At 37.4% G+C, this 72089-nt stretch overlaps 2 protein-coding genes across 5 annotated transcripts; one reads left to right on the forward strand and one right to left on the reverse strand.

Moving 5' to 3' along the window:
• Window positions 1–7874: 7874 nt before the first annotated feature.
• On the forward strand, window positions 7875–23563 carry AGA (aspartylglucosaminidase). Its single transcript, XM_051790454.1, has 9 exons — window positions 7875–8053; window positions 9896–10049; window positions 10672–10784; window positions 13991–14103; window positions 15085–15199; window positions 17115–17190; window positions 17924–18031; window positions 20110–20243; window positions 21024–23563. The coding sequence occupies exons 1-9, from the start codon at window positions 7900–7902 to the stop codon at window positions 21122–21124; spliced, it is 1068 nt and encodes a 355-aa protein (XP_051646414.1). The 5' UTR covers window positions 7875–7899; the 3' UTR covers window positions 21125–23563.
• Window positions 23564–32530: 8967 nt separating this feature from the next.
• On the reverse strand, window positions 32531–52881 carry NEIL3 (nei like DNA glycosylase 3). 4 transcript variants are annotated; one of them, XM_051790444.1, is made up of 11 exons: window positions 52789–52881; window positions 50759–50874; window positions 47868–48002; window positions 46608–46821; window positions 46106–46180; window positions 43434–43600; window positions 40291–40460; window positions 37748–38150; window positions 35745–35919; window positions 34761–34917; window positions 32531–32669 (listed from the first exon to the last, which is right to left on the reverse strand). In XM_051790444.1, exons 1-11 carry the CDS (start codon window positions 52879–52881, stop codon window positions 32653–32655), a joined length of 1722 nt encoding a protein of 573 aa, XP_051646404.1. In that variant the 3' UTR covers window positions 32531–32652. The 4 variants fall into 4 exon arrangements, 3 of the variants coding, with proteins under 3 accessions (XP_051646404.1, XP_051646403.1, XP_051646405.1); XR_007904963.1 differs by lacking the exon at window positions 32531–32669 and adding an exon at window positions 35230–35383 and having other exon boundaries at window positions 34839–34917; XM_051790443.1 differs by lacking the exon at window positions 32531–32669 and having other exon boundaries at window positions 33411–34917.
• Window positions 52882–72089: the final 19208 nt, after the last annotated feature.

Consider the following 72089-nt stretch of genomic DNA (forward strand, 5'->3'; position numbering starts at 1 on the left):
AACATTTTTTACAATAGACATAGAAAAAAATATATGTCCAATAAAAAAGAAAAATATTTCAAAGAACTTCATTTAAGGTGACTTCGGCATGTAGAAATGAAGAATACTAGGCTCTTAAGAAGCAGGCTGGAGATACTTCTGTCTTCCACACCTCAATCTGTATAGAATCTTTCACCATCTCTTTCACACTCTGTCTTCTCTAAGGTGTACTGCTCCTCCTTAGTGATTCTTACAGCCACACTAAATCTCAAGTGTTCATTTGTCTTCCCTAGAAATGCTCTGTAGCTGGGCAAGCACTGGTGGATGCCTGGAGACAGAGTTCTTTAAATGTACTTATCTGTTGATCTTACTGATGTGAAAGAGAAGTGGGCTCAGGTTGTTCTACATATCTCCCAAATGTAGAAGATACAGATCTACAGCCAGTGTGTTGAGATAACTTTCTATTTAAGTTCAGGTTGTTCAGTTTAGACTAACACATTCACAGAATTCTTTAGGTTGGAAAAGACCCTTGAGATCATCAAGTTCAGATGTTAACCCAGCATGGCCAAGTCCACAACTAAACCATATCCCTAAGGGCCACATCAATTAGTTCACTGCTGTCTGTTCAGGGGATAATATTTCAGAGAAGCTTCTTTGATTTAAGTCACTTGCTCAGAAACTAGCCATAGGCCAGGCCACACTTGCAAAGGGATTTGGATTCTTACTTCCTATTGTGTCTATAGTTTGCACATAGTTGGTAGTTTGGGAACTGAAGCGTGAGTCAGGAGCTTAAAATCATTTTGTGGGTCTAGGCTAGGTCCATGACTGTACTGCAAATTGTCATATATTTGAAATGTCATATGGTACAAATATATATTTGTAAGTACTACATCTCTGGTAATTCTGCTTACAGGAGAGTCAGACATGATAAATTAGTCCTATTATGTGAAGCACCATAAGCATGAAAATCCTGCATATTTTCTGGAGAATTAATTGTCAGTACAAGAGTTAACCCAAGTAAAAATACATCTATTAGTCTTAACAGAGATTTCAAGGAAACAAGCTCATGAAGTAATTCCAATGGAATATGAGACACCCCCATATTTATATGACTTGTGATTATGAATTTGAATTTGTAGATGAAATATAGTCAACTAGAGCCAGGTACCAAGTGGTAATGTATCTATAGCTCAACAGATATTCTATAGCTCAACAGATATTCCCCCAAGCTACACAGTTGTCCTTCATATACATGAAGAAAAGAGCACATAAGAGAACATGTAATACAACAAATAGGCAAAGATATATAAAGGGAAAGCTGGTAACATCATTCCTCTCAATAAAAAATGTGTAGAGTTTATGCACATCTTTACATCCAAATCCAAGCATCATTATTTCTATTTAGAAGTGTCATGGTTTGAGATAGCCCCAAAATCCAATTCCCTAGCTCCATGCCCCCTCCTTGATCATTTTTATCAAGTCACAGAAAAAAAGGTGCCTGGTACCAGAGTAGCTCAAAATTAAGTCCTGTTTGGATGGAAGTCTGTACAGTAACACTGTAGTTTCAATATGACATATCCAACTTTTAATCAAGTCTTAGTGCTCCTTTAAGAAAAGTCTGAGTATTGTTATCACTATAGTGATTAACTAGGTTGTTAAATTTCAAATTTTGGAGCAAAATTAGATTTTCTTCTGAATAAGAAGTAGCTAGAGAATACTGGGAAAATGATCTGAAAATAAAGACTGGACTTGACCAATTTTAGCTTAGTGATGTTTTTGTTTAATATTTTAGAAAATGTTTTTTCTGAAAAGGTGTATACTAATGCTTTAATGAAAGTCAAGACAATGTAAAGATGACCACAGACTATCACAAATTAATTCAGTAATTCATGAATTCAGAAATGGTGTCTTGCACACCGTTACACATGTTATTGAGACCAAGGGAGTTGCAAGTCAGGTTAGATATGTGTTCCCTTTTTCTTAAATGTCTACCTAAGTTAGCCAGCCATGTCCCTGCACAGTACAGTGTCCAGGCAATTGCCCTATGTGCCTTGCAGCTGAACAAGTGCTGCTTATGAGGGAGTAGTCATTTACCAGACCCTTCTCCAATGAAGCCAGTGAGGCCCTCCACAGCAGTAAGGGTCTAAAAGGTCACCATCTGAATTCATATTTATGTTACAAAAGCAATATAGGCTCTCCTCCTAAGTAATCATAAAATCAGAAACCTGCAGAGAAGAAAACACAGGAAGAAATGTTTTATTGACATTTATCTAGGGTATGTTATGAGTCTAACTCATAACATTATTTGAAAAGTCAATACCAAAGATGACAGCAAATGCATGAAACAACTCCTTTCCCTCAAGAAAAAGCTTCTATAATTTGAGAAACATTTATATAGAATGAAAACACAAAATCTGAAGCAAAATTCTGCTGTTGTTTCAACCTACAGAGTCTTCTTTACATTCTGTGTTGTTGCACTTGTGTGACCAGGAAAGGTTGAGATTATTATACTCAAATAGCCAGGCTGAATCCTCACAAAGTAAGTAAATTCAGACTCAAACCTACTGCTTAACTGTTGGCTTGTTCCCTTGTCTCTAGACATTATATCCTATGATTTAATCAGTACAGAAAGTCAATTTCTGGCACAAAAATGAACTTAAAAATGTAGTCATAACTCATCCCATCTTTCTGTACTTTGTATCTCATCTTAAAATATAGTTGGTAAAATGTTATCAAGAGGATTTTTGTTCAAGATACTAATTTGTCAGTCTGAAGCCAAAAAATAAATAAAATAAAACTTATAACCCCCATGGTTAGTATCAGAGTCCAATGGAACTTGCAAAGGACAGTAACTGAATGGCTAGTACATTGCTGAAACAGATTCTCAAAATGACTTTGACCCGATTTGTACACTTCTTTAGTGTTTTAGAAACACTGCAGCGCTGTATATATCCAGTTCGAGCATCATGGAGTAGAGACTAGTTCTTTACCACTTCGCAGCACCATTCTTAAAATCTACCTTCAAAGTTTTTCAACCACAGTTGAACTGAAATTTCAGTTTACACTGAACATTATGGGGCTGTAATACCTTAGTTTTATGTGGGTGAACTTAAGTAAGAGGCACAGAAACCAATACGAAACAAAGGGGTTGATTTGTACAATGGAATACATTGAAAAAAACACATAAAATGGCATTAGTGTGTCCTAACAAAGACTACAGATGAAAAACTCGGGAAAAGCACTGTGCACAGACATCACACAGTTTTCTATTCAAAGCTGGGGTTTATATGCTATAAATTATCTCCTAAAGCAATTATTTATTGTTTTTCCATATTCTAACCACGAAAATATCAGTGTTGCATGTACTGATACACCCTCTATGCTAAGATAATCCTAACTAAATGAGAATCCTGTTAAAAAATTTTTGTAGGCATACTCAAATCAAATGAAATGGATATAGACATTGCAAGTTGTCATATTTCTAAATTAATATTTGCATAATATAAGTTTGTGGTTAATTTCCTTCCAATATTGAAAGCTTTAAGTCTGCTCATTTAACAATGTCAAGATACCTTTCAGACATGGTGGAAACAAACAGCAACTTGCTGTATTTGTCCAACAAGTTTATTATTGCTGTGGATCACATTTATGAAGATATCAAAAAGTTACAAGGAGTTGTAATAAAAAAAACAGTTCCAACAATGTAATGTGGTCCATTACGTGTTCCATATGACAACTTTATTACTGCAGTGGACCAGTACAGCAATTACTAAAAGGAAATATATTATCCATAACTTGTTTTCAGACAGAATGCAACAACAGACCAAAAGAATAATGTAAGAACAAATTATTCTGTGACATATAATAGTTATTTTGAGGTTATACAGTAGGAAAGGAAGCTACTGTAATTTATAATCTGAATTTTTAAAAAAAGTAGTAGCAAAAGGAAATTTAGCAATGGAAGCTTGACTAATATTGTTATTATTGATGACTGTTTGGGTTTTACAATTAGCATCTGTATTTTTTCTCATTATAGATATTAATGCTCATTAACATACTGTCAAAGATCAGAGAGTGTTAAGGTAGGACACACTTATGCTATACACTGTACAAACTTGAAATGAAATGACAACCCATACCCAAAAGACCTTACAGTTGAAGTGGAAGAGAACACATAACACATGGAAAAGGATTGTCAGGGAAGGGATGAAAACAGTATGGGAAGCAGAGGTCTGGATAATTGTGTGATTCAAATTGTATACATTGTATGCAGGATTCAGGTGAGGATAAACAGGTAGCTTTGAAAATGTTTACACATAGCTCTTCTCAAGCATGAGAGAAGGCATAAGGGTCCTTCCTACTAGACTTGAAAGATAGATGATGGTCACTATGAATGGGGTTCACTATGAATAAATATTTTCATCCTTTCCAGTGTCATTCAGTGAATGAAAGAACACGTGTATTCTAAGAAGCCAAAAAAAAGGAATTGAAACAGAAAAAAAAAGAATTTTAAAAACTGAGAGAACAGTGCTTCTACAAATCTACTTAAAATAGAAAACCACAACACACATTATTTAAAAATATATTTTAATTAGCAAGTGGTAATCACACAGTTGATTACTTTTATTAAGAAAATCATTCTCATATTTGCTTTTCATGTATTTGTGTTAATATTAGATAGTGTAAGTAAAATCAAGATAAAAATGTAAACAAATTACAGATATAACTACGATACTTAATTAGATTTCAAAGCACACTTACAGAAAATTTGAGACAGCAAAAAGGAGCTGGGCATGCATTTTTAAACAGATGGTGCTAGATAAGGTCACACAGATATAATTGAGGTCAGAATTTGGCCACTGTAGGAACAGACCCTCTCAGTAGAAGAGGTGAATTTCCTCCTGTGCTTTTCATTAATTACTCAGTGCCATTCAGTCAGTGTTGTCTGTTGTAGATCCTCTCAGTAATCCCTTGTCCATACAAGTTTTTCTCTAGAATATTCCTCCAATGCATATGCATTTGAACAAAAGTTCTCTTTGTGGAAACACTGATTTGCTTTTTAGCAGCAGAGACAAAAGTCTACTGGTATCATCATTTATCTTAGCCACGGTCTCTAAGATAACATTAAGTATTGGGGGATAAACAGATGAAGGTGTATTTCCATTGCTGATGAAGGAAGGACTTGTATAAAACAACAGGTAATCTTTATGAAAATACAAAGAATTTTTAAACCCAATGGTCAATTTTAAAATATGTTATGTCAGAGACAGAAGGTAAATCAAGAGCCCAGATGGATGTAGCAGAACTGACTTGCAGAGTTGTCTTGGACAGCTTTTGCTCAAATTCTCCTTAGCTTCCAGCATGTAAAACAAGGGTTTTATTGACCTTGCTGTTGATTTTATACACTGTATCTGAGAGTAGTGTTTGCTTAGTGAGTGTTTTCATATACAGCATAAAAAAATATTATATTAAATAACTGTATACAGTAAAGTATAGACTCAAGATTGCATTTATTTCTAGCAGGAAGTCGTTCACATTTGAAAGCCAGTTAGAAAGCATGCCACAGAAATCAAACCAACTGACTTTCTACATGAGCCTCAAAGCATAATGTTATGCTGTTTCAGCTCATACAAAACATTCTCTCCACAGCTGTGCAGGCTCAGCCTGCAGATGCAACCATCACAATCAATACTTGTATTTGAATGACATCCACATTAAAGTGGTTTTCTTTCACAACACTCCATTTTATCTTGCCAAAAGAAAACCGTATTTGAAAAATATTATTCATGTATCCATTTTATGAATGTATTTGATTATATTTTTCTTTTTACTTATTATTAGATTAATTTCCTGAAAATATTTTCCTCTATTTACCTTCAGCTAACATTAATTCGTATCCGTATTTTGACCCTTTTCCCTTGCCTAACAGCTTTACAGAAAACTACATGACAGAAATGCGAGCTGTAATATCAGAAATAAATCAGCTAACAGTATTTACCTGACTAAAGGTTTCTCTAGACTACTTGTAGTTTTGCTTTTGGGAACTAGCTGAAACCAAGGCCATCGTATTAGTAAAGTCCAACCTAATACTGTATTTTAATTATTTTGTGACTTCTGCAATAAAAGAATTTCCTTTGTGGCCACCATTTAATTCCAAAGTATTTGGAATGTTTTGTTATAATAAAAATAATATTACTTCAGGCTTTTTAAACCAGCTTGGGTGCATTCAAAATTTAGGCATGCTTACAAGCCTGAGCTTGTCACACATTGGATCCACGTATCCCCTCTTAGTACAAATACACCACCAGCGACATTGCTGTTAAACTGCAATTGAGTTTGGGCCATCATATGTTGAAAAGGAGTAATGAGGATGAGCCAAAAGAGTATTTGAAAGAAAAAGTGTAGTTTATATCTATGTCTTCTGGTAGAAGTAAAAGTCACCTTTTTTCATGTTGCCCAGAAGTAATATCTGGTTCATGATCAGCAACTCCTTGAACATAACCAGCCCTGAACACAAAACGGTGAATTACGCTTACAGCAGGCAAGCCTATAGACCTGGAAACTGTCAGAGTGCTATGGTAACGGGTCAAATGGCTTTAAACTATTGCTAAAGGTTTATAACGAAAAGCTGGAACGGCAGGGGCAGAATTAAGAAATTACCTGGTATACATTTTATGATTTCTATAAAGTAAGGCTTTTCACAAGTTTTTCCCTAAAATATTTCGCTGTAGTAGGTTCCAAAACATGCCCTTTGCAGAAACATCTCTGTACCATAGGGCACTTTTGACAAAAACATCCATGTTAACAAGGTGTCAGGTGATGTTGCAAGTGAATCTCATGAGCATAGGTGACAGCCCTTACCCCACAGCCCTGCGAACACACAGCCCCCAACACCACCACAGCTCAGCACCCACACTCCAGCACTGCCAGCAATCTCATCAGTGGGCTGGGGCCCCCCACAAGCAGGCTGGCTGTAACGCGCATCCAGACACACAATAAAAAAGCTGCATCAAAAGAAGTGTGGCCAGCAGGTCAAGGGAGGTAACTCTGCCCCTCTGTTCTGCTCTGGTGAGACCCCACATCAAGTATTGCATCCAGCTCTGGGGTTCCAAACACAGGAAGGACATGGAGCTGTTGGAGCTCGTTCAGAGGAGGGTCACCGAGTTGCTAAGAGGGATGGAGCACCTGTCCTACAAGGCAGGGCTGAGAGAACTGGGATTCTTTAGCCTGGAAAAAGAGGCTTCAGGGTGACCTAACTGCAGCCTTCCAGTACCTTAAGTGAACTTACAGGAATGATGGGGCAAGACTACTTACAAGAGCATGTAGTTACAGGGGGAATGGGCTCAAATTGACATAGAGTAGGTTAAACTTGATGTTAGGAAAAAAGTCATTAGAGGGTGGTAAGGCACTGGAACAGGCTGCCCAGTGAAGGTGCAGATGCCACATCCCTGAAAATACCCAAGGATGGGTCTCTAAGCAACCTGGTCTAGTTAAAGATATCCCTGCTCATGGCAAGGATGTTGGAACTAGATGATCTTCAACGTCCCTTCCAACCCAAACCATTCTATGGTTCTATGAAATACAAAATGTATTTTAATCTGCCCTGGACTTCGGTCTTTGCTGGGGCCTTTAAGCCTTCCCTCGCCATGACAGCGCTGCTCAGGGCCGGTCTCGCCGCTCCCCCGAGCTCCGGAACCACACCCGCCTGCGGCCGCAGCGCTCCCCGCGGCCGCAGCGCTCCCCGCGGCCGCAGCGCTCCCCGCGGCCGCAGCGCTCCCCGCGGCCGCAGCGCTCCCCGCGGCCGCAGCGCTCCCCGCGGCCGCAGCGCTCCCCGCGGCCGGGCCCTGCGCGCCTGCGCCGCCGCCGCCGCCTGGTTGGTGCCGGCCCAGCGGGGGCCGGGCCGGGCCGGGCCGGGCGGTGATGGCGGCGGGGCGCGGCGGGGGTTGGGCGGCCGTCGTGGTCCTGGTCGTCCTGCTCCTCTTGCTCGTCGTGTTGCCGCCACCGGGCGCAGCCTCAGCCGCCGCCCTGCCTGTAGTCATCAACACCTGGGCGTTTAGGACGGCCGCGGAGACAGGTGTCCCGGAGGGGGACTGGGGCGGGTGGGGCGGTGCTGTGCCGCGCCGCTCGCTGCCCTCCTGGTGCGTTCTCTCGCTGTGAGGGACCGCCAGGCGGATTTGGGAGTAGGTGGTGGCAAGAAGGAGCGAGCTGTGACCCTGCTGCTGTCAAGCGGCGCTGGGTGCAGCGGGCCCGGGCTCTGCTCCCCGCCTGCCCTGTCCCGGGTCAGAGAAGCCCCGCTGCCGCAGGGACGGGCAGGCTCTTGGAAAGGGGCTCGGGCGCCGAGGCGCCAAGTTACCCCTCGTATGGGAAGGAGCTTGCCTTTACACTGGTGGTTCCCTGACGCCGAGTCCTGGTGTGGCCTGAGAGCCTGCAAGCAAATGGTTTAACTTTCCGCGCTGGGAAAAAAGGCGTTTAAAAAAAACAAACCAAACAAATCAGTAGAGAGGGGGGTTATGAACTAGAGATACGCTAGATTAAGGCATACTTTTGCTAATGTGGTTTGCACTCTTGTGCCTCTTTGCAGTGGTTTTTAAAGGTGCCCTTTTGAGATTCGTTCTTGCTCCCCAAGGATTTAGGTAGTTATGAATATTTTTTTTTTTTTGAGCTCGGTGTTTTGTGATGTGTTATTGACAGGCAAAGCACATTTTCTTATGGCAATGTAAATTAGTTGTGAGTACTGATTTTAAAAGACTTGCGGGTTATTTTATCGTAGTCAAGTTGTAAATAATGCCTTACTATGGAATTCTTACTTGTGAAATGGGTTACCTATAAAGCCTTGTATAGGTCAGAAATAAAATATACTCGTGAAAACTGCAAGGCCTTTTGCAGCTTCTGAAAGTTTGTGTTAAGGCTACTGACAGCAATAACGGTAATAGGAACTGGAGCAATACTCCTCACACTGAAGTTTGTAATAAAAGACAATCATATGTGGAGTTGGATGCATGGCATTAAGTCTTACTTTTTCCTTGGTGCAGGAAGCTTTATGCAGTTGCATGTGGCATTTGTGATGGTAGGGCTTCTTGGGATGGTTTATTGCTGCAAAAAAGATCTGTGTGCATTTGCTGCCTCCCCTATGCTGGGTCTGTCAGATGATGTAGCACCAGAGCGAGCACAAGGAGGAAGTAGGACAGCAACTATCAGTGCCAGCAAGCTTTTCTGCCTTGGGAAGTTTTGCCTGGGTCCAACCTTGTGAAATCTCATATGTGCAATGCCTTCAGGCTCAGCATATTCAAACCATGTTGTTTGGCATGTCTGTAATGTCTTACAAAACTGCACCGTGATCTAGATTCTAAAGAAGACTAAGGTTTGGACAGGAGAATGGAGACTAATTTTTTATATACCATTTCCACTTTAGTTTTATGGTTACGTAGTTACTGATATAGATTTAGATCTTTTTATTCTGCAGCTGGACACTTACTATTCTCATATGAAGCTTTTGAGGGCTGCTTTTTTTTTTGGCCTTTTTTTTTTTTCTAAGATGAAAGTTTTATTTCCCCTTCTCTCTCCTCCCAGAAGGCTTTAAACAAGCAGTGATAAAGTAATGATTGGTTCTGGGCACAGAAGGTTGTTTGATGTATAGAAGTTGTGATGGTTGTTAGTAAAAAACAGAAGAAAAGCTTTGTTTCTCAGTCAGAAACACTAAACAAATATGAAAGAAAAACAATATTTAAAAAAGTGACGCTTTACATTCTTTCAGTTATATTTATATTTTGACTTTATTTCATCTGTAAGTTACGGTTTACTTTTATTTATCCACTTATGTAGTGCATCTGCATTGTGTCCGTCTTTAAAACATTCTTTAAAGTAGTAGTGGAGACTGTTTTCCCTGGTGACATTTAATGATTTGTGTTGATTATAGCTTGGAGAGTACTGGAGTCAGGAGGTTCTGAGCTGGATGCTGTTGAGAGAGGCTGTGGGCAGTGTGAGATTGATCAGTGCGATGGGAGCGTGGGATACGGAGGAAGCCCAGATGAAAGTGGAGAAACAACTCTGGACGCAATGATTATGGATGGGTAAGGAAACTACATGGAGGAGAGAATGATCCCTATATTAGCACATTTAAGAGTTGTTACAGGATCTTGTTGCTTTGGGGCTCACTGTGCGACAAGTTATATGTTAACTTGTGGAACTAGGAAAAATACTGACTGGTGGAAGAGTAGGTTATGAATCTTCATATGTAGTGTGGTAATTCAGTTCTAGGTATAGAAGTTGCACAGCAGATGGTTTGTAGCATTGTTAGCTTTCCCTTTATATTCAATCCATAAATATTTCCCTTCTGGAGGAGTTGTCTTCTGTAATTTATTTGCTATTTAAAGCTGTCCTGGTTAAAGAGTAATTGCAAGTGTGTTGTTCATGTTATGAGTTTATGTTACAAAATAGTTATTTTACTGAAAATATTACTGTAGATGGAGTTATTGTTACTTGAGCAACATCTCCATGCCTGTGAAAGGAAACAATATACACAGGAATTTTTTCCCTACTAGTGTGATGCCATCAGTCCATGGCATAGAACAATTAAAGCGTTATGTTAAAGGAGCAAGCTTTTTGATTTAGATGAGAACAGATCTTGTCTAATAAAAAGGTGTGCAATTATTCATGTATTTTTAATAAGTTTTAAATATTTTCTGTTTCCAGCAACACTATGGAAGTTGGGGCTGTTGCGGATCTCAGACGTGTAAAAAATGCAATTGGTGTAGCACGAAAGGTCATTGAATACACTAAACATACATTATTAGTGGGAGAGTCAGGTAATTATTCCTATAACTGTTTCCAAGCCATACCCTTGTCTAAAACACTTCCTGCTAAAATTGCCATGTTTTAATCTTGGTTATATAGGTGGAAGAATTACTTGACAATAAAATCAATTTAGTCAAATAATTCAGAAGTTTTTATTTGCTCATTCTGTGTGTATGAAATAGGTTTATTTTTAGAAGAAAAAAGCATAGTTTTATGGTTTTCCCACTAGCCTAACTGCAAATATTAACTTGTAATCCCAAGGCTTTGCTAATATCACTGATATCTGAGTTTTCAAAGATGATTTATTAAAAGACAGTATGGAAACTGTTAGATGTAAATGTTGCATTTAAAACCATGGAGTAACTTTTTCTAAGGAATGGCAGAATTAATAGACACAGCAGTTACATTTTACTACTTTGGTATATTTTGAGCATGATTATTGCATTTCATAGTTTAAAAATATTAGTGAGAACTTGAATGAAAAAAGTTACATTAGAGGCTCTACTCTTAGGCACAGCAAAAGAGCAGTAGCAAACTGGAGGTTGAGCTTTTTAAATACAGGCTGCTGTTGGTAGAGTAATACCAGTTTCAAAAAGAGATGTAACTTCCAGGGAGGTGTGTGAGTAGTGAGCAGGTTTCTTGGCTCACAGTTAAGGACTTTGAAAATGTACATACCTACTCAGAAGGAAATTTGGAGATAAGTGTGGAAGTTGACATCTGAGCATTAATGGTGATTCAAGTGCTTTGAAATTGATAAGAAAAGATAAAAGGTTCTTGAAGAAATTAGTGTGTACAGAAATAAGTGCAACAGCAGTTTTTTGATGCGATCTTGGGAGGACGCTGTTTGACGTGTTTGAAAAGGGAGACATGCAGATTCTGTTTAATTTGAGAAGAGGACTAAGAGAAATTTCACAGGTGATGCAGAAAAAGAAATTGGCCAGGTGTTAAAAACAGAGGAAGAAATACTCATAATACTCATTTCCCCATCGTTGTTAGTTACCAAAATATTCTTAAACTTTGATCGGTAGAATTAGCAGAAAAGATAATGAAAGTGAAGAAGCAGAAGAATTAAAGTGCTGATCTAAAATATGTTTTCCAACCTAAGAAATAGCTCTTTGCATAATGGAGGCATGTGGACAAGGTTGTTATGCTGAGTCCCTGCTGCCAGTGAAAACTTCCTCAGAAGAAACTGTCTATCAGTAGTGGCTAAAGAAAGACAGAAAAGCCAAAGATTTATCTGAGTAAAAATTGGAGATGATGTTTAACGTTAGTGAATTAATCAAAGCAGTGGAGAAATTGAGGAAGAATATTTCTTGTGAAGAAATGTATTTTCTGTGGAAATTGGAGCTTGGATAAAAGAAACTGTAGTTGTCGTCATCAGGTGAAGATTGATACATTTGAATCTTAAAAAATGCATGTGAGATAAAGAACAGTTTATTTTCTAAATAAAAATATTTACATTTTTACCAGAAGAGCTAGCTAGAATAGTAAACTCTTTTCATATAAATGCATATAGTCTCTGCAGGCATTTTTTTATTCAAGATACAAAATTGCTGAGATTATTCCTTATTTTTCTCCCAGTAACTAAATGGCACTTTTATTTGAATATACTTAACGATATAATCCAGAGAAGTCTTTGTGCCTCCTAAAATTGCATTTTTATGAGTGGTTGACACTGAAGAGGAGGAGGAAGCAAACTGTGGCATGCATTAATTTTCTAGTCATCTGTTTGTCCTTGATGTGCTCAGATATTATTTCCAGACTTAGTTTTTCCATTTTCTTCTCAGTGATCATGGAGAAGCTAACCACCCTGTAGATCCTTAGGTTCTGCTTCATGGCAGTGGTGTAGCTTTCATTGAACAGATACAGATAACTACACTCACCAATTCTTGCATTGTTAAAAGAGCTGTTTTTTGTCTTAATTCTTTAGGGGTGAGTCTTAGCAAACAATCAATAAAGCACATGTATATCAATGTAGACTGAATGTGGTGAGGGATATTACAAGTGAGGGAAAAAAACCTCTATTTTGGTTATTGTCTGCCAAGAAATTTTCTTGTTTGTCTCTAATAGATAGGGAAGTTTCAGTGTCAGTGTGCCTGACCTTTTTCTCTTTTTTTCCTATCAATATTTAAACCATAATCCAAGTAAAAAGTTCAGAAAGTAAAAAGACCAACTCCGCTTTCTGGAGTAGAAACAATGCTTCAAAAGTTATGAAAGAATTCCTGACAAACATGCACAAGCACAATTTTATCCTAAAAAGAAAAACCAAAAAAACCCTAAACCCTGCCTATTTGTTCTAGAAATGGGAAAATGAATATCTATTTAATTGAAGTTGTCAGTTTTCCTCTGAGTGCTAAGGAACTTTAATTGTGTCAGTTGTTAAGAAAAACTTAGAAAAGCTGTCCAGAAATAATTCAAGGCTTCTCTTAATTCTTGGAGTAGATAAGCTTGTTCAGCTGTATGTTATAGTGACGTTATTATCAAGGATTGATAATATAAATTCAGGCATCAGAACCTAGCAACAGTATCTGTTACTGGTTAGTATCAAAGGTATTTTCAACTAAAAGATGAAAGAACAGTTGATCTTTTTTCTTTTCCCTTTGCCTAACGATAAAAGCTACTCTTAGAAGTGTAGCATTCTTTCATTGCTTGTGTTGGTATTTCTTTTGCTCCCTTGGCTCATACTATATTAATTTTCAAAACAAGCTGTCACTTTTCAAGCTGCAAGGAAGAAGTGTAATATGATGTAAGCTGGTGGATTGCTTTCTTCAAGTATCAGTGTTTTAATGGCAAATGTTGTGCTACTGGGTTACTTACATTTTATAAAAGACTAGCTTTTTAAGGCAAATATATTTGTATCATTTACTTAAATATTTCTGTGACCCATACAGCCCAGACCACTCTTCCTACAGTTTATTTGTGTCCAGTTGATTAACAGAATTGAATTTGTTTCTCTTTCAATGGTAAAACTTATATGTATTAACATAGTTATAGTGAATTGAAGAAATTTGATATTGCCAATGAAGGGAGAGTTTGCTACTGCAGTTGTACATCACTCTAATGGCTGATACTGCTCCCTGAAGGCATATTTCTCGTCTCCATAAAGGATGTAGAATTTCTTGATTTCTAAAAAGCATAACATGAATGCATTATCATAAAATGTATAAATCTGTGAATAAATCAATGTGGTTTTTTTGTTTTGTTCTTGCTTTTCAAGCCTCCCTGTTTGCTGTAAGAATGGGGTTTCCATACGAAGATTTAACAACCCAGAAATCACTTTCGCTGTATTCAGAGTGGCTTAATCAAAGCTGTCAGCCAAACTACTGGAAGGTACAGTGCAGTGGTGGCAGTGAAGAGGGGGTTTAGAAAGTCAGTAATGCAGCAATTGCCTCTTCCTTTTAGCTTATATTGAAGTTACACTTGACATGTGAAGAAAAAGAAGTTTTGCATATTAAACAGAAAAGGCTTGGAATTACCAAGCATTTGGTAGACTTGGGAATTGTATGTGTCTAGTTCTTATTTCTTAGATCTTGCTGGTTTTGACCTTGCTGCAGTAGTGTTTTGGTGTAGCAATTATTTTTTTTTTCCAGTTCTTAATTGGGACAGGACTTCTCAAGCTAAACACAGCAGTGTGTATTTTTTGATGCATGTATAAATTTCTGAAAGAGAATTTTACAGGAGTAATTAAGGTCTCTAAATACTTAGTTGTGAGGCTTCATGCAGACCTGTGAATACATCAGATTAGTGCAGCTGTCCATTAAATTTGCCTGCTGTGGCGAGGTTGGCTTGGTTGGAGGGGTTTTTTTTGCTTTGGATGTTACAGATTTCTACATGTTTGTACACCGTATTCATTGTTTCTTGAGTATGGAATGCTGCATTGCTGAACCAGTTTAATTCAGTTTTGATTTTTTTTAATTTTCAAGATATTTTCAGTTGGGAAAATATCTTGAGTATGATGCTGACTTGACAATAATATCTTGACATTAGTACAACAAACTCATTTTGTCTGGTTGTTTCTTTGACTTGAAAATTTTCTTCATGTCATTGAAGAATGAGCTGACTTTTTTTTTTCTTTGACCACGGGAAAATCTTTAATTTCAACAACATAACTTTCTAGTAGGAAAACCTTTTTACTATATTATACCAGAAATCAGTCTTTAAGCAAAACAATTTGTGGTATTTCAGTACAACTGTATGTTTTAAGTATTGGGCATCCTGTATGGCAGATTATAGGTATTGATTGTAGTATTTTTAAATTTATTGGTATTGAAGTATAATGTATTATTTATGCAAATCAAAAAATATTTACAGAATGTGGTACCAGACTCTTCAAAATCCTGTGGACCATATAAACGGCCTGGAAAAGCAACTTATAAAGAAGAACAGACTGTCTCACAAAGAAGCGTTCAAAACCATGATACTATTGGTAACAACTTTTGGTAACCCTGATGCTGATTTTTTTCTCATTCCTCTACAGATTAAATCATAGTAATTTTAAAGAAAAGTATTTCATATAGTAATTATTTCCTGTTTATAGTGGTTTCAAGATTCTTTTACTTCTGTGTTAGGATGGAGTGCCTAAAAGTAAGATTTGTTTCTCTTTTTTTTCCAGCACTGGCTGCACAGCCACTTGCTTCATATTTGCCCTTAGCTGTTGTTCATCACCCTACTGCTTTTCTCGCAGATACCTTGGCATAATTGCTTGGGCAGCTATGGATGCTTAGAAAACTGATTAAGATTAAAAATAATTATTTTTATCTTGATTATGGTGTTGCTTTCAGAGCAACTTAAAAGGCATTACAGTGGTGGAAGAAATGAGTAAACAGGTAGTCCTGTTGCCAACTAAAAGCAGTGTTTGTCTAACACTCCTGAAATTTTTAGAACAAAGTTTGCTTTCATTTGTCTTCTGTTCTGGCTTTAGACTAAATCAATAAACTTCTCCAGAAATTACTATGCTTAAAACAGGCTAGCAGTAGTAGTCCCAAAAACTTCTAAGAGTTTACTGATTGAGGACTGTTAATTGCTAAGCCTATAAGCTGGTTAAGGAGCAGATCAGACAAAGGAGTAGAGCAGTTACAGATTCATGTCTTTTAAAGCTTTTTACTGTGTAGTCTTGAAACTAGCACTTTTTGGTTTAGTTTGGATTTTCCTCAGTAATGCAGAACTTTTCGCCTGATGGTATTTGCAATACCAAGAATTAAAAAGTTATTTCAAGTGTGAATCTTTTTTCTTTGCTTCTAGTTCACGCTGCTAATAACCAATTAATATTCTCCAGAAGTTGGACAACCCCCCAGATTCTTAAATTGATAGCTGGTTTACTTTACTGGGGTAAACAGTCTTTAGTTAGTGCTGGAAAACTCAGAAATTGTGGCGTGTCAGGAGAGGGGAATATGGTAAATACAACTCAAGAACTGATGTATCATTAAGTAGTTGTAAGCTGTTTTGTAGTAAATGACAGTGTTTTGTATTAGCATTTCAAGTTCTCCTACCCCATTGTTTTATATATGAAATGTCTCTGTGACTAGCACATTTTGAGAAGAGTCTTCATTCATAATGCATTTAAGACATTGGAAGGATCTAATGTCCTTCCAGTCTTTTTACATAGGACAGAGAGTCAGTGTCTCTATGCTTTTAGCTTCTACTGGTCAGGAAACTTTTGTGTAAGAAGTAGGTACTGCCTGTTGAGGTCAGAGAACCGGAATTCAGCTCATCACATTCTGCTCCTTGGCTCTCACTTTGTATTGCAGTTTTATGCTAGCAGCAATTTATGCCCTCTCTTGCTCTGTGGAGGTGAATTCTGGCTATATGGAGAAGCAGCTGATCCCAAATCCTCTTCCAAGTGACAGTCTAAACTTCTCTTGTATGAGGCAGTGGCTTTCTTATCAGCACAAAATTAGCAAGGGGTAGGCTTATCCATCTAGTCAGTATGTCACCATCTGCCAAATTTAAGCTCATCCTTCTGATTTTTTTTTTTTTTAATTTCCTTCAAACACTATTTATAATTTCCTTGGTGGTTGATGTAGTGACACCAGGTAATTTTTCTCTACTGCTTAACATAGATGTATATCAGGAGGCAGTGCTTGGGCAGAAGTAACATACAGCTCTGAACAGTGTGGCACTCACTATTTTACATTCTTTTTTGAGCTCTTGTAATACATCCTAAAAGTTTCCAAATGTCTTTTAAAAAGAACATGTTTTCCTTAAGAGTACAACTCTTGTATTTCAGTATATCAGTAATTTGAATAGTCTGTGCATTGTGGTTCTTTTTATAAGCATAGTACTAATTAAATAAATTTTTTAGGAATGTTTCTGAATATGTTTCATCCTGTTGAAAATCTTAGGTATGGTTATAATTGGTGTGAGTGGAACCGTTGTTTCTGGGACATCTACTAATGGTGCAGTCCACAAAATTCCAGGGTTAGTATCTCGGGTTTTACAAAAAGTTTTTTCTCCACCTTGTTCCTATGTTAAGCTTGCCATGGTGTTGTAAAACATTAACGTTAAGATCACAAAATGGCCTTACTTATTTCTGTGCACTGCCATAAATCCTAATGCTGATTGAGTTGCAAGATGATTTGTGTGTGTTTGAGGGAATACTTGTTTTTCAACTGGCTTAATTCACCATACTGGTGAATTAATTAATTAATTAATTAATACACAAACAACTGGCACAGTTTTGAGACAACTTATAAGGCAAGGCACCAGAGACAAATAAGCATTTTGGAGAGGTGCACAGTCTCCAAAGAAATGTACATAAAATCAGAGCCCCAGGCTTGTATTTTATCCTTGAGATACTTTTTTTACCCAGTTAGAATTCTTTTCTGTTAACCAAGTCAGACAACTTCGGGATTTAGCAACAAGTTATTGAACATATTAATGTCCCCAGCTGCTTACTGTTGCCCACAGGCTAAACCTCACTGGCCTAGTTATAGTCAGTATAATAACAAACAGTTGTGCATAGGAGGTGGATTAAGCCTCAGGTCAGTCAGGTTATCACAGATCACTCATATTGGTAGTTTTAAGATAAGACTTCTGACTGCTGTAGAGTGACCTTTTTACCTGTTCTGTTCTCCTGTGGGTTTGACACTAAGTCAGCTGGAGGCAGTAAGGCTGACAAAGTTGGGGTTTTATTTTCCATTGTTCACTACAGCCGTGTTGGAGATTCTCCGATAGCTGGAGCAGGATCTTATGCGGACAGTACAGCTGGAGGAGCTGCAGCCACTGGGGATGGTGACATTATGATGCGCTTCTTACCCAGGTTTGTCCTTAGGGCAGACTTTGCCAGCTTTTCGCAGCAGAATGTAGACTCAGCAAATGAAGTAACTGATTAAAAAGACACTATAACTTGCTGCTGAAGTGGGAGTAGAGGAAGGAGTGGAAGAGGAAAGAACAGCAGCAGTATTAAGTTATTGTTATAATGTGTCTTAAAAGAAGAGACAAATATCTTGATGACAGATCCCTTAATGCTGCCAAGCTGTGAGCAAACAGGCAGAAGGTAATGAGTATATTTCCAACCTGTATGCTTTTTAACAGAACTGATTAGCTTTCTCCTCCAGAGTGTTTTATTATGTGGGAAATAAGTATCATAAATTGTAGAGAGGAGGAGACATGGGTCTCAGATTATTCAGGTGGGGAGGTGTCACCGCAACAATCCTATGTAATTGCATCTAATTTGAAACTGAAAGAGGTGTTTTAGTGCTATCATCGTGGTTCTATAAACTGTGTAAAATATGGCTGTTTTCATCACTGAGTGTTGAGACTCATCCTTGTGGGTTGGTCTCAGGAATGAGTTATGGAAATCCATGCTGAACATAATGGGCTCTGATGCTTGAAGGACTATATAGAAGCTCAGGTGCTTTTTCTGAAACTCTGGCAGCTAAGAATGCCTGCTAGCTATTGCATATTCACTAATATCCTCAATGAAATTCATGCTGTTCCAAGCCAGTCTTGAAGTAAATTATCTATCCTGTCATGGCAGATAACAACAGCAGTAGTTAGTTGAGCTGTACCATGAGCTTAGTCAATAAAAACTGATATTACACTTTAGCAGCCTGAAGTATTTGGCTGTAATGCTTAAAAGCATTTTGTGTTAGCTCCAGTGGGTTTTAGAAAACAACTCAGCCTAGATGGTTAATCACTGCTTCCTTGTAGATAAAGATTTTTACTAAATCCATGTTACTTAGATATTCCCACATGGAAACAAAGACTAAAATTGACCTGCCAGAAGTGAAGGAAGTGCCAAATAAAGGGCGAAATTGCTAATATTTGCTGTCTGCCTTCTTTGTGATAGTAATTTCTTACTGAGTTTTTGATTAGTGAAGAGACTCCTGTGAAATATAGCTTTATATTCGGTCAGTTATCTTTCAGATAAATTGAACTTACTAGATTGTTAGAATAAATCAAAGATAATAGGAAGTCTAAAATGCAAGAGAAGTTCTTTTCTGCAGTACTTTGATAACACCTGTAGGTAAAGCTGTCTGTATATCTCTTAGTGTAGCAGGAGTTGGTGTTGGTACGTGCGTCTTTCATCATGTTGTTTGCTTGTAAGTTATATCATATGTTGTCATTTAATCTTCAGGTTCTGAAAGAAAATGGCAACAAAACTAATTTTTTACCTCTGAGGACATTTTTGAAATGCAACTGATTCATCTCAAGCATTTCCCATATAGTCATTTGTCTAATGGTACTGTAGATAAAAAGAAAGTTCATTTTGATTCTCTTTCATTTAAACTAAGATTTTTTTTTCAACTTAGTTTGCAAAAAATTTAAAAGTGTCTCAAAGTCTTGATCAAAACATTGTACCTTCATATTCATAAAATAAAGAAAACATGTCAGTTTTGGTGTTTTCAGAAACCTAATTTTTTTCTGAAAGTTTTTTTTTAATAGTCACTGAAATCAATAATTTATTAGTAAGATAATATTGGAGATCAGTTTTCTTCAAAAAGTTTTCTTGACATTAGCCTTTTTGAAAACTCGTGATCACTTCTAATGTCAAACTCAATGAAAAATAGAAGCCACTAACTCTTTAGTTAAAGAATGCAAAGAAGCTGTTAATCTTTTGCTTAGCCTCTTCTGCAAATGATCAGTTATCTCTTGGCTTGGTCCTACCATAGAACAATAGATGGTATAGATGACATCTTGCAATTCCTTTTAGTCTTACTTTTAATGACTTTTTATGTAGAACTTGAGTAATAATTGCCAATACAAGATGGCCTAAAAATTACTTACTGTGTGTTTTCATTATTCAAAGAAACCAAGGTCTCTTCAGTGGTATTTTAAAATATATAACCTGAGTATGGCTAACTGTCTGAGTATGGGGTCGTTTTTTTTTTTTAGTTATCAAGCTGTGGAATATATGAGGATGGGAACAGACCCAACAGTAGCCTGTCAGAAAGTCATTTCCAGAATCCAGAAGTATGCTCCAAAGTTCTTTGGTGCTATCATTTGTGCCAATACAACTGGAAGTTATGGTATGTATTTTGCTTTGCAGGCAAAGGTGCTTAACCCTTACTAGATCACAGAAGTACAAAACTGAAGGTGGATTTTAAAGCAGAAGTCTTTATTCTTTGAGGACTGCAGTAATACTGGCCATTTGTAGTACTAAATGCTGGTTACCAGGGCAGTTATGTCCTAGTGCAAACTAGGGATACTGTAATTTTCCTTTGCATTTTGATGTCTTGGATTTACGCAAAATTCATGGAAGGCTTAGGAACAATCAAAAATATTTATAACCTTGATGTGTTTTCCAGAACTGCGTATGATTAATTTGAAGGTTTTAAAGAATTCTTATGCTTTCCCTAGATGTGGCATAAGGGAGGGAGAACGTGAATGTTAAGCATGGCTTCAAAGCTTTCCAAGAGCAGTCATTGTGCCAGGCATCTCATTAGTGAACTCTTAGATCAGTATGAAGTACAATTTGCTAATCAACATGGATTATTTAGTTAGACTGCTTATTGCTGTTCTTTGATCTCTTACTTCCCATAGTTCTGTGTTTAAGAGATTAGTGTTGAAGGAACTCATTAAATTAATCAGGACTGAAAGAGAGAGATATTTTCCTAACTTGCATTACTTTTTTGAATTGTATTATAAGGGCATTAATTGCACTACAGCAGCCAGTAGTACTGTATTTTAACTTAAATACCTTCAAGATGTCTTGGGTTAAACAGATTGTAAAAGAATAATTACACCATTGTAGTAGAATTCGTAACTGGGTCTTTAGATGATAAAATTTTTTTTTCTTTCTTTCCTAGGTGCTGCATGTAATAAAATTCCAGGATTCACTCAGTTTCACTTCATGGTTTCTAACCCTTTGCTAGGTCGACCAACTGAGCAAGTAGTAGATTGCATTTAATTTCTTTTGGCCTATTAGCATCTCAGTTTAGAAGAGGAAAGTGCTAAGGTTCCCTAGGAGTTACTTTTTAAAATGGTTGTTTCAAGCATCTGATGGCTTATATGATCTGTTTGTTTTCCTGAGGTCTGAGTAGCTAAAAGTAATGAATAGTAACCATTGCACAGGACCTTTGCTTTGCCATTTAAAAACATATTTGTCAGAAATCTCGAGTAAAGGGCTGGAACTATGACTCTACACAGGAGACTTATTTTGAGACTACTTAATTCTCTTTCTAAGATTTAATCTAGGTTTTCTTTTCTCTTGAAAATAAAATTGCGTAAAAATGCCGACAAGCAAGGAAAGGGGGTTGAAGAGTAGTGGAGACTATTTCAAAGCCTTAATGAAGAAATAAGAGGCATCTCCTTATGGACCATTCTGTCTTGTTTCACAACAACTGAGAATACATTTGAATAGAGAGAACATGCAAGCATCCCTGGTAGTACAAACCTTCAAGGAATATTGTTTGACTCTGACTGGATGTGAAGAAAATTGGAAATCTTCCTGTCACCTGGTTTCTGTAGTGGAAGTTAAGTTATGAATCATAGTCACAGTGATTTCTTTGTCACTAATATGCTGTGCACTTGCCCTTTCCTGTAGCACATTTAGCCCTGCAAAGGAGCAGTTGAATACCTAGAGTATGACAGTTACCTACAGTTTTGGGTTTTGTCACTTTCTGTGTCTAGAGACAAAGGATTCATTTGTAACAGAACTCCAGGATCATGAGGATTGTTCCATAGGTATTTGAAGATCTGTTTGATTATTCTCTTAACTTGGCAGCCTGCTGATCATTTGATTGAATCTGTTAAACTTGAGCTAGGAAAATGTGAAAGGTGGGAGCAAATAAAATGAGTGTGTCTTGTCACTTTAATTATTCTTTGTCTACTTGAATAAAATGATTGGGTAATAAAAGCACACCTTAATGTATCATGTATAAGTAAGTTTGTTTAGATGCTTGTGTACCTTAGAGTGATTGTTCCAAGGTGGTATCTTTAAAAGCTGGAAATAAACCACTCAAACTAGAATAGCTATTTTCAATGGCCTGCTGTTGAAATTCATCAACAAAGTGATTTATTCAGAGGATTCGCTTCTGTCATTGGATCTTCAGAGCATCTTGTAGCACAGAATTCACTGCAGGCCACAATAAGCTTTTATCAAGTGAAGCTCCAAGTGAGTATATCTGTCGTGGTTTAAGATAAGTTTTCTACCTGTCCTACTTACAACCTTCTGCCATGGCTGTTCTATCTTCAGATAACTCAGGCAGTCAAGTGCAAATAGATTAATAAAATCCCAGTGATTGTTACATTGAAGATTGCATTGTGGATTATAAACGTAGGAGGTTCAGTACTGGGAGCTGAGCAGTAATGTTTCAAAGTGCTACAGCTGAATCCGCCAGGACTCATTTGTGACAGAGGCTGGGAACATCCATGGCACGCTTTCTAGTGTGCTTATCTCACTGTGCTAGCTAGTGTATGACAGTGGAGGTTATGGGTGCCCTGTAACAGTGTACCTTGAAGTCACTGTTGCAGTGCTAACTCCCCTCCTCTGTGCTGGATGACAGCTGGCTGAACATGAGCCAGGTGGCCAAGAAGGCCAATGGCATCCTGGCCTGTATCAAAAATAGTGTGGCCAGCAAGACCAGGGAAGTGCTTGTCCCTCTGTGCTCAGCACTGGTGAAGCCACACCTCGAGTGGTGTGTCCAGTTTTGGGCCTTTCACTACAAGAAAGACACTGAGGTGCGGGAGCATGTATAGATAAGAGCAATGCAGCTGGTGAAGGGTCGAGAGAGTAAGTCATGTGAGGAGTGACTGAGGGAGCTGGGATTGTTTAGCCTGGAGAAAAGGAGGCTCGGGGGAGACCTTCTTGCTCTCTACAGCTACCTGAAAGGAGGTTGTAGCAAGGTAGGGATCAGGCTCTTCTCCCAGGTAACTAGAGACAGGACAAGAGGAAATGGCCTTAAGCTGTGCTAGAAGAGGTTCAGGTTGGACATCTGGAAGAATATTTTCACAGAGGGGGTGCTCAGGCTTTGGAATGGGCTACCCAGGGAAGTGGTGGAGTAACCACCACAACACTGCAAGTGTTCCATAAATGGCTGGATATGGCACTTAGTGCTACAGTTTAGTTGGCATGGTGGTATTTGGTCAGAGGTTGGACTTGATCTTGGAAGTCTTTTCCAACCTTAATGATTCTGTCTTAATTACTTGTCTCCACAAGATGTAGATACTAATCCATGTGGTTTGACAATGTAGCTTGTTTTGTTATGGTGAATTAGTTATAAATGAACAGGTTAATTTTTGTAAATTATTTTGATATATTTTTAATTAGACAGTGTATTATAATATTAAGAATGTACCATTCTGATGTTATGGGCAGAATTCTGAATAAAAAAATAAAATGCCTTAATATTTTGTCTCAAAAATATTTCTTTAAATGTTACTATTGGTGTTCTATTATGCTTAGCAGACACATTAATTTTTTTAAGAAAGATAAATATCAAGTAGAAACTCTTGCCAAAAGTTCGTTCCTCCACGTAAGTTCCATTAAATTTACAACATTGCTTATGTCTGATCTGATGACTGCATTTGCAGATTGCATTAGTCATCATGGTAACTGAACAGGAAAAATGCATCGTGATACTCTGTCACTTTAATTTTTTGGCTTTTTATTGTTTCAAGTTTCAAATGTTTAAGATACTTCTCTATTGAAGGTTCAGTAACTTGAATTCACAAATGTGAATAGCCTCAGTTACAAATGAGCTTTTTGTCAAAAATTGACAGCGTTTTGTAATTTTTTCCCTATTGATTCATTTCTTCTAAAAGAAATTAAATTATATATATATATATATATATATATATATATATATTTACAGGTTAGAGTAGTATTTCATAATATTATATGAATCAATCATAATGTTAGATAAGATTGTAATTGCAAAACTGAAGTGAGAAATATAAACTAATTTCTCTCACATAGAATTTTAGGTCCTGGATGTTTTATTGTTTGAAAGTCTGAACAATGTTTGCCTTCATGTTAATTTTCACAGGTTCTGTTACCACATTCCTTTTGCTCATGGCCTTCACTTAAATTGTGGTATATTTTCTCTGTTGTTTTGTGGACCTTGACAAACTAGATTCTCTTCAGGACTCCTTCTTCTTTGTGGGATAAATAGGGTTTTTCAGCAAGCTGTTTTCATTTGTAACCCAAATTCTCCTGCACGCCTTCCTGCCCCCCATTCCTGCTGCATGCCAAAGTAATTTCATCTGTGACTTAAATTACATTTTAGGATGACTTTTGTTAAGGGTCAGTGTTGCATACTACTGATGCCATTTCACAAAAATTTCAGAAATCACCTCCAGACCAAATAGATACATAGCTTGCACTCGCTGCAAACTGCAGCAATTTGTAAAGCATTCTCTGGTCTGTCTAAAACCTTCTTCCCTGTAAAGGTATGCTGCTTTTCCTACCTCCCTCCTCTATAATCAGAAGAATCCTAGTGGTGTTTTTCCTGTTCTGCTGCCATTAATGGTGTTTTATACTTTCTTCAAATGGGGAGTTTGTTTTCTAAATGTTTTCTCTATATTAATTTTGCTTTCTTTGCTATCAGCAGACCTGTCATAACAGCTTTCTTGACACATTCTGACTACACCCATCCAAGTTCAACAGTTGATTAATTTTCTTTCTGAAGTTTATTTCATACATGATTCATACACAGTCTACATGATGTAGACTGTGTTTTATTATTTTGTCAAGTGGTATTTGGCAGAGAGGATCCCAGTTCTGCATGTTTGAATTCTTAAAGGTGGGATAATTACTCAAGGAGTAGCTCCCAGTATCGCCATACTACAGATTTAGAATTACACTTAGCTGGATCATGAATGCTTATTGTTCTTAAGTAGATGCTTAATGGTATATGTGGTTATTTATTAAATACAATCTGACAGGCTATTTGAAAATAAGAATGCTTATGCTTGCTCACAGTACTGCTCCTGCATAGTCTTTGTTATGAGATAAATTCCAAGAAAATTATCGTAGATCATCTGTGAGAATTATAGTTGGATTGGCAGGCTGATACCTAAAGAAGTATAAAGGAACTGAAACTTCTTGTAAATTAATATTTTTATCTGTAGCACTTTTCCTGAGCATCGAGGAACAATGTAGAACTGAGAGTTTCCTACTTTTCCTGTGTAACCAGTTCTTTAGTTATGTGGGTTTTTTCTGAAAGATTTACAATAATGGATGTAGTAAAATACTATAAATTAAAAGAGTGGATGTAAAAAGTATTATAAACAAGTTTAATTCATATGCAGTCAAGTGTGTTTTGCTAATTTGGTTGTTACTGAAGACTAATTTGTATGTTATAAAGTAGAAAATAAATTATGTTGGAGTAGCTTCAGTGTTAATGAACTGTAGCTATTTAAGTTCAATCTGTATCCATTATTACAAATCTGTCAACACAAAAAGTCCTGTGGTCTCACTTCTCAGCAAGAGTTATGACATTTTTTGTTACTGCTTAGTGACAGTGCTAGCCCCAAAATGGGTTTTTCAGGGTAACATCACTTTGTCACATGAGCCTAAGAGTTTTTATCAGCCTTTAACTGATTTCTGCAGTGCTACTTCTCCCTGCCTGCTATGTTTCTTTCCTGGAGATTACTGTTCCGATACCAGGACTGGCAGTCCAGGATGTGCTTCATGCCAGATCCAGCAGTTTAACCTCTCTGACCTCCATCTTGCACTGAGAATAGCAGTACCTGCACCCCATTCCATCGGCTCTGCTGTGGGGTTTATAACTTCTGAGCAGCAACAAACAGCTCCAAGGCAATTTGACTGTACTTGTTTCCTGGGAGAGTATGCATCAAGAGTATGTATCATACCATCCTTATTCCCATGACTTGACCTCCAAGACTCATAGTTAGAGCAGTGGTAATAAAATCCGCAAAAAGCAACTATAATGAACAAGGAACAATTAACTAATAGTGAAGTGCTGAAGACAAGGTTATATTTCAAGATTGTTCATCTCTCAAGGATGGTTTCAGCTGGGTAAAGATTTTGCTGCCCCAAGTGTGTTGGTATTACCCACATCCTCCAGTACATGTTCTCTCTTCAGTAATGCAGGTGGTTCTGGTGATTGTGCAGCTCTACAAAATGGATCAGCTTGCTGTCTGGCTGAAAACTATTATTTTTTTTCTTTTTTAGAATGTGAGTAAGCAAGCTGTTCTGTTTTTACCTTACAGCCACACAGCTGCTAATACCAACACAGGAATATGCAGTAGGGCTCTGAGGAGCATGGGAAACAATCCAGCTGGTGACAGCACATACTTAGTTTGGCAGAATACTCTTCAAAATTTCCTGTAGACTAAAGTAAGGTGCCTGTCGCTCTGCAGGTTTCATGATTTAACCCTCAGGCTAGATGCCTATTTACTATTTCTCCCCAATAAAATCAGTAAAAGACATGAGAGTCAGGGAGTATTTTTGTGAACAGGCTATTGTCATGTTCCCCATATTCTCTCTTCTGTCATGCAAATACTTAGTTATCTACTATAGGTTTCACATTTTCAGGATGGGAAAGTGCAAAGTCCCCGTTCAAGTTTTTTCTGATCACCACCTCTTAAAATGTGATTTTGAATTTCTGGTGCCTGAGGAGGCTTTACAACTTAATTTTATACTTAAAACATCTGTCACTACAATGCTTTATGAAAATGAGAACCATGAATTCAGTCTCTTTGACTGGCTATTTAATTGAAAGTCACTGTGAAATGTGCTTTCTGTTAATACCACTGTGTTTTGGACAGATATTGGACTCGTGGGGATTTCTGTCACAGGGATGCCTGGTTACTGAATCACAAAGAATTTTAGGGAAGAGACAATCACCAGTATACTCAGTGGAGCTAAGATAACATCTGCAGGCACATTCAAGAATAGAGCTATAACCCTGTAACTTAATTTGAAAAATCAAGACTCTTTCAGACTTGAGAATAGAAGTTTGATCTTGCATAAAGTTGTACTTTTATAACAATAATGTAGTGCCTCACTATGAGAAATGTAAGTGCTAATTCCAGATAAATATTCCAACTGTCATTTATAGTTATCATTTTTGTACTTTGGTCAGGCAGGCAGCTATTCATAGTATGCCAATCAGTGTCAACCATTATGCTCTGCTTTGTAGCTGTGATTTTTCCAGACTTGGCATTTGGGAAGAACTTCAAATGCATACTAGAATTGGAGGCAATCCGGTCATATAATAGACCATCTCATGTAAGTGCCTCTAAAGTATTACTCACAGCGAATAACAAAATCACTGAACAATACAGAACTACTGATCAGTGTGCAAAGATTAGAGTACTCCATCCTTAAAAAGGAAGAAGTTGCCCTTTCTTGGGAAAATCCAGAAGGTACCAGAGTCCAACATTTCAAGCTTTATGAGAACCCGTGTGCTTTGTATCAGGTGCTGCTTTCTATCTTTGTAGGTATCCCACATCTGTATGTGTTTCTGATAACCTGCTGCCAGTTGGTGACTGAGCCCGCAGTTCTGCCACAGGAGTAGAAGACAAGAGCTGCAGATTCTGTGTGTGTCCAAGAGTCATTCTTGTTCCTAGGAAACAACTCCAACCTCAGTTACAAGTTCTTCTTCTCTTATTTTTTCAATCAACCAGCCTAAACAATCTCTAAATATAGCTTGAATATAATCACCTAAACTGTCATTAAAAGATTCATCTCAATCAGCAGAGCCTGCCAGGTGATTGTCACCTGAAACCTTGCAATTAACACACTATTTTTGACAAAACAGCTGAGTGTGACTTGATTAATATGCTATCTCAGGAATGGTCTTTTCCAGTATTTATTACCATCAAAGCTGTCAGTCCTGCATACTGTGTTAATTTTAAAGACTTCACAGCAGATACAGCTAAATGAATATATCTAACATAGGCTTTATCTGGCTTCTGGAGATTTAAGTAACAAAGTTCAAGTGCTTCAATTTTTTCATGTGCTTCATGTATTGGTATAACAAAAAATTAAATAAAGTTAATCCATCATGTGCAATGAATAAGGCTTTAAACTAAATTTGAAAGTAATGTATTCTGGATAACACCCAAGCCTAGACTGTGCAGAGCAGTGAGGAGTTAAAAAAAGCTATTTGAATTGCAGTTGATAATTGTTATCAGGGACTGAGTTCAGTAGTACTTAATTTATTACATTCTAATTGGCATCACACCTGAGATTCGCTAAATAAAGTTTAAGGTTAGTAATCATGCCACTTTTTCTTTTTTTGGCTTCCTTTTGTGCACTATTGTTTCATGTTTTTTTTCACCCCGTCTGAATTCCACCTTCTTTGTTGTCCCATAACTGCTCTTCTCCTTTTATTTTAATATTGAACTTATTGAAATAACTTAAAATTAGCAAAATATAAATGGCTGAAACTTCTGTAGATACAGTAGTATCTGCATACCTGAATAGGTCTATGGCAAAATTTCTTTTATCCTTATGGCTCATTCTGCATTGCCATGTATGAACATGCGAAGTCAGGCTACAGAGGGATAGTTTGAGTGGTTACACCTTCCTTTGATCACCCGATCTTTGTATTGATCTCTGTGGGAATCCAAGAACTTTTAGCAGCCACTGTCAAGATTACATGTTTAGTACATTTCCACTGCAAAAAGAAAACATTTTTTTTCTTGTGTGTTTAGGTACATTTTTTGACTTCTAATTCCTTTTTAGTAGTTTCATATCTCACAAAGATATAAAAGTTTCAAAGGTAAGTTTCCAAAACCTTCTGTCCTTACTATGAACTTCCTCTGCAACATTGTTGCTACTCTCAGTGTCTGACAGTGGATTAAGTCACTTATAGTCATCCTTAGTAATTTATGGGGAAAAAAAATGCTCGCTTTTTTTAATCAGAGAATTCAATTTTATTTAAACACAATTTTGAGAAGTTGCAATGCTATAATAATAAATATATTTGTTCTGGTCTACTTGAAGTCATTTCAAGTTTTTAAGAAAAACATTTGCTGCAAGGCTACTTTTATATAAGGGTGGTTATTTTGTATTTGTAAAGCCTTGTGGTATTTAGACTCTTTTAGACAGATTAAAAATAATTACATTTTATTTTTCTAGTGAAGATGAAATGTACCATGAGACATTGCATGGATTTCTAGTTGAAGTTGTATGGTATTGCAATACTAGGTAATAGCTGAACTTTGGAAAGAAGCTGAGAAGTGGCAAATGCAGTGCAAGTAACACAAGCTATCAGAGAAAGCAAGGATAAACTATATATTCTATGTGTACAGTAAGGTAAAGAAAAAATAAAAAAAAAATCTGTTTGCATAAATGGATTTTAAGCTTGTTTGTGCATTCTAATGTTTAGTGTATTTTTTTACTTTTATACAGTTCATCTACAAAGCCAACTTACTTGTTATTTCTCATTTACAATCAAAGCAAATTACACTGTTATACTCAAGACCTCTTCATGTGAAAATGCCATCCTTAAGAAGTTTACCAGCAACTTTGCCTTGAGTGGAACTTTTGCTAAATGTTTGTTTCACTTTCATAGGCTCTGCAGTGTTACTATAGTAATGAGGTTAATTTTTATATTGCAAAGTTGCTCTTCAAATGTAGTCTACATTTAAAATTGAAATTTAAATTTTAGCTTCCATTTGTACCTCGTAACTTGAGGTATTTGTATGTTTAACTTTATTTGTATGTTTAAGATCATCCTGAAGTTCTTATTTTTTATTAGAGTCTTTGGTTTTTTGCTGGTATGGAATTATTTATGGTTTGAGAAATGTAGTCTGAATTATTTTGATGAGAGGTTATACATTTTTTTTCTCTTGTTGTTCTTAATGGACATTGCCTTAGGTTTGAAATAATGTTAGCTCAGGCCAACGGGCCTTTTCAACAAGGTCAACTAGCTGGAGCAAAAGTGCCTTGCAAATGCTACTTAATTGGGTGAGGGTAGCAAAGCTGGTGATCCCTGTGTGTTACTGCAATGCAGTTTTTTCAGCAGCATTTACATATAGGCTGGTTTTTAGGCTAGTGAAACATGCAGTTGGATTTACTCATGATCTGAGGTTAAAGTCTGTTTAATCTGAGCACAGAGCAGTTGGATTGCAGTTAATTTGTTCAGATGATCTAAAACACAGATGGAAATAGTACAGGTTGGTGTGAAAGACCACACAGACATACATCTGACTTAGGTGTCAGCTCCATCTGTAGCTGAACCAGTCAAATGGGCCTTCTCCTGCCAAAGCAGAGGAACTCTTTCTTCACTTTTCCCTTTAGTGTTCCTAACTACGCAATTTTGTCCCATCTTTAAGTCGAGCTCTGCTGATTTCAGTGCCTTCTGACAGGCCTCTTCTTACTCTGCCATTTCTCTGTTAAGGTCTCATCTGAAACTTTAGTATTAAAAGACAACCAGTGTTAGCATCTTTTCACAGTATGATCATATCACATGACTAACAGTAGTCATGTTGTCGAAGTTGATTTTATAATAAAAAATTATTAAGCCTACAAACTCTGCAAGGATCTGCACTTTCTATAGCAACAGCAATTCAATAAGTTAAATAACTAAAGCATTAACTATGTTTAGACCATACTGTGTACACTTGGAATTCTACTCACACATAAGTATACTTGATGCATTTTTAATAAGGTTTTTATTTGGAAAATGGTTCTCTTATTGGGTTCTCTCCTTAGATTGGATTTTATGTTGTTGTTCCACTAAGATAAATTATAGTGTATTTCCACACTTTTCTATATGAGTTTTGAATGCATGTTTTGAATATTCAAGTAAAAAATGGACATAACAAAAAACCTTTCAGGCATCAGAGAAATAAAAAACAGACGTACAGCATATTAAGTTAAGTTACACTAGATCCTGAACTCTGGCTGTCATCAACAACCTGAATTGCAGAAAGGTACAAGACACATTGAAAAGAATTTTAAATCTTCTAGGAATTTTGTTGAGAGATTTTGTTCACAGTTGCTATGAAGTCTTTTAGAGACTTTACAATACCTTTTGATTTCATGTGAAAGATGCTTAGCCACTAATGATGAACATTCATACAGATATTAAGGAAGGGATGGCATCTTCTGCTTCTTTCACCATCAGTCTAAAAGATTCTCACTTATGTTTTCCATTCCAGAAAAACAAGTAAGAACTTGCACCCTTTTACACAGGAAGGTAGATACAGAAATAGTTGTATAATTGTAGAGGTCTGTAGTCACAGCTGTGACATAGTAATGTCTCAAAACTTGAGTGAATATTTTCAGTGTAAATTTAGTTCTCCCTCAGTGAACTACTAATGTAAGTATTATGCTGTTCATCTATTTGCCGAATTTGCATTGACATCAAATGTTAGTTGTGCATGCGTAGATTAAGAAACATGCATGTCTGTCTTTACAAATAGCTGGTTATAAAAGTACTTTAAATAAGGGTACGAAGACATGAAACCGGGCATTAAATCTGTTGATTCTAAAATGAATGGCACAAATAGGAAAATGAACATTAGTTTCAAACTGAAAGATATGCTCTGCCTAAACTTACTTAAACTGTAATAGTAACTGAAGTGCTACCATAAACTGGGCATGGCATATGGAATTAACATTTTCTGAGTTTAAAATTTTTACTTCACAACTCGTGTGACCTTGATTTGATGCTCTAAAAACTGTTTTGCATACATCTCAACTGAGTGTAGGGCCTTTATGAAGTTAGTTTTGTGGTATATAAAACCAGAAAAAGTGTTTTCAGCTTAAGGTGAGAGACAGGTTTCTGTTATGAGTCATGCTATCACTTTGTAGTGTTAATGTCTAAAAAAATCTCTCTCAGAGTTGTACATAAGAGTACTAGAAGTCAGCTTTACTGAAAGTCTCCTTTATATTACAGAACTGCCATCACGACCTTGTTTCAGAAACCATGTAGTCAAAGGAGCTTATGTGAGCCCGTCAGTCCTAACAGCCTCCTGTAGACACTGGTAATAATCCCATTTCTCTTAGTTGTCTTTGGGTACAGGTCAAAGTAACAACTGTGTCAGAACCCTAAGGCCTTGAAAAGCAGCTGTATTTCTTTAAAGGCGATTTACATGTGCTTTTGTTAGGAATATAAATTACAGAAAATGTTTGGGATAGACAGTTCCCTCTTTTAACTTAGATCTTGTTATTCTTTTTAGTCTTTGCAGTTGATTGAGTGCAACATAAGCCATTAAAATGTGTAAGCCAGATACAAATCTGAAAGAAGTGTGTTCCATCACTTGCACTGTAATAGATGAATCAATGTGAAAAAATAAAAACACATTTGTAAACTATTGGGAAAGCTGAAAATCATTTTATCTTGAGCAAAGAAAAGAGATCTTTTCAAGAACTGTCTTCTTTTTTTGGCACCCTTGGTTGCAGTTTCTTTTTGAAAGGTTGAGTGGAGATCTATTCCAAGATAAGTTTTGTTGCCAGCTTTTTTTGGTTAAAACTTTTTATAACCAGCTATCAGCCACAGCTCGTTAAGCAAGTTACAAAGAGCTGTCCTCTGCAAAAGAAAGAGAAAACAAAAGCTAAAAAAAAGCCAAAAAACCCCGTATTTGCAAAAGCAGTAAGGTTTGTAGAGGCATCTAGTGAATTAGAATTCACTGTCTCTTGCTTAGTTTCCTACTTCCCTTAAGTGTAAACATGTCAAATTCCTCCAGATGCTAGTTCACTGTGATAAGCTCAGTGTATCCTTACCCATAGTTATTCCCCTGCCTTTTCTCTCCTTGTGGTGTTATACGACTAGGATATATAGCATATAGCAAAATTAGGCTGATGCAAATATACCACCACTTCCAAACAGATTTAAAAAAAAAAACAAAACAACAAACATATGTTCTAGAAATACAAGAAAAGTGATTGCAGTAGCTAATAAAAGCAGTTAATGTTTTAAAACTTGTATGTGTTATATGTAAACAGATACTCACTTCTTGTCTGGCTATTAAACTAAAATAAAAACATATAATAACCTAATTGTTATTTTTCAAGCGTCAAAGTTTGAAAAAGTCATTTAGCTTACAGCTTTAGTGAAATCTTAATATTTGTAGAAAGCAAGTGATCAAAAATGGTTGTATTTCTTTTTTATTTTTCAAGTTTAACTGAACTACTGAGGATTTATCCCTGTGCAAGACATCCAAAAGCATGTTAAATTTAAAAATAATCAAACACTTTATCAATGTAAGGAATTGTACAAATACAAGTGAGGAACTGGTTAGATAACAATTTTAAAATTTAGATGTATAAGCACAAGCTAGCAGAAACATATTATTGTAACAAGAAGCATCATATAGAAAGATGGTAATGGGAAAAAATCAGTAGTCACCATGTGCAATAGCTTTTGTTGCTCTCAGGTGGAGTTGTGTACCTCATGAAAGAGACATATTGCTTCACATAAGGAAAGTTTTAAAAGATTTCAAAAGTATCAAAGAGGAATAAAAAAGCCTCTGAATTTTTGCTGATTAGGGGAAGAATTGAAGTTTCACTTTCACCATGGAATGGAAGGTTTAAATTGGACTGAAGTTCCACAGCTTTCTCAAGAGAACCAAGCAGTCCTTCCCCCCGTCAAAAAAAAAAAAAAAAAAAAAGGGAAACAATTCTGAAGTATTTGCATAGACCATAGACTGAAGGACCATTTCCAAGGTGCTTTTAAACCTATTTCATCCAGACCGTTTTTGGTGGGAAGCAATACCTACTTTCCATTACTTTCTTTAAAGACTGATTGTGAATCAATAATCTATGAAGCTATGGCCATTATCTTCATTAGTCTCATTTTCCTTGTTATCTATAGTACATGCTCCAAAGATGTGAAGAATTCTGTTTCTGCTTTATTTTTCACTTGATAGCTTAGCATATTTTTTTTACTTTTCCCCTTGCTTCAGCAAATAGTGGTAAGACAACCAAACATAAACTGAGTTTTAACCACCTCAGACGTATGATTTTATTATTCATTACACATGGATGTGGGGGCAAAAATGTTCAGTAGCAACTAGAATAAAACATTCAGACCTGAATTTAGAATATGTAATTTAGAAAACAGAAGTCATGTTCTTCATTTTAAGGCAGGTTTTTGTCTTTGTTTTCCAAATCTAAGCAAAGTCAGACAATTAACTATTGTAACATCTGAAGGGTACAGTCCATTGCTGATTCATTTTAAGCTCTGAGTAAATAAAGCATGAAGTGGTATTAATAATATATATACATAAAAATACATATATATATATAAAATAATCTTTTTATTCACTTCTATTAAATACATGTTTACACTTATGATAAAGTCTACCAATTTAGTAGCCACATTACATGAAAAAAGAAAACAGTTAAATTTTTTTATTAGAAATACAACAGTATATATTGCAAGCTAAGTATTTATTTCAAAATTGTAGGCAGCATACAAGCAGTGTTAAATTTTTATAGGACTATGTAAAGTTACTCTTTCCAGATCTGCTGTTCTTTACGTTGGAGCTATTTTACTTATTAACCAGTGAACAGAGAGAAAGTCAAAACAAACCAGAAATTACTATGAAAGTTGTACGCGCTTAAGACATCCTGAGGAGCAGGTAACTGTAACATCACCATCAAGGAAGAATCTGCATACCTGGCCCATTTTTTGCCCATTGGAAGAAGCCACACTGTTTTTCCTTCCCGAGAGGGCACACAAAAAAGTTCTTTCCGTTATTGGGACCAATCTTCAACACAGTCTTCATAATGCATCGCTTGCCATGGCAACAGAATGGAAAATCCAAGTCAGCCCACTGCCAAAAGAAACAGGCTTTAGGCACACGTGATGGCTATTAATTCCATATTTTAGAACTGACAATAGAAACAGATCTACAGGGCATTCTACCCTAGAAGAAACTGTTCCTAGTAGTTAGGATAGTTTTATCTCTTTTGTGATCACTATTTTAGATTTTTCTTTAACATCAGTTGCAACTGCACACACTTTGACTGGTGCAACTTTAATTGATGTTAACACATAGTTTTCTTCAAATTAAGGCATTACAGTCATTACTATCTTAACTTCATCTATTAACTACTTGATAGTAAGTGACTGCCAGGTCACTTACCAGGTCAAACTCTTCTCAGACACATACATTCATAGCAAGGAGCAGTGGCCACCAATTGCAGCTAGGAAGGTCAGGTTAGGTATTAGTGCAACTGTGGGAGCAGTTGCCCAGGCAGATTATAGATCTTCATCCTAAAAGGCTTTCAAGATTTTGGCTAGACAGAAATATGGCTGATCTAGTTTGCCATAGTCCTCCTTCGAGCAAGATGCTGATCTGAACAACTTGTACAAGTCCCTTCAAACCAATATTTCTGCTATGCATATGTTCTACATCACACGGAAGCAGATTAGGAGCATTTGCACAAGCAGGTCTCTTTTCAACAGTAAGAGAAGTAACTAAAACTGTAAGTTTATAACTACTATTATGGTCTTAGTTTCAATTCAGTGCGTGAAAGTATTTAGAATTACCTCAAACTTTAAATGCAATATATCTGTCCACAATTAGAGATCACTGGGGCAAGGAGGCTGCAGGAACAACTGCTTATTATAAAACAAGCCCTTAAGTCTTATACGTACTTGAAAGTAGTCACACCGGGTTTCCCTGGGTAGAGGGCAGGAATAAAACTGCCTGCCCTTGTTTTCTCCATCCTTTCTCACCACCCTGAGGCTGCAGAGACGGCTGTGTTTGCTGCAGCGAGGATGGCCCATGCTTAATGTACGAGTATCATCTGTCACATTAGCTTGAGGTGCGCTGTAATGACAAGTTACAAAATGACTCCTGTGAAAAGTTAAAGGGGTTACCAGCCAAAGAATTCTCTCCTACCATTACAATAGCTCACTCAGTGTACTTTTACACACAATGACAGTCAAAAAGCTTGCTTCTCTAATGCACCCTATTGTGTCTTTAAAGCTTAATGACTGCTAGGAGTAAAGAGACAAGACTATGTGCTTTCCTTGAGGTATTATACCAGTTCTCCCCACCACATTTTAAATTATTCTGAAGTATTCAAATTCATCTACAAAACGAAATAAATATTACCACTGCTATTATACTCCCCACCTCTAATTCTGACATGGTTTAAAAGAGTATTTTGCTCTTGGTGGGAAAAAGACTAATACCAAGTCATTACTCCAGGTTGAAGGCATTTGTATGCTTCACAGAAAAGACTCCCATCCTCTTTACTAAAAAGTTACAGTAATGCTCCAAATCGTATTTGGACAAGAAGTAGTCCAGCTGAGAGGATGGAACAGAGTTCTCTGAATGGGATAAAGCTTCTCTCTTTCTTCCTCACAATTGAGATAGTCAGAGATTATCTGAATGCAATACACAAGGCTTCATTTAAAAACCGTAACATGAAAAAGATGAATGCTCCGAAATGTATCTTTCCAATATATTTATAGAACAGAAAGGCAGTGATGGGACCTTAGTGAAAAAAGAAAATATTAATTCATTCTGTTCAAGCTTAGGAATTATATGTTCTCTTCTATGTCTGGAAGATTGCAGTCCTGCAGACATCAGCAGTTTTCTTCCAATGCCTCACTAAAACACAAGAAGACAAAAATGGCCAACAGATTTTTTTGTTGGTTTTGGTTGGTTTTTTTCAGTTTGTTTTTTAATTTTGTTTAAAACATTTAAGTTGATGACTTGCTACAACTACCATGTTTTCATGATCTATATTGTCTCATTTCTTCTTTGCAGTCATCTGTACTCTCAGTTATCCTGCCTACATCCTCAGTAGTCCTCTGCTGAGAGTGCAAGGAGAAATTATATTCATACAGTCTAGCCTGGCTAGTCAGTGAGATCTCATTTCAAAATTTGTGCTTCAACAATGCAAGAAGTAATTTCTGTATTTCAGAACAGACACATGACCAGGAATTTTGTAGCATATCATCAATATTTCACATTCAGCCTGCAAAATTTACCACTGTAAGTGACATCTACCTGGCACTCCTATTACTGCTGTGTATGTGTGCCAAACTTTTCCTTGACAACCCTCATAGATTCTCACATTTCTCTTAACTAGGCAATGAATGTGTCTGAACAGGGCTGTGTAAATAAAAATTCAGGACGGGTAGAGCATTAAAGTGGTGGTATAAAATGAGGATGGAAGTTAAGAGTAAAAACAGTGATGGAAAGTTCATCAAGGCACCTGTATACAGGTGAGAATCTATTAGAATATATTCATTCACCTAGCTTCCTTTTGTAATCTTTCAAAATGACTTCAAGATCTCTCTAAGCAGTGGCAACTACAGCGCTAAGATCAAACAACTCCTTAGGTAGAACTGTGCTTGTTGACCTATTAAAGCTATACTGTACTATTCCATGGGAATAGTTGAACTATGAACAGCTGTTTAGCTAACAGCAGTTCTGGCCAAAATGAGGACTTTTCCAGTGACAGCCTAGGTCATTCAGTGCTATTGAAATCATGTTAAATTATAGCTAGCCTAGAATAAGTTACCTCTGGCAGAAATCCAAAGACAACACTGTCTGAGCCCAACAGCACAGTATTCCATTAATCTTTGGGGATAAAGTTTGTTTATGGGATTATAAAGACTGGTTTTTATGTTAGAATACATACCTGATTGCTATATTGTATTTGTGAACTGAGGGTATATGATCAGTTTTCTGTTTCTTCTGTATGTGTTGGAAAGAGACAGGTTGCTGACAGGAGGACAAAGCCAGAGCATTTACGTGAGTTGAGCAGTCCCTGCCTGTGTTTCCCTCTGACTGGTAGGCGTTGCTTTGGATCTGTTTACAACTGCTTTTTGGAGCAACACAATGAGAGTGTCCATCAGATATTTGGGTACCATTTCTCAAAACATCTTTGTTACCAAGATCTGTTAAGACAAGTGTTGTAGTTCCAAATGCAGTTCTCCTATTGATCTTTATTTCTGTGCTTGGTTTTCTGAACTCATTACAAGGGTACTTCATTAAGTTTACATCAAAGGCTGCAGAATCTTCAACATTCTCCATCTTTGGAACTAAGGAAAGAAGTTATTAGTTATAATCCATCTGCATAGAGTTAGACATTATATTTCTGATCTATATTCATAAGTCATCATATGGAAAGTGAAAGAGCAAATTTACAATACCATATTGAAAGATCTGTCACAGGTTAGATAGAGTACCACATTTCTTACACTAAGAAAAGCTCATGCACTTTTGGAATCATGTAAAACGTGTTTCAAGATAACATCACTATTGCTTAAACAGGACCAAATGTTAATAGTACTCTGTAAATGAAAACTACTGGACAAAATAACAAATAACCTTATAAAATCACAGGGATTAAAATATTTATATTTTTTAAAATAATCTTTTATAAACGCCTGCAATGGGAGATCACGGGGTATGGTACCTACAAGTAGCAATGCATTACACATTTTTTAAAGTATTATTTTATTATTGACATGAAAAGGAATATTCACTTGTTGGGTTTTCTAGTGTTTTCAGTTTTCCTGTCCTTCCCTTACTGTAAGAGGCTTTTATGAAGCAAGCAGTTCAGACATGTGCTTTGTGTATATTTCCTGACATGAACCAACAGTTCCTTCACAGAATCAGAGGCCTGCCTAGTGGGCAACTTATAGTGTGTCTCCCTCCTCTATCTTCCTTCCATACAAAAAAGAGGGAATTAAGCAGAAGAAAAATGGGTAGGTAAGGCACACAGAAGGGCACACTCTCTCCAAAGGCATTCTCACTCAAACAAAATAAGAATCTCTACAGTTTACTCGGGACATTACTTGGTTCCAGGCTCCTTCCATTTTGCTGCTGCTGCACAGTGAAACACACCGGTTTCAGTGCATTCAGACCTTTGAAGAAAGAACAGTAGCTTGGCCTTGTACTTAGCAAAGAAGCAAGGAAATTGTGATATAATGGCAATTATCTGTGTCTACAGACTGAATTATTCTGGCTGTATGGCCAGCAGCTAATTTTACATACTAAGTACTCTGTTCTCAAAAATTGAAACATTTCTGCTGACAGTAGTTAATTTTAGAAACACTAAAAAGACAAACACTGAACAAAGTGAGAAGGCAAGAAATCTCAAGGTTTGAAAAAAAAAGAGGTAAGCAAACTCATCTTAAAAAAAAATCAAATATCACTCCTATGATGCAAAAATGAATCTTATTTTTTTTAAAAAAAGAATTTTTCCAACAGCATTCCACCAGGTCCAACACATCTTCAAATTCCAGGCCTGTTTTCAGTAACGGTATGTAACTAAACAAGTTAAACTTATATAATTTATAAGTCCAGAAGAAGGAATAAGATTTTTTTCAAAGCTTAAAATAAAGCATTTGTGCATATGACAGTATATATTTTAAGGTCCAGTTGACAGTATTAATTCCAGGGTAAATATTAGTTGGTAAATCTGATTCAAGGAACAGATTAAAATTTTCAGGTTTCTGGTGCTGATTTTGCAGAAGAATTATGCAAGATTAGCCTGTGCTGGCAAAAACTGTCATGAAAGGCACAAAGACGTACTTTTATTGATTCGTGACCTGAGGAAATGGACTTTAGCTGGTGTGAGATAAGAGTTTCACACACATCACTCCATTCACAAAAGGATTAAGCAAGGAAGCAATACTTCATGTAGATAACAGCATTAGAAGCTCCAGCAAGAGACTAACAACAGATTTAGGTAAGAAGTCTAGAATCATTTTTACTCTGAACTTGGAGGGAAAAAAACCAGCTTCTGAGAAACTTACATCCTTTTAGAAAAGGGTACCAAAATATACTGCTTTTGTTCGCATGAAAGAATAATAGTTACTTTTCTGTCTGCTGTTGATTTTTCATTCAGACTTATGCAGTAAACTTTGAATGACTTTAAGAAGAGTTGAAAGTATGGTGATGTGTCTCACTCCTTGCCCCAACAAAAATAAAGGGTCACTGAAGAGACGTATTTATAGAATCCCACCTGCACATAAAGTTGGAATACATTTTTAGGGTGTAAGACAAGACAGTTTCCATGATTGTCTGTGTAAGATTTCCCCAAATCTGACTTCAAATTAGCTACAGTTATATAAATACGATTCACAATAAGACACTTCTACAGTTCTCAAAACTACATCAAAACCACAGTCCTCCCCCCTTTCCCAGCATAGATGCCAGATGACTCTTCAGTACCTTCAGGCCTTGAAGTCAAACAGGCATCACAAATTTCAGCAGAAGGCTTGTTTGTTAGGGTACAGCGCATACACGTCCACTCCTCTTCAGATTTTTGAGCTACATGTTCATTAGAACATGACCCCCTGCCATATGCCCAGCCAATTAGGCTATTTCTAGTTGGCAGTTTGCTGTGAAACAAAAGAATGATGTTAGTATTTTCTGACGTTCCTTCTACAAATTGCCTTACACCACTATGTGCAGGGAGGCACAGGGCCAGAGAACAAACAGCACAGAGTGTTATGCCTGCCTGTCATAGCTTGGACAGCATGTCATGGTTCAAGTTTGATTTTTTTTTTTCTTTAACTCAAGGGCAAATCTTTCCAGATGCTGCACAAGTAATACAAATAAAAATATTTAAACAAGAAATTGACAGAAAGTTAATTATTAACTGAGGTACTCTCCAGCACAATGCCCCAGCCTCTCAAATTCCCTACCGTATTCAAGTACCGCAGCAAAAAACTTGGTGAGAAAGGGAGACTGTTTCAGGGCTCCCTTGTACAGAACACTTACTAACAAATGCATTACTGGATGAAGAACTGTTTAGAAACTGAACTGCAGAAAGTCACATAATAAAGTCACATAATCTAGCAAACTAATTTTTTTGCTCTCATTTAAATGCTATACATAAGTCCTCTTTGTTATCATAACAGCCAACAGCACTGAAAGCCTTAAAAGTTAGAAAGTCTCTTGTTTGTCACTATTTGCTAGAAAGCCTTTTAACATGTTCAGAATTAAGGATCCTAGCTGTGACATGTGAGCCAAAGCCATACTCCAGATACCTCTAAATATTTAGTTCTATTGATTTTCCTGTAAATTATAATAACTCCTATGTTGATACACTGATTTAGAATCATAGTTACTCTTTTACAATCACTATATTCAAACATTGACAGCAAGTTAAATGTAACTTGAACTTACCTGTTCACTAAGTTATGTACTTACATTTTTAAGTACTATATTATCAACCAACTCACAGTTGATACGTTGTCAAGTGTTTTTCTCCATAGCTTTTGTGCAGTTTTGGAGACTTCTTTTAATCCAAAGAATTTAGGCGCTTCAATTAATAATGCAAATGCTGTAGTTGGGAACATATGTGTGACACTCCCTTGACCTATCACTTTTCCCATAATTAGCACTTGCCATATCAGAACTAGATTCCTAAGATAGTGGTAGAGATATCCACTACCTACCACATGTCTTCCACAACAGGAAGACTAAGGAGGATAATGAGAACTGCTGACACACCAGAGATCCTGTGCTGTTGAGAGGTAGAACAGATATAGTAGCATTCACCAAACTACTGTGGCTAGATAACAAAACAGCCAAACTCTAAATGTTAAAATGGGTATTTTCACATTATTAGATCAATTGTTCTACTCAGTTATCAAAAATGCTTTACTAGACTGAGTATATTCAGCATGTCATGTTTTGGAGTTTAATTCCATGTTGTTCCTCTGGTCTGTCTGTCACATCATGCCATCTCCCCCACTCCCTTCCCATTTTATGAAATATGGAGGGGAAAGTGTGTTTTTAAGATTCAAGGTACATTTGAATTTGATGAGGTAAGCTTATAAAGGGTATTTTCTTCATTTCTTCAGTTGAGCAAAATCATAAACTACTTGACTTGACCCGAGAACCACTGGGTTAAATTCTACAGTTTATTATCTGAAGCAAGTCAGTCTGATCACATGGTGTCTCTCAAGTCTTCAAATGTGAAAAGCTTGGATTAGTAGATAAATCACTTGAGCTACATATACTTTTACATAGTAATAGTTACTGCTTAATTGAAAAAAGACCAGTAGAAAACAAAGACCTGACCATTAGCATAAGGACAACACAAGAAACAACCTTTGTATTTTATAGCTACCATTACAATGTTTTTCACTGAAATACAGTACGGTTTAATTATTTATTTAAAAATACAATAACAAAACCCCAAATCACTACTTGTTCCAGAACAGAGGGAGAGAGATTTTTTTCCTTGCATCGCTTTCTCATTATCTGACTCAATGGAACATTGCTGTTTTCCTGTCCTTCTGCAATATATTTCTCATTATTGCTTTCTAAAAATACAGCAGATTGGGGTTATCAGCATGTGAAATATTTATCTTCCATGCTGGAATTTTCTATATTTGATCTGTACTCAAAAGTGATTTTTAAGCTTTAACCAAAATCCCTTCAGCCATCTGAGTCTTAAAAGAAGCTTGGAGCTAGGAGAGGGATTTGTGTGTTCCATAAATCTTATCTAAAAATGTATATATATACACACACACTAATGAAGGCAAAGTTTGCAAAGTGAAGCAGAATCTTACATTAAATTGACAGAGCTCAGTATAAAAAGGCAAAATTCTGAAGCCTCAGATGAAAATTTTCAAGAATAACATAGGTATCTAAGCCTGAATAAGATGCTTTTGGAACTTTTACCTTTTGACCCTTTGTGATATCAAATGCATTTTCTGCTTTCCTGAAATAAAAGGAGGAAAGCTGCTGCTAGCACAATTTATGTGGAACTCAAAGTGCCTCTATGGCACACCTATAGCAAAAGCTTTTTAAAACCAATAAGGAGGAAGAAAAGAAAAAATCCTAAGCCCCTACAATATTTGCTGCACTCTGAATTTACTGAAGTTTTAGTTATCCTCAGTATAACTCTAAAGCCAGAACAGCTGTGAGGGGGCTATCCTGTGAAAAGAGAGACACACAAATTCCTGCTTTATGCTATTCAACTCAGTTGTATGTAAACATCCAAGAGCATTATATTGATAACACCAAGAACAAGGGGCAACTTTTCCAGTCAATTAATTTCAGTAAACAATTCTCAGTACTCTGAATTGTTTTATAATTCCTACACTTGATTAAAGTAATAGCTACTTCATGACAGATGGGGCCTTTGAAAGAAATAGTATCAAAGAATCAAAGCTTCTAACCATTTTTAAATACCAATGGCCAAAACATTTTTCTTTTGCAAGGTGTCCTGTCCTCATCTAGCATAGAGTTTATTTAGTTATAAAATGCACAGGGATCCATTCTATTTGTAAAGAGATGTCCTCTTACTATATCAACACTTTGAGGTGCTTAAAAGTGTCACAAAGTTACCATCATACCTGAGATTGACAAACTGGGGATCCGCCTTTTGACACTGGGAGCAGAAGTAAGTCATCCTGTTATTCTCTCCTAAACGACACACAGTGATGTTCCCACTGCACTGACCACAGGCTGGGCGCTTGTACACTTTGTAGTGTTTGTAGAGTGGGGACCCAGTTTTGCGGCACTAAAACAGAACACGTATCAATCCATGTTAGAGACTCCGTATAAATTTTATGTCAGTCTGAAGCTAAAATAAAAATAACCCTACATAAACTGACAGCTCAATGAGTAGATGATGATTTAAGGCGCGCTCATAAGGGCTATATCTGAATTTCATATTATTTTATGTAAAAAATTGACAAATCAGTTATAACAGTGTCTATAATTCTCCACATAATGGAATAAAAGATAGACGAAAAAAACATACTAGCATGGTGCAAGCAAATACATGCTAGGAACTCCCTGAGTTCAGCTGGACCGGCTAGCTCTGATTTAGCACCACTTGTTTTTGACCTGGCACCTGTAGGAGTGTTTTTGAAGAGATAATAAGGTCCAATCAATGCAGCATAGAAAACAGAAATAAAACAAAGACAAACCACAAAATCACTACCACCTCCCCTCACCCCCAAAAGAACAAAAAACACACCACAGAGCCAGCTCAGACCTGATGCTACAATCTGGGTTAATCCGCCTTCCCAAAACCTAAAGAATTGTGCAATGCAGAAATATTCCAGGGATTCTGTAAATGTTGGTTAGTGCCCAGTAAAGTTCCTCAGCTTCATCTTGGCCCTGGCCATGCCAGACAACTTGGCTCGTGAAAAGCCACTTGGCAGTATGGTAAGCTCCCTAGATCCTGGCAGAAAGTCATATTAAATTAAGTACAGTACAAGCCCAAGGGCACAGTGGCCTAAAGAGTCTCCAGACAGCTGACAGGCAGGCACATCTCATGAGACAATTCATATAGCTAAAAGTGGTAAAAAAACCAAACAAGAGCCCAGTAGAGATTCAGCCAACTCTGCAGAGCCACAAGAGTTTCTGCACTACAATAGCAATTTCTTGGGCACAGTTCAAACAATACCACAGCTGGCCCAGCAGTACCAGCTCAGCTCTGGCAGGGTTCAATAGCTCTAGCTCCATAATGTATGAAGACTCCTGGAGTTCTCCCAAAGTACAGGTGTCTCTGAGCACAGCATATTTGCTTCTGCTGTGCTTTTATTCATCAGCCTTGCTGAATGAGAATGCCTGTGCCAGTACAACCTAGTAATTCAATCAGAAGAAATTAATAATATATATTGGCATGAATATTCACAAGCAGTTTGCTTTTTTCTCAGGGTTTACAGTCAGTTTCTTATGAGTAGTTTTTTTCCCATCCAGTTATGTAAAAAACAAACTAAAGCAACAGCTTTTTACACAAACAAGATTCTTCATCTTTGCACCTGTAATGATACAGTATGATTAGTACAATCTATAACAGTCTATAAAAAATTATTAAGCACTATGCCTCATATTATCATATTTTCATTATGCATTTTAAGGAGACTTAGAAGGAGAGGCTAGCTCTTAAAAGCACTTAACTGTTGCATACTTGCCAAGTGTTGATTGTAAAAGTTTTAAAAATCGCTACACTGAGCAACAGAAAGTTTAACTTTTTGTTAAGACTTGTTTATTACCAGTCTAAAAGCCTATGACACATTTAGATTCCCTAGTATTATAGTTGTTGTAGAACTACATGCTATCTCTTTATTGGTAGACTTCACTGTGAAGTTTGGAGAAAGAAAAGATTTCCATAGCCAATAAACTAAAAGGACTCTTCAGTGGGTTGGGGGAAAGAAAACAGTTAAGCAGACTAACTGATTAAACAAATCACATTTTTCGCCTTAGTGATTGAAAGATGGCATTAGGAACATTAAGTACTCTCCTCCTAACCTACCAAAAAAACCATGTTTTAGCAGCACTAGCTCCTTGCTTTCATGAAGACCAAGAGAAACAGACAAGAATTTCACCACTGCTGTTCATGTCTTTGCATGCAGCTTAAAGAAATAAAATGTAGAAGGATTAGGTCAAGTTCTCTCTTTTTCTATTGTGGAAAGTTAAAGAGCAACGAGGACTTATAGACTTTACAGGGGAAGAAATTAAATCCTACTGAAGTTGTGACAGTAGTGAGAAACTGAAATTTATTTCACTTTAGCAATGAAAACCATTGTTTCAGTTAGGGAAATAAAATAAGTTGTTAGCAGTTATGATCTATTTAGTTAAATAAATATACTTGCTATTTAAGTTTCATAAAGGAAGCCACATGAATTACCTTCATAATTCCCTGGGGCAATCTCTAGTTTCCAGTTTTAAGAGTTACCTTTATGTTACCTGACATATAAGTTCGTGTTTAACCTACATCAATTCTGACATGTTCAGAGTGACATTACAGCACATTCACAGAAAAACTGAACTGGCCTTCAGGCAACATCTGTGAAACTTTTCTGGGCCAACCTGTGCATACTTTTACAATCTTGACTCCTCCGCTTTTCCATCATTTGACAATTCACAATTAATAAAGAGCACACAATTCAACATTCCTATTCATGGAAACACTTGTCCTGTTGCATCTTTTTACTGTTTTCACTGGATGATCACATACATCTAATGTGCCAGAGTCACGTTTTGGAGGCTTCTCAGAAACATGTGCCAATACCTTATAAAAAAGCAGGGTAAAATCACGTGTCATTTTCACCAAGTGACGTATATGCTCATCTGTCAGTTGGCAAACCTGTGGGAAAGACAAGAATGATTTTTAGAACATTACAATGCTAAGGGACAACAGAAAAAAGACCTATTGAGGCAGGTGCACTTTGAACATTGATATGGAATTGCACTGCTTCGTGTTATGATAATTCTGACTGCACATTATATATATCATCTCAGTAAAACAGTACATGTTCACATTCTATACCTCACAAACTCACTGCTTGCATACCAAACAATGTGCATTCCCTCATCCAAGGAAAGGACTTGGTAAAAATTTCAGTTGTCTTGCCCTATATTGACCAAAGAGTTAATGACCACATGAAACACGTAGAGTTAACAACTCCTACTTCCCTCCTAATATCTTCATGAATTATGATACAACCTAATATCAGAGGCTCTTTCTTAATACTTAGATGTCATTAAAAACTATTTTGAGACATTTCATTCACCTTAACAGCTGGATGAAGACCACTATCAAACAGTGCTTCATTTTTTATGATATTTCCCACTCCAGGTAATACTGCTTGATCCAGTAACACATCACACAACATGCGAGTTTTGTGCTGCTTAATCTCACTTTCTGCTCTTAAAAAGCTAAACTTTGGAGAACAGACATCCAAGCTTTCCATCATTCTCACTTTCCGCTCACTCTCAGCTGCATTTCTGGAAGAGAAAAAATTCATTAGGATTTATTTTTGTTTTAAAAATATTCCAATATAGCAGCATGGTTTTAAAAAAGAACACAATAAAGTATTATAGAACATTATATGCAGATAATAGAAACCATGAAAATACCAGTGACAGGAAGAGGCACAGAAATTACATTAGCCACCCCTTCCTGTGTTTAGACCATCAAATATAACTAACTGGTGACATGGTCCAGTAGTTACAACATATTATATGTGAATATATATATATAATATATGGTATATATAAATATGCTACAATAATGATAAATAAACTACTATATATAATATATATATACAGTAGTAGTTTATCACTAGTAGTTACAACATGACCATATATATATTTATATTTTTAAGATAAATTTTTATTTTATTAGGTTAAGCATAATCATTTAAAAATAATATAGAACAAGATGTCTCAGGCTTACATAAGCTTTTATGTTTTGTAATTTTAAATATGCATATATAAGTTATTTGAATTTACATTTTCCTTTTCTCTCAACAGCCTCAAACAATTTAAAATCAAGCCTGCTGTAATTTTTATTAGCAGTGTGAAGTACAATAGTGATAGACATAAAGATCCACTTAATGTAAATTAGAACAATTATACCAATTTGGCTCCAAAAAGAAATATAAAAACCCAACCTTGGGAGCATAAAAATCTGAAGCCAGTAATCATGGCACGTTGTTACTCTTGTTAAGGAAGCGAGACTTTCATGGAAAGTAAAGGAGCAATGGAGTTCAGCATTCAGATTTAAGGACTGAATTAAACCAAATTTTCATTCCCAGTCTTGACACTATCTAATGGGACTACAGTATGCAACTACTTTAACTGTATGTAAGCTCTGATACAAAGTAACAAAACTAAATTACCATGCCAATAAATATGATATGTTTAGAAAGTTTTGTTTTGATAATATCCAAGCACTTAACAATTTGTGTGTGATTATTCATTATGTTCTTAAAAGAATGTTATAAAAATAAATAAATCAATCTGTTCAATTTGGTTAGTTTCTGCTTTACCTATACTCTACTGTCACATCAAAAAAACAAACAGTATCCTCTGTAAGCTGTATCTCCAAAACTGGTAGTACTCCATTTCTGTCTTTGCTTCCATCAGGATTAATGCACATGGAACCGTTCATACCAAAGTGAATCCTTGGAGAGAAAGAGAGCTTTTATAGTTATTTTAAGTTAACAATGTTTCCAAGCATAACACCAGTCTATTTTTTGAATTTATGAACCTTACCTAACCAAGTCAGTATATATGTACATTAATTCTAGTTATTACCAGTAACACAGCAACAAACTATTTGCTTACATAGTGCTCAATTACTAGAGAATAAACAACCCTCCCCAAATCAAAACCACTCCAAAACATGGCAGTTTTCCAGCAATCTTCACAATTCATTACACAGAAGTCAGACCTGATCATTAAGTAACACACTTTTCTGGTGTGCTGCACTTAGAATTTTTTTCACTTGACATGCTGGTCTTCCAACATAGGTTCTTAAACCTTCAGGGAGCCTGAAAGAAATGAAGCCACTTTACCAGACAATTTTCTGTTAAATCAGGTAGAATTCATCTTGTATGAAAGGAAAGATTTCAGTCCACACATTGCCAACCCTGTTATCACATCACAACTACATCCAATAACACCATAAACAAAGTAATTAATATTTGCCATATGTTGTCTTCTGCTTTCCTTTGTTTACAGCCAAGGCAAAGGCTGCAGGTCGATTAAAAATTGATACAAGAAATAAAACGAAAAATGCACAGATGGCAAAGTAGCAGAATAGACTCTTTTGAGCATTCATTTTACAGATCACTAATGCTTTAAGAGGTCTTACATATCATAATATATAGAGAGACAAAGGCACAACTTGAACATAATCTCGCCACTTCTGTGAAAAATAAAAAAAGTCCTTCTATAGATACATCAATAGCAAAAGGAGGGGCAAGGAAAACCTCCATTCTTTATTGGACATGGGTGGGAATATAGTTATCACAGACAAGGAACAGGTTGAGGTATTTAACACCTTCTTTACCTCAGTTTTCAACAGTAAGACAGGTTGTCCTGAGGACAGCTGGCCTCTGGAGCTTGTAGAAAGAGATAAGAAGCTGAACAGGCCCCCTGAAATCCAGGAGGAAACAATTAGCGACCTGCTGAGTCACTTGGATCCCCCGTCTATGGGACCAGATGGGATCCACCCAAGGGTGATGACGGAGCTGGCAGAAGAGCTTGCCCAGCTGCTCTCCATCATTTACCAATAGTCCTGGCTCACTGAGGAGATCCCAGATGATTGGAAGTTGGCCAATATCATGCCCATCCACAAAAAGAGCTGGAAAGAAGACCTGGCAAACTACAGGCTTGTCAGCCTGACCTCAGTGCCTGGAAAGGTTATGGAGCAGATCATCTGAAGTGCAATCATACAGCACCTACAGGATGGACAAGAGATCAGACCCAGCCAGCACAAGTTTAGGAAGGGCAGGTCCTGTCTGACCAACCTGATCTCCTTTTATGATCAGGTGACCCACCTGGTGGATGAGAGGAAGGCTGTGGATGTGGTCTGTCTGGACTTCAGCAAAGCCTATGACACCGTCTCCCACAGCATTCTCCTGAAAAAGCTGGCAGCCCACGGCTGGACAGGGGGACTCTGTGCTGGGTTAGGAACTGGCTGGAGGGCTGGGCCCAGAGAGTGGTGGTGAACAGGGCTGCATCCAGTTGGCGACCGGTCACTAGTGGTGTCCCCCAGGGATCAGTGTTGGGTCCAGTTCTGTTTAATATCTTTATTGATGATTGAGATGAGGGGATTGAGTCCACCATCAGCAAATTTGCAGATGTCACTAAGCTGGGGGGGAGTCTCAATCAGTTGGAAGGCAGGAGGGCTCTGAGAGGGACCTGGACAGATTGGAGAGTTGGGCTGATTCCAACGGGATGAGGTTCAACAAGGCCAAGTGCCGGGTCCTGCACTTTGGCCACAACAACCCCCTGCAGCGCTACAGGCTGGGGACAGAGTGGCTGGAGAGCAGCCAGGCAGAAAGGGACCTGGGAGTTTGGATTGACAGGAAGCTGAATATGAGCCAGCAGTGTGCCCAGGTGGCCAAGAAGGCCAATGGCATCCTGGCCTAGATCAGGAACAGTGTGGCCAACAGGACCAGGGAAGTGATTCTTCCCCTGTACTCAGCACTGGTGAGGCCACACCTGGAGTACTGTGTCCAGTTCTGGGCCCTTCAGTTCAGGAAGGATATTGAGGTACTGGAGCAGATCCAGAGAAGAGCAACAAGGCTGGTGAAGGGACTCAAGCACAAGCCCTACAAGGAGAGGCTGAGGGAGCTGGAGTTGTTTAGTCTGGAGAAGAGGAAGCTCAGGGGAGACCTCCTCACTCTCTACAACTCCCTGAAAGGAGGTTGTAGCCAGGTGGGGGTTGGTCTCTTCTCCCAGGCAGCTATCAGTAAGAAAAGAAGGCATGGTCTTAAGCTGTGCCAGGGGAGGTTTAGGTTGGATATTAGGAAGAAATTCTTTACAGAGAGGGTAATCAGACATTGGAATGGGCTGCCCAGGGAAGTGGTGGATTCTCCATCCCTGGAGGTTTTTAAGATGAGACTGGATGTGGCACTTAGTGCCATGGTCTAGTAACCACGGCGATAGTGGATCAAGGGTTGGACTTGATGATCTCAGAGATCCCTTCCAACCTGTCTGATTCTATGATTCCATGAAATCTTAGACTAAGAGAAAAGCAGTAAATTACCTGAACGTGTGACTATATCAGTATTTCCAGCATTGTGAAGAGGCTGATGAGGAGTTTCTGCATAATGTTTTCAAATCTTTGAAACTGACATTAGCAAAAGCAAGATGACCCACCAAATATAATCAGTCTGAATGCATAGGAAGCCTTTTTCTCAGTTCTTACCTCAAGGCTTTCTGATCAAAATACATAAAAAGTTCCTTTCCCAATGTCTCCACACCCCTGTAAATGTGTCCAACAAGGAAATCATGACCAGAGATTCTCCCCTCACTTGCAGCAGTCTGAAAAATGAGTATATACACACATGAAGATTAAAGAGAATTTATACTGCTTTGATTCTAACATCAGTACACATTCAGCAAGCAGATGTATGAACTAATTTTTCAACTCAAACAACATTAACTATTTTCTCTTTAGGTTATTCTACCAAAAACAATGGGACTATTAACCCAGGAAGCAGTCACTATTGCTAATGCCATCATGACTTAGCTCAATTTTTTTCATAATTGAAACAATACATCTTTTTCTTCAGGGTATTTTATGCCTTTTCCTTGAAGTCATGAATTTACAGTAAGAGTCTCAGGCTGCTGTAAACTAAATAGATACAGTTTGAATATTAAAAACATATCACAGTGTCAATTCTGCTATTTGTAGTTGTATATTCTTCTCCAAATGCCGATAATACACTTTCAGTGTTTCACATGGGAAACAGAAAACAGTGTTTCACATTTTCACAGAAAACCATCCACTGAGCCCACAGCGATATTTCTCTCCTCCTACTAGTTTAAAGTCTAATCTCAGAAGCAGGTGAACAGCAAGGGAGTCACTACTAGAAGACAAGACCCTTAGGATGATCATTTGCCAATGAATAGAGTCTGCCCTGAGGTGACTTTTATTGTACAAAGCTATGAAGGAGTCTATTTGAGGCAATGAGAATTCTTTTTTGAAACCTCAGGAACATAACTCTTTAATTTAAAAAGCTTAATCCTGAGAGATATAAACCTATAAAGACTAATCTTTGACATACCTTAGACAGACATATCTTGAACCACATTATTCCATAAATTGTTATTTAATTGAAGTACTATCTTATCATGCTTTAATCACAAACTCCTTATATACACTGAAGATGGGAAAAAATTCCCCAGCTTTCGTCTGGAGGCATCCAATATACTTACTTGGGCCACAAGCAACACAATTTTTCACAGATGAGCAAAACCAGACATGAAAAAAAATACCCTAGCTACCTCTCTAATCAAAACCAGAAGTTTGTACCTTCACAGCTTATCAGCTAAGGCCTGCTTACTGACATCCTGACATCTCCACCGACTAGAAGGTCCCCTGGCAGTTTTATACTAGTGACTTATTTTATGCTGTCAACAAAAAGGATAAAAATTAGTTGGAAAACTACGTATTCTGTACATTGAAAGCAGATGTCACACCCTTTATCTAAATACTTGGTCTAGTTAGAATTACTCTAAAAAAAATATAGAAGTAAAAGCTCCCTTTCTGCAGGTTAACATGGTGCTAATAACACCAAGGCTGTGGGTTTGAATCCCATATGGGCCATTCACTTAAGAGCTGGACTCGACCTCCGTGGGTCCCTTCCAACTTAGAATATTCTGTGATATCTGTGAAACATGTACCTTTCTCCCTTGTGTTTCATTCACACTAGAATCACAGAACGTTTTGGGTTGGAAGGGACCTTAAAGATCATCTAGTACATGCAAAGACTTAAGCGATTGTAAAAAAATTAGATTAGTAATAACTTCCCTAGTATTTCAGGTTTCCTGAAGCAAAGTGATATTTTGAAATTTACCGAAGAGAACCAGAGCGATTCTAAAAGTTTTCACTCATAATTTCCTAAAGCTCCTGTTTCTACAGCTTCAGCATCTCTTTACATCGCCGACCTGCCAAGGCCTATTTATTCACTTTGTTGATGACAAGGATATTTTATAATTCAAAGGAAGAACAGAGATAGTATTCAGGGACGACACCCGCCACCACCCACAGATCACGGCAGCCGGGGGCCAGGCGGGGAGGCACCAACCAGCCCCTGCGCTGCGCTCAGACCCAAGGAGCAAAAGCGCTGGGAGTCGCTGCCCGCGGCGGCTGCCCCGGCCCGCCCTGCCCCGGCCCGCCCTGCCCCGGCCGCCGACCCGCTCCCCCGGCCCCGGCCCCGGCCCCTCGCTCACGGCGGCGCTCCGCGCTCCCCGCACGGCCTGTCCCCGCCGCAGCCGTGCCCGCAGGCGCTCCCCGCAGAGGGCACAGCCCGGGCCCTCCACCATGGCCGCCCAGCCCCCGCCGCCGCCTCCCTTCGAATCTCCCGCTCGCCCGGGGTGACGCTGCTGCGGAGACAACACCTCACATCCTGTTTATTTCCTTCGGAAGCGTGAATCTGTGCTGCTCTCAGATACCTCGTTAGCTCTTGCAGTCTTCCTGAAGCACTCTCGCCAGTGCATCTTCCTTTAAGACTTACTTGATACACATTTAGAATTTAATTTCAGTCTTTAAAAAGTCAGTATTTAATATGTTTTTGCAGTCAGTCCAGCTTTACGCAAGGGAAATGCTCCTTTCCCTGCTGCACTTGAAGCAAGAATAGGCACAATGAACTCTACGAGCTCTAAGAAATTTGAGGGAACTTGAAGTATAAGGTAGAACATTAGACACTGATGCCTTGTAAGGCGTACTTATGCTGGTGGCAGCTCTCAATGTTATTTCTCATATAAACAGTCCATATCCGGTCTTCTATCTGGGTTCAATCAAAATGTGTTTATTCCTAAAAGAATAACTTATTTTTTTTTTTACATGAAAGGAAGTGGCTAAATCAGGCTAAATTATGAAATAAAACTTAATTTACATGTTCCACTAAAGTTTAGGTATGCTACCCTTGCTGCAAATGCCTTTTTTCTTTTTCTCAGTGATGTTTTTGCTCTGATCATCCAAAATTAAAACAATGAGACAATTGTCAGCCAGAGAATTAAGCTTACCAGGGAGAAATCACCAATGTTCAAAACTGGTATGCAAAACACAAACTGATTTTTCTGCTGCCCTTAAGTCCTGCCTTACTGTTCTTCCAAGCAGTTAGAAATTAGTACATAACTTGGGGTTTTTTATCTGAGCACCTTAAAAGTACAGACAATAGGTCCTGTTACTTGGCTATCAAATGTAATGTTTTTCATAATAAGGGTTTTCATAACTGGATGTTTTTCAGTAGATTGGGTTTTCAATTCCACATCTGATTCTGCAGATCCATCAGAAGCTCCAAAAGTAACCATTAATTCTCTAACCATTTTTTCACTCATGTAAATGAATTTCAACCAGAGATTCTGCAGTAACTCACCTTTTGCATGCACTTTTATTCCACTTAAAGTTGAGTTCCAGATATTTACAAACTATTGTTGGTGAGCTTCATATTAAAGTGTGTGGCAGTGGTTGATAAAAATTTGGGAGTTTATGTGCTTTAATAAAAGCATTTAAGAATATATTTGCAACAAAACAAAGAGAGGTAAGAGCACTGTAAGAGATACCAATCTGACAGTTCTAGTCTGAAAGAAATGCCCAATGCTGAATTCTAAATCAGGATGGTTTTTAGGTAAAAGCATCTAAATGACAACAGCCGAAAAACACTTGTTGGGCAAAATTATTGCTGATGCAGTTTTTTAATGACGTAGTAGTGCAGTCAAGAGAGAAATATAAATATATATAAAACACTGTTTGTGTTTTACAGCATTCCAAGTAGAATAGTCTTAGCTGCTTTTGCGACAATATTTCCTTGAGTCAGGAAATCTCAGTTGCTGCCATTCAGTTTCAAAACTGCAGTTCCCAGGTCACAAGGGAAGATATTTTGGAAGATGCAAGTTTTAAAAAGAGGTAGTTATATTACTTACAAAATAAAAGTTTTCATTAACCCTATTTACAATTCCTTGGCAGGTAATTCCATCAATAATTGTACATACCTTATTTTGATTTTGAAAAATCCAGTGTCCACAAGAACATCTCCCACAGGTAATTAAATATGCATATTTCAAGAACAAAGAAGCAAATTAATATCACTCAAGTATAAGTTTAATATCTGAGTATTTTTTTACTTCCCGTCTGCCTTTACATCAAAAAAAATCAGTGTTTCTCTGTACAATGATAATTGATGTAGCAAATAAGGCAAGTTACCTGAAGTGAAAGGTAGATTCTATTTTTAAAACAGAAATTGAGTAAATCTATATCTGTTCATAGATTTGTCCCCTGTTATTGTAGCTATGTGCACAGCTGCCTCTTATTTTTCCCAGTGGTGTTTGCAGTTGTTTTTTTTTTTTTTTGGTGTGTATTTGCAATATTTACATTCAGATTACAGCCGACAATAGAACAGCATGCTCAGAACTGGACACACATTTTGGTATATTACTGCAGTTGTGATCTCATTAGGGAAAAAAAAAAAAGGAAAAAAAGAAAAGTACATTTCTTTCCAAAACTTCAGGTTTCTCAGAATTATGAAAAGTAAAAAACTTTTTTTTAAATTCAGTTTTCCAGAATTTATGTAGAAGACCTGATTGCCTGCCTTTTTGCATCAGTTCATGTCACAGGACGTTTGGCATAAAATTGATGTGGTTATTTTGCACAAGTAGAGCTCCTGACATCCAGTTGCTAAAACGTTTTGGTTTATGCACATTTTCTCCCTTGAAATAATATCTTAGTCATAGGACATTGGTGCTCAGTTTAAATACCTAAGTTAAATTTGCAATTAGCAGAGCTTTGAATAAAGATATTGGCAAGGTATATTATCATGTGGCAAATTTAGACCAATTTAAATGGAATATCATTTTAGATGAAATAGTAAAGTTGCATTTCTCTGAAGGCAACACAAGGGAACAAAAATACGCAGAGTACAAGCACACCCTGTTCTAATCCAACAGTCTGAAGAACAACATCAGCACTGAGATTCTTGCTAAGGCACAGGGTTTATTTCTGCTGGCTGGCTAAAATATACAGTGAATTATAAAGATACTCCCTTTATGGTGACAAAATCTTGGATAAGAATTACTAAGCAGTGGATGACAGATGTGTTTCATGGTTGCCTAGAGAGTTAATGTGACCAGTTAAGCACACTTAAAATTTCTCATCATGTAATCCCAATGAAATCCTTCCTAAACCTTGCAAAAACATTCCCAAATCCTTCAAAATTAAGTCTCTTAATGCAATTAATCCAAATAGTTGCACAGGGAATGTGTTCTGGTTATTAATTCCTGGTCTGCCAGTGATTTTTGAGGGTCATGCATAGTTGTCATGGATGCATAGTTAAATTATTTTTTTCAGTTATCTCAAAATCAATAGTGTTGGAATCCTTTTATTTGTGGAGACATCTTGCTTTCCGTTACAAAAAAGCCCATACTATTGTAACTTTTTTTTACAGCTGCAGTTATTGTAAAGAAAGAGATCAAGGAGGTTCTTTGGAATTTGCAGTGAAATATCAATATAAAACTATTAACCAAGTTGCAAATAACAGTTTTAATGTGGGAGATTCTTGCATTTAATTCATTGTTGCAGCCATAGTAAAATGCTACAACTTACGTACCATTCTCACTAAACGTGAAGTATGTGTTCAAAATACTTGTAATTAATGGATTCATGGTTTGAAACTAAAATGAATAGTTGATACTTAATAGTACTATCTGAATTTCTAGCTCTTGACAACTGATCAGAGATAAGCATATTCTTAGTGTTTGAATTCATATACTAAACAAGAAATTAAATTACTTATAGAAGTTTAATAGATTGTAATTTAAGTTGCCAGAGCAGGATGTGCTTTAGAGTAAGACAGACAGAGGGTGCAAAAAAACCCCTAAACCGTTTAATTATGTGTGCAATTATATTTTAAAAAGTTACTAATTGACACACATTGTCAAATATTGTCACAATATTCAGGTTCACCTGTCAATGACTGGTTTGCCGTAAGCAAGACACCACTCTTCTAGAAAAATAGCTTCTTATCTCTATATTAATCTTTGATTTCCCAAGAGATAAAAAAAAGTAATCACCTTCGAATATCTTGGCTAGCTTGACATGTTAGTTTTCAACAGAGTAATTTTGCCATTTTCAATCAGTAGTTAGATATGGATTGCTTTCAAACATTGAAGAGCATACTTCTGTTCTAAGAGACCTTCATACCGTATTAATCTCTTGTCCTTTGCTGGGAGGGGAAAAAAAAAAAGAAAGAAAAAGCAGAAATAATCTATTTTAAATCTGACTTTTTCTTCTGCTCAGACCAAAGGGTTAAATCCACAAGAGGAAGTTAGACTTAAAAGGAGAGTTGCAAGCTATTCACACTCCCTAATATTCAGTAATAATTGAGGTTCATCAACTATATTATATCTGTAAGGTAATGGAAACTCTGAACTCTCCATCTAATCAATGGCAAAAGGTAGGCACCTTACCAGACAGTGATTTAGAGCACAGGCCTCATTAGGTCTTTCTCTCCATTAGCCACACAGAGAACAATGCTAGTTTCTGGTATTGGATACCCTGCTGCATAACTTCAAGCAGTCACCTATTTTCCTTATGTAGTGGGAGAGTTACATCTGAGAACAGGATTCACTTGTATGCTGAGGCAGGTACTGTCTGGAAGTGCCATGAAGTTTCCTAGATGCCCCTCTGCAATCTAGATTCATAGCTGCGAAACAGCTCCTTTGGTTAGACATCTGAGCAAAGTAAATTTTTTCAAAAAAGAGAATGTGGCAGCTTCTTTAAGCTGCTGTAGCAATCCATTGATACCTAGACAATCAGTGGTGCATCTTTCCCCTGAGAATTGGAAAGCAATTGATCCTAGAGCTTCTAACTCCTGAGCAAGTAGGCAATAGACTAGCAGAGACAGTGTTCTGAACTGAGACTACATTCCTCTTGTCAGAATGCCTTTTCTTTGAATACTTTGTTTTTAACTAGAGCAATGACTAGTACCAAGGTAGTTTAGATTAGCCTGGAATTATTGAATATAATTTTCAACATCTGACTCTTGAACATAGCCACCTCAGACTTCAAATTTTATAATAGAACTATCTCTGGACTGAGGCTGTGATCTTGCCATTAATTGTAATGAGAGCTTTTGAAATTATGAATTTAATGTAGGCTTTTGGGGAGTGAATCTCTGTCTTTATGGTGTAGTTATTAAGTTATGTAATTAAGTATTCAGCATCCATCTACACACTTTTTTTTTTTTAATTGAAGGGAAGTGTTTTATTACTAAAAGATTCCTCTTCCTTTCTCCATCAGAGTACCTAATAACCCAGAGATAATGACAGTTCCTTAGGTAGCAAGAGATCAACAGTCCATATGCTGCTCCAAATCACGTGGAGTGCTTTGAACCTGGATATATTACTTCTTGTGTGACTATTTTAAGCCAGTAGGAAAGAGACTTGCAGACACCACTACAAGTGAGACTGCACTCCTGACCATGTTTTTGTTCAAAGCTGACCTGGTAAACCTTACAAGAAACTATCTCTCTTGGAGCACACTCTGAAAGCAAGATATGTAGAGACAGTTAAACAATTCCATCTACAAATGAGGTATAAAAAATCTCGTGTCTTCTAGTCTTGATTTGTGAGCACATTCTAGCGGCAGATAATTGGCTATAGCAGAAACTTAGCTTCCTGAGAACACTTGGAGGAAGGACTAGAAGGCAAATGCAGGGTCCTGCACCTGGGCAGGAATAACCCCATGCACCAGTACAGGCTGGGGGCGAACCTGCTGAAAAGCAGCTCTGTGGAGAAGAACCTGGGGATCCTAGTGGCCAACAATCTGTCCAAGAGGCAGCAGTGTGCCCTTGTGGCCAAGAAGGCCAATGGTATCCTGGGGTGCATTAGGAAGAGCTTTGCCAGCAGGTCAAGAGAGGCCCTAGTGAGGTGCATCTGGAGTGCTGTATCCAGTTCTGGGCTCCTCAGTACAAGAGAGACATGGAGCTCCTGGAGCAGGTCCTTCTGAGGGCTACAAAGATGATTAAGGGACTGGAGCACCTCACTTATGAGGAAGGGGTGAGGGAGCTGAGCCTGTTCAGCCTTCAGAAGAGATGACTGAGAGGGGACCTCATTTATATATGTAAGTATATGTAGGGAAGGTGAGGGGATCTGAAGGGGATGGATCCAGGCTCTTCTTGGTGGTGCCAAGCAATAGGACAAGAGGTTCCAGGCAGAAACTGATGTACAGGAAGCTCCACCTGAATATAAGACAGAATTTCTTTCCTCTGTGGGTGACTGAGAAATGGAACAGATTTCCCAGAGAACCTGTGGAGTCTCCCTCACTGGAGATATTCAAGAACAATCCTGTGCAATGTGCTCTAAAATGGCCCTGCTTAAACAGGGAGGTTGGACCAGGTGACTCACTGTGGTCCCTTCCAACCTGACCAGTTCTATGATTCTGTGACTGCAATTCTGTGATTCTGTATCTTCAAGGCTATGTAACATTGAATGCAGGAAACCCTATTTTTTGACTACTTATATCTGTTATCAGACATCTGAGATCGAACTATTATAAACTAAGTTTGGAGTTTTCGTGTTAGAAAGAAAAACTGGAGAAAAAGATCTGTAAATATATGGATTTCTTCAGAAATACTCAGTGCAGTACACAAATTATGGCATTTCAAAATTCTGTAACCATACTAAGCATATAAAATTTCTTTCCCGAATGGTTCTTTTCAAAATATTATACCAAAAGAAGAAAAGATCTTTTGCAGTTCTTAAATTATAGATTAATATTGGAGCAAAATTGACTAAAACCCTGCTTAAATTCAGAAATAAAATGTTTGGAAAATAATTGAAAAAAACCCCAAAGTTACTGTATGAGTTTGTGCTGAAAACCATAGAGTCCTTAAAAGTTCTTGTTCTCTTCCCAGTTAAATACTCTTGTTGCTTTTAGATACTGGAATCCATCAGGATGCATGCCTCTACCCATTCACAATGGCATGATCTCATTTACAGTCACAGTTCAACTTCATCTGGAGAAACAAGTATGACAGCAATGTGCATCTGCCTCAGGGTGGGAACAACAGATCTTACTGAAGCTGGATATTCATGATATAAGTACAGACAATCTTCTTGGCAACTTTTGAACATTGCTCATAACTTTACTTCATCTTGAGACACAGTTGAGTGCCAGTAGTTTTCCTTGTTTAGCTGATAGATATTGGCTCCTCCCAAATTAAGTAAAAGTTGCTACATTTGTCTGGAGGAAAAAAGGAAACATTGAAAACTTGCAGTAGTTTGTTCAAAGAGTAAAGCCTTGAAGATCTTTAAGAAAAAGTGTCCAGCAGTGCCTCTAGGCTATCTCTATGCTAAAACAGATGAAAGGAGAAAAATGGTACCTGGAGAGAGAAACATTCTTTGTAGCCTTCTTGCCTATAATGCATTTATATACGCACTTCTCTGATGTGTATTCACTTATCTTGGATGGTTTGAATTTAAGATTAACTCCTCAGGGAAAAATGAGAAGAACTGGGAGAAGATGATCTTAGGATGAAGAACTTGCCAACTTTTCTTCAAGTTTAGATGCCATACTTTAATGTTGTACTGAAAAAATATTAGGATATTATTTGTTCAAAAGCATAGATAGTACTAGAAGATACAGGAAGCTCCAATAACAGAACAAAATAAATGATGGACCATAGCAAAAACTATCCTAGCAGATGCAACCAGTTTTTACTTCTCTGTTACACAAACAGTATGATTCCTAGTACCTTGCTACATGCCTTTGTCAGCTGCATGTATATATGCAGCACTCCAGTTTAATTAGCCTGAAGATTCAAGGCTTAGAAGAAATAGCAGGGGGTTCTAATTATCTTCACAAACTAGTGATCTGCCCGGAAAATGAGGAATGAATAAGCATTAAGCAGTCAGAGGCCAGTATTCAATCAGAATACTCAAACAGAGAGAAGCAGGAAGAGTGGGAGATAAAGAAATGCAATTTTCCCTGACTTGGCAGGGCCTTGAAAATTAGTAAAAATAATCCTTCTTTAATAAAACACGCCAATTCTAGATATGCAGATTTATTATTTAATCTTATCAGTAGTGTTTGACTAGATATTTTAGGATAATTTTTTTCTCATATCTGTGCCACATTTCTGATATTTTTATTTTAAATGTGTTTATGTCTGTTTAGGCATCAGTAGAATTTCTTGGAGGACTCTTATGAGAACAATGTTTTCCAAGCATTGCTTGTAATTTGTCAGTCCAAGTTCCAAGGAAATAAAGACTATCCTTTCCTTCCCTTGAAAAAAAATTATGACATTGGGATTTAAATCATTGCTATTCACAAACTGGCCTTGACAAAAAAGGCTGAGGATTATCTCTTTAGCAACTTTTGAATCAAAGCTGCATTATTGATATGAAGCTAAGAAGGCTTTGCAGTTCATTATATAATTAAAAGCAACTGTTATTATGGAAATTTTTCAGAACAGCTGTTGTATTGGAAGAAAGGTTACACTCTTCGCTATCACTAATCCCTTTAAATCTCTGACATGATTCATAGTTCCTCAAACAATGCCAGTAAATTAAACAAAACTGGGTGGATTCCCTATTTATTACTTGCACTCTTATCAGCAAGAGAGAATGCAATAACAGAACTCAAACTGGCTAATGGAAGTAATGTGAATGTCCCATTTTATGAACTTTATTTCTATTTTTGTCTTCCAAAGTACTAATTTTGCCCAAAAGTGCTGTCCAGCTTCCTGACTGGCCTGAAGAGCTTATAGCTACCATTTTATTCTTGAACCTTAGTCAAGGATAACAGTTTGGAAGGAAAGGATAGGTCTTGCTGGGTTTAGTAAAGGCTAGAGACAGTTTTGATGTAGAATAAAGAGCTTTAGCTCTTTATGAATTTCTGCCTTTTCTTGTGGAGAGTTGAAAAAGATTTTTCCTCCTGTCTGGAAGGAAGCAGTGTATCATTATTGCAGCTGAGGTTTTCATTTCATTCCTGGCTTTCAAGCCAGGGAGGGCTTTGGAAAGTGGAGAAGGACCAGCCAAGATTTTTTTTTCCTCAAGGGGTAAGAAGGCAAAGGAGCAGAAGGAAGCAAAAATAGAAAACAAATGCGGGCCTCAAAGACTAGAACTGGTAAAAGACTTGCTGGGTTTCAGAGCATATAAGATGTAGTGTATTTTGTAGAGTTGAGGAAACTCAGAAACAAAGAAGTCTTGACTTGTATAGAAGCGAGAAGATCCTTCCTTTTCAAAGCCCAGTTCCTGGGGTGGAGTGATCACATGGAACAAATGCTGGCCCAGGGGCTGATTGGCGGAGAAGCGGCGCGGCGGGACGGACCTGCCGACATCCCTTGGCCACAGGGAAGCCGATCCAGCAGCGCGCCCTGGTGGCAGCGCGGGCGCACGGCACGGGGGCTGCGGGGGCGGGACACGGGAGCGCTGCGGGGTCACGGGCAGCGGTGGCTCCGCTCAGTCACACCACGGCAAGCCACAGCCAGACTCCCGTGTGCACCTCTGGATCCCTCAGCACAGGAAGACAATGACAAACTAGAGCGAGTCCAGTCGAGCTCCACCAATATGTTTAGGAGGCTGGAGAACAAGATGGACGGCGAGAAGCTGAGAAAGCAGCGTTTGCTTAGCAGAAAAGAAGGGCTTTCTACACTTCTCTAATTGCTCTCTTCTCCTGCTTAAGGAAAGGAAAAGTTGTTAAGAATGCAGAGGCTCTTCTCAGAGGCCCACAGCAAAAGACAAGAGGCAACACAACACATTCAGAAAAGAATTTGAAAAGGGGTTAAGCACAGAAGAAGGTTGTCCAGGGTGCATGTGAAATTTCCACCCTTAGCGATCATCATCATGGCTAGGCTTCGTGAACAAAGATTTTGGAAGGGCTCTACCCACGTTTGTTACAAACGCGTTGGTGGCTAATGAGGCCAATACGAGATAGACACGTCCGGTTGCAAAAGGCACAGCAGAAAGACTCCTTAGATGGTATATTCTGCAAGACATAATTCTTTATGCGTTGTCTTTTCTCCTCAAGAGTGATCAGCATCACTAGCGTTAAAGATAGTGTGTCTCCAGATCTCCCGATTGGAGGCCAGAGTTGACCAGTTATGGTGGTCAATATGGCCAAGGCTGAGATGTTGTTTCAGTGAGCCCTTGTATCTTCTCTTCGGGGCTCCTCTCATGTGGCAGCCGGTGGCAAGTTCACCATAAAGCAAGATCTTAGGGAGGCAGTGGTCCTTCATCCTTGAGACGTGCCCTGCCCAACGCAGCTGTGTTCTCAGCAACGTGGCCTCAATATTTGTGAGTGCTGCTTGTTCTAGAACAGATGTGTTGGTCACATAATCTGACCAGTGGATGTTTAGGATTGTACAGAGACAGCGTTGACAGCAGCGTTCTAGGAGTTGCAGGTGGTGGCGCTGGATGACCCACGATTCAGATCCGTATAAGAGAGTAGACAGCACAATGGCTCTGTAAACACTGATCTTTGTACTTTTCTTCAGGTGTTTATTTCGCCAAACTCTTTTATGAAGCTTTCCAAAGGCACTATATGCCTTTGCTAACCTGTTGTCTATCTCTCCGTCAATCTTACCGTCCGAGAATACTCCTGGGAAAAGCCCTATGGAACCTGATCTCACTTTGAGTACTGCCTTGCTTTGAGTGGAGTGTTGGACTAGGTGAACAGCAGAGTTCTCTTTCTGATCTGCTTGTTTTCTGTGATTCTAAGATCTACATTAGCTCTTCATCAGCCAGATTGCTCTTGCTGTGGTTCTGGATGCTATGTGAAATTCTTCATGTTACTTAAGCAAATTTCAAATTTTATTGTACACATGTTTTGGACATTATTTTTTTTTCCCATTCTGATAACGAAATACTATATCTAACAGGTGTTGGCAGAGGACTGTCAATAAAGAGTTACTGATTAAACTGCTGCAGCAGTAAGGGATGGGCTTCTGTACAATAAAGTTTCTCATGATTTGTGAAGTGGGGACAATGTTGCTTTGACAACAAGTTTATTTGGCAGGGTATAACTTGATGGAAGGTGATGAGGAAGACATTTGACAGGAGTACTGGAAAGTTCAAAAGGACAAAACCTTGCCTTTGGATGCACTTTTTTCAGAGTAAGAATTGACAACACTGCAATACTATGAATGATTTATTCCTTTCACCTTTGAGTATTTTGAACTGTCTTTACAACATTTCACCCTTTGCCTTCAGTTCACTCATGCAGATTTCATAAATGGTGAGATTTTTGTAGTTAGAGTGTGGCCCATCAGAGGCAAAGGAGGGTTGCTGATAAGTAGTTGTGAACTGTACTTGTTCTACTACCTATCTTAAGTAAGATCTAAGGGAAAAAGAAGTTGCATAAACCCGTGAATAAAAGTTTCATCACTGTAAAAGGTTTTAGACACTGAAGTAACTAGGAAAATGTTAATGTTGATTACTACTAAATAGAATCTGGTGAGAAAAACTGAAAGAACTGCATAAAATAAAACAAAGACAGCCTCCCACCGGACTTCAGAAGCACACTGCATGAGGATATATAGGATTTATATCCACAAATTACATTAATAATATCTGAATCATAAAAGTACACAGTAAGAATACCAGCTACAGTAGTCTTAGCTTTTAGCAGACTGCTACCTTGAAGTGTAGAGCCCCTGGACTCTTATTGTAATAGCAGGGAACTTCCTCTATGGCTCAAGAGAGATTATATAAAATATTTGCACGAACGGAATAAAAATTGTTGAAACTCACAGTGACCACGAAATGTCTTATTTGATATTTATTTTTTTCAAATGGGGAAAGACCTTGCTTTGTCCATCTGTATGCTGATTTGCCAGAAAGGAAAAGTACGCCAACAACCTATGACAGAGGAAGGGATTCAACCACTAAAAAAGAGTTGGTGATACCATGTAAGTAACAACATTACTTAGATCATTATCTGGGGGGAAAATCATCTTGAGAATCCTCCATCTGTAAAAGTATCTGTCCAAAGTAACTTAAATACACTTCAGCTACTACTAAATAGATTTTGCCATCAAAGAAGTGAAAGAAGCTGACTTTCAGCCTAATATTCTCTGATCTGGGAGCACTTTAAGAAAAATAGGTTACCTTCTTCTAGGAGTTGAAGTTTTTGAGTCTTCATTTTTTCTTTTCCTTACCTTAAGAGAGAGTTCGCATCTCTATAGCTCAGTTAATTCAGTATGGCTTCTTTTCAGAAAGGGATTTGCTTTCATGAAGTGCATTTGCAGTGATCCTGTTGCTGAACTCTCTCAGATGTCAGGAAACGAAAGGTTTTGGGCTCTTCTCTAGAACCTTGTCAACACTCCTGATTTTCTGGCCTGCAGCAAGAAGCAAATAAAGTCAATGAAGTTTTTCTGTAATTGGTGTAATATGTTCCCTGTGGATAACATGCCCAAACAGGTGGGCAGCATCCTCTTACATCAGCTGTATGATCCAAACAAAGGCTGTGATGAATTATGTTGTGAGGAGACATGTCTGCCAAGGCACCCTGGGATTAGTGTTATTTAACATCTTCATTAATGATCTGGAAGAGGGAATAAACAGACCGTTAATTAAATTGGCAGATATTACTGAGAAATTATTCTGAGATTCCATCTAGACTAGAAACAAAGGCAGACTGAAACCAAAGACAGGTATTAAGAAAATAAGAGTAATTTGTGTAAACAGTTTCTCGTTGTCTTCAGCCACATATGGGCTATCTTACTGATTTTGATTGCATATATGTGTATAATCCACACATTTAAACACTGTTTATTTTACAGTTAAACACTCAGTAGCTTGAGAGACCTAACAGCTGCATACGATACAGGGTTTCCTTGTTTGTAACAGGGATAAGGGGATAAGGTAGTAGAAACTATGTTTTTGTTCTTACTGGGTGAAAAAAATGCATTATGGTGTATCTTCAGACGAGGTCTATCCTACACATTTACCTGCCAATATCAGTATACCTTTTGTCAATATAGTAATTTTTGACCATTTCTGAAGTATTGAACAGAGCTGGCTAGTGTTTGATAGACCCCTGTACAGACACCCCAACTTGATACTTGTAACTGGGGTTTTTTTGGACTTTTTTGGATGGTTTAATTCACTTTATATTTTTACAAGTAGCTTTTAATCAGAATTGCATGTGGTCTAACGATGTCACAAAACTTGTTTGATTATAAGGTTTTCTAGAAATAGTGGGAGTTTTTTTAATTAATTATCCTTTAATTCCGTACTGAATTTACATTGTATCAGCAGTTTAATGATTTTGATAGAGTTCTATATCAATCTATCCATGCTGCAATCACCAATATAGTCTAATTTTACTTTTAGTATTTATTTTTAAAATAAAAGTGAAACTCATTTCTTATATGCCAGTTTTATACAAGGTCTTGTAAAGTACACAAAAGAATAGCTGTGATCAGCAGCTCTAAAAATCAGGCACGTACAAATAACATAGAATAAAAAGTCTGCTTGATTTTTCAGAAGTTGTGAATGTACTTCATGTGTAATGTTCTGTATAGCCTGTGTACAAGCAAAATGTGTTCCCTACTCCTGTCAGTGAGACAGAGCTGTCTAGAGCACAGTAATGTCAGCTGCATGCATTTCACTTGAAAAAGTCAGTTGTTTCTGTAAATCATGGATAAATCTGCACAACATGTGTTAAGCTGGAAATAAGCAGCATTTCTGTAGGACACAATATTGCAGTTCTTGTGGTGCTTGGAACTCTCTTAGTTCTCAGTGCAAGCACAGCAAGCAGGCTCCTGATCCAGCAGCGCTCTCAGGAGGAAGCTGGCAATATAGCAGACTCTGAATAAGTCAAAAACTAGAAAAGTATTGCTGCAAGTGCATCTGTCAAACCGGGGGATGCAGGAGAAAATGAGGTGATGACAGGTTCGGCAGAAAGAGAAATAGCATAATATGAAGTGAGTTACTGATGCCAGCAATTTTTAGCAGTTGAGAAGGTAAGGGCTGCATAGGCAAGGTGGCACTCTATGATTTATGTGCAAGAGGTAGGCAAGGTGATATTTTTTGAAGTGTATGTTTTAAGCTGCTAGGCTAAGTTCAGATGTTCGATTTCACTGTTGCCCAGGATAAACTTATGAAAACAGTTTTGCTAGAATAACCCAGTTAATCAGAGAGCTGTGATTTGCTCTCTCTTGTGTTCCAGTCTACATAAGATTACTTGCTACTAAGAAATATTTATTGATAAGCAAAGGGTTTGTTTCTCTTATACCAGATATTTGCTTAAAAATTTGATTTCAATTGAATTATTACTCCTAACTTACCTATGGAAAGTAAAAAAGGTTAATTGAATTAAAAATACTTCTTATAAAGATTTTCTTTCTTTTTAAGAAGTCATTTGTCCTAAGATGCCTGCTACTTTCATCTCATTCATAAGAAACTATAACATGTACAGCAAAAATAAATCATGACATTCCAGGTACACGAGTTATCATTCATACCAACAGGATAAATAATAAAGGAAAGGAAATAAAAAGCATTAGAAAACTTAATTTGATCTATGTTTTTTTCTTTATGAAATAAGTGAAAATTTTCAAATAAACTTTGAAAAAACAGCTACAATATAATTCTAAAAATTTTCTATTAGTATGCAAATCAAAGGATTTCTTACATGTCCTTGGCAAGGATTTCTTTTCAGTATCTGTTTGCTACATTTTGTTTCAAGGTATTTTGTTTGTAAAAGAGAGTGTACTTCACTGGTATTATATGTGCAATGTATATTTTGTAATCTGATAAAGTATTTTAGAAATGAAGTGTATGTTATAGATATAAAAATATTAGTGTGACCTAGATTTGAAGAATTCTATACATTAAAGAAGATGAAACAAACAGATCCGGGTATTGTGTTAAAACTGTGTTCATTTGACTTCCCATATTTCCAGCCTTGTCTAGTATCTCAAACTTATTTTCTTGCTAATTGCAGTCAGGGTATAAGCTGGTAAAGCTTTCCGTTTAGGTGATGACTTCTTACTCTAGAGTGAGTTTGATATCTCTCCTTGATAGCTGCCTAAACAATACATAATGATGAAACTTCAAGCTAAGAAAAGAGGTAATCCAGATGGAATATTAGTCAATGAATTGTATGTTAGGGACATTTAAAAATAATAAATAACAGCTGTCAAAGGAAGCTGTCTTGGAGGACAGCAGTTGAACTTTTCAAGAAGTAAGCATGTGGTCGGGTCAACTTGTAGTGCAGTAGTCACTAGTCACTATGAGGATAGTAGGCTTTAAAATGGCAAAGAAAATGGGATGTGCATTCGTCAGTGTAAAACTGATGTGCTTACAGGATTCTAATTATGTCATGAACACAAAAAAGATCTGTTCAGCTTCACCATGAGGGACTCAAGGCCATAATATATTTTACCAGCTGCTGTTCAAAGAAAAACCTATTGAAGGAATTTGTTTTTTTATGGGACTACTGGAGTTGATCATTGAACCAAGTCATGAATTCTCAAGATCATGGTAATCAGAGAGAGATAAGTATCTTTTTGATGTGCGAAACATCTGTTAAAGAATTTATCACAAGTCTCATCAGTAGCTGGCAAGTCTCGTTGCTTTAGCAATGTTTTCATTATTGCTCTGTCTATAAAATGGCATGTTTTCTACTACTGGTCTTTTCTGTCTTCTCAGTGTGAACTACTAGCAGATATTTTAGTTCCAGCTTCTTGTTAAAAATTATAGCAGTATATAACTTAAAATAATTTAGTGCTTTTCATCTGCTTAGTTCTATATTGAAAATTTCAATTTCTGTGCTAATAGAAATCCCTGAGTATGAAAATAAACTACATCTAATCTATGAGCTATACTTCTAGGTCTGTTTAGACCTACTTACTTTTAAAATGAAGCAATAACTATGTCCTTTACTGCGTTAGTCTAAAAGTAGATGTACCATTGCATATACCCTCTTTTCTTTATTCTGTACACAGAAAAGACAGGTTTCCTTACGAGCATCTGTTGAGAAACTCATGATCACACCTACACTAATCTTAGAAGAGCAACCTACAGAAATAATATAGGTTAGCCTGTCATAGGAATTGGTATGCAAAGCCAAATAAATAGTCTATTTATCTATTATTTTAGAGTAAGTGAAAGTGGCCAGCATCAAGTACTCCAACAAAGTTAAAAAAAATTGCCCAGTGGTAGCATCCATTCAAAAAAAAACCAAAAAAACAAAAAAGAAAGCTTTTTCAGTTAGGCTGAGGCTGAAACTACCTTTTCTCATTGCCTGATATCTCTTTACAAGTGTCAGTGCTAGAATACTCAGACTTAAGAACTTTAACATATTGATAATTTCTTATTTTTTGTGGTGATTTTGACATCACTGTACACCTTTAGGACATTTTAAGATAATCTACAGTTTTCTACACAAACCTCATGGAAAAAGGAGATGAGATGCTTTACAGTACAGCCTGTAAAGCACACCCTCTTGACTGCCAGTGCTTGGGCTGTGCCAATCTGTTGAATGAGGGCTGGGCACACATACGTACACACTTAATCTTCTTTAAAAGGGACTGTGCATTTTCATCAAACTAAAGGGAAAGGTTCATCTGCATATGCTAGTGAACAAAATCTTTAGCTGCTCTACTTCTGTTTCATCCAGTTTGAGCAATGTCTGAAAAAAATATTTTTTTTGGCGTTTAGAACAATTGTGTATTACAGACCAAGCACTGCAACATTAATTTTGTCAAAGACACCACTTTATCTTATCCATTCACTATTTACAAATCATCACTAGACTAATATACACAGCAGAATTGACTGGAAAAAACAGAGATGTACGTATTTTTCTTAAAAAAGGAATAGGGTTGAAGGGAGAGGGAGACTAACAGATGTCTGACTAACAGATGTCTGACTAACAGATGTCTGATAAAAGTTCAGGTTCTTAGAATCTGAGTTGTGGTTCACAGTCTGTTTTGTATAATAGTTGTGATAACAGTGACATTTGACTAAAGAGATATAGTATGATTTTGCTTTCATTTCCTTCCTTTTTTTGGTTTGTCAAAACATCTGATCTATCTAACAATACTCTAATTGCTTTGTGTCTACTGAAATGTATTTTAATATTCTGTCTAATAAAAACACTCATTAAATGTATGCTTTTTCTTCCCCCTGCTATCATAGTTGTTTTTTTTTTTTATCTTGTGGTGGGGAGTTCAACACATTAATTATGTGCTTTATAATAATATTGTCTTTTAACTTCAAGAACATTTTTCTGATGGGATCCTTACTCTTACATTATAAAAGAGGATAAATACATGTTCACATTCACCTCTTCAGATTCAACTTGGATTCACTGATATTCAGAAATTATGAGCAGTAGAAAAGAAAGAACTGAAAGATTTAAGTCCAATTAGTTTAAAATACATAAGCATGCTTGTGTATGCATTCTTGCCTTCCCTATGGCTTATCATACTTTAGGAGCACAACTAGACCTCCAGCTTAATTGGGCGTAGTTAGCTCTGATAGTTCTTCTTTTTGTCCCTGCCCTCTGCTGGTCACCATCCTCCATTTGTCAGTAATTGGGGGGGGAAGTGTTGGTTTTTTGGTTTTAGGTTTTTGATTGGATGTTTGGTTTGGTTTTGGGGGTTTTTTTGTTTATGCATTAGACTTTAGCAAACAAATACATACTATATGGAGTATCATCAGCTTTATTTGTATGCTGTGTTATCTCTAATAATATGTTTCTTTAGAATTACTTTAATCTGAGTTTTGCTTCTCAAAAACAAGCCAATATAGAACATACCCAGCATCTTAATACAAGAAAGTTCAATATAGTTACACAGTGCTTGTCTTTGTTAATACCTGTATTAAAATCAGTATTCCTAAGCTAGTAAATAGTATCTAACATGTAAGTTCTGTTGCTTCTGCAAGTAAATTACAAGTGCAAGATCATTGATGCATGCAACAGACCTGGCAAATACAAGTAGTTGTCTGTGTGTGGTTATGCCTGAATTCTTACAGGCAGGAAGATTACTTAGCTAAGTACATCTGTGGTGCCAGATGTATGAGTGGAAAAGGATTGGTGCTAACATGGGAACCCTGACTCTACCATTAAAGACATATCAACTGCTCTGAAATATCTGAAGATTTTTTTCCTAAACTGAGTTAAAAAACACTCTCGTAGATGAAGGCAGCAATGAGGCTGTAGAAATTATCAATGTTATAAAAATGATAAAAATCTCAAAAAAAGAAAACAAAGAAATAGACAGATGGTGGCAAGTGTCATCTTTGGATCCAGGGTACTTTTATAGTCATCTGACTCATGAATTTCTCTCATTTATTACTATCAAAGAGAGGATGAAACAGCTTAGCTTCAAGGCAGTACCTAAGCCCTTTACATCTAACTCCAAGCACCTGGCTCACTTCAGAAAGAAAAGCTACTCATCTGTCAGTCTCCAGCTTGAAACTGGCAGTTCCCAGGCACTGTTTGCCAAGTACAATTACATCAGTTGGCACAAGACATTAAACTCCCTGTTAAACCATCACAGAACTAAGTTCCCAAGTTTTAATAGTTAGTACTTTGAATTCCTTTAAATGCTGAGGTTAATAGTACAGTAAGATTGATAGCAAAGGATATAATAATTTGGTGGTTGTAATGGTTGCAGTCTACTAGAATCCATCAAAATCCATAGCAGAAGAACTTTGCCACGGTCCAAGGGGGGATAGGGCCGTGACACAGCACGGACAGGTCCGGAGACAAGGTAGAGGTGCAAATGGAATGCTTTATTGAGGTGCTCAGAGGTTTTATGGGTTTCAGGCAGGGAAAGGGCTAGAACATGGGATGGAGCATGAGACAGACAAATGGGGGAACAAATCGGGGTAGGGACACAGGCAAAGGGGGAGGAACGTGGGAGGAACCAAGGAAGGAAAAGGCGAATGGTAGCTGTCTTCTCTCTGCAGCTTCTTCAGCCTATCAGAGAGGGCAGCGGCATGCCCGCTGGGGAAACACACAATGTGTATATTTATAAACACATAAGAACTGTAAAGTCCGTATCATAAAGTCCTGTCAATTGCTGTATGTTTTTCTCCATGCCTGGAGCCTCTCTCATCCTGAATCTTGTTCCTTCACAGAACTTCCTCAAGACAGTTATTAATTTGTTCAGTCTGAATTTAAATGATGCCATACATTCAGTGGGAATCAGTGGATTCCCAGGTCACTTACAGATGCATTGAGAGAGACAATGCTAGAAAAAGACAGGAAAACTTTTCTAGCTAGACAAGTTGGAAAAACAACAAAGAGTGAGAGTTTTACTGAATTTCATTTTAACATGCATTACCACATCTCTGTATCTCAGGTGAGGTGTAGTAGTAAACAGGTGGGAAGTAGTTCTCTCCAGCTGAGCTCTAACAGAATATTCACAGATTATTAGCTTTTCTGAAGCCATTCTGAGAAAGGGGAATTGTTTATAGTGTATAACAGTACCCAGCCTCTTTAAATAAAATGCTTCAATTTGTTGTCCACAGAGTACTTAATGCAGTGTGGCCAGACTCTTAAAATCAGCTCAGAG

This window comes from Manacus candei, unplaced genomic scaffold (genome assembly GCF_025592945.1).
Source record: "Manacus candei isolate 608988 ecotype Guabito, Panama unplaced genomic scaffold, ASM2559294v1 h1tg000028l, whole genome shotgun sequence".
Lineage (NCBI taxonomy): Eukaryota > Metazoa > Chordata > Aves > Passeriformes > Pipridae > Manacus > Manacus candei.

Bases quoted from the DNA above. Each gene is read 5' to 3' on its own strand.
- AGA (XM_051790454.1), top strand. From the start codon at position 7,900: ATGGCGGCGGGGCGCGGCGGGGGTTGGGCGGCCGTCGTGGTCCTGGTC. The intron at 10,785-13,990 runs GTAATTATTCCT...TTGCTTTTCAAG, and splicing joins ATTATTAGTGGGAGAGTCAG to CCTCCCTGTTTGCTGTAAGA. The intron at 18,032-20,109 runs GTTTGTCCTTAG...TTTTTTTTTTAG, and splicing joins ATGATGCGCTTCTTACCCAG to TTATCAAGCTGTGGAATATA.
- NEIL3 (XM_051790443.1), bottom strand. From the start codon at position 52,881: ATGGTGGAGGGCCCGGGCTGTGCCCTCTGCGGGGAGCGCCTGCGGGCA. The intron at 50,875-52,788 runs GTGAGCGAGGGG...CTCATTTTTCAG, and splicing joins GGGGAGCGCGGAGCGCCGCC to ACTGCTGCAAGTGAGGGGAG. The intron at 40,461-43,433 runs GTATGATGGTAA...TTTGTTTCACAG, and splicing joins CCCCAGTTTGTCAATCTCAG to CAAACTGCCAACTAGAAATA.